Below are 72089 nucleotides of genomic sequence, written 5' to 3' on the forward strand. Positions count from 1 at the left end.
GAGACCTTTAAAGGCCTCCTAGTCCAACCACCCTGCAGTGAGGAGGGACATCTGCAACTAGAGCAGGTTGCTCAGAGCCCCGTCCAGCCTGACCTGGGATGTTCCCAGGGATGGGGCATCTACCACCTCTCTGGGCAACCTGCACCAGCGTTTCACCACCCTCAACGTGAAAAATTTCTTCCTTTGATCTAGTCTGAATCTGCCCTCTTTTAGCTTAAAACCATTACCCCTTGCCCCTTGTCCTATGGCTACAGACCCTGCTAAAAAGTCTGTCCCCATCTTTGTTATAAGCCCTCTTTCAGTACTGGAAGGCTAAAACACTACATTTGCAACTACAGAGACAGAGATTTATTTAAAATGTCATTGGATTAATATCTTGTCAGACCAGAGCAATATTTCACCAGAGATGAAAGATGTATGTATCTGAAGGATGAGTTCAGAAGAGGTGTTTAGATAAGAGATTCACTGGTAATATGTATATTGCAAGCAGATTATTGAGAATGCAAGGCAAAAGAAACAGAAGAAATAGAAAAGTTTAAGTATGCTACAGACAGTAAGAAGGCATTAAAACGTTATTGGGAATTTTAGTTTAGGAATAGCTACTCTGTTATTTACAATTTTACCATTTGTATTCATCAGATAGGGAAAAAACCAGAAATGCTCAGAATTCCTGCTTTACTGTACCAGAGCAAAGTAGGATCCGTCTACACCAGATGAAATAATTTACGATCTCTAACCAAAGAGGATGTGAAGCATCACCTGCCAAACAGAAACACTTTGAAGTCCAGGATCATGTACACTCCCAGTCTTAAGACCAGTAGCTCAGGACCCTCTAATTCACTAATTTTAGATCTTAACAAACTTTAGAAAACTGGAGAGGTGCCAGAGGACTGGTGGAGGGTCAGCATGATCCAGTACTTAAAAGGGAATGATACTAGACTGGGTAAACAGACTCTAGTCGGGGATAAATTAATGAAGTGCTTACACTAGGACTCTGTCAATAAAGAAAAAGGGGTTAGAAAGTATTTTCCTCTGTGCTCAGATGATCAGATGCATCTTGGCTGATTTGAAGCATCAGCAATGAGACACAAGAAAGATGAAGACGTAGGCGCTTCAGAGGTTTTGTTTCTGGAACATCTTATTTTACTGCCTGAGGAGAACCACAGTTTCTAACCGCTATCATCAATCTCAGCCCAGAGTTACCTAAATGAAAGCAGTGACTGGTGCTGCGCGAGACCCCGGGACGCGAGGGGCATGCCTCTCACACGGGATGGAGCCCTCCGCCCTCAAACTCCATTGAAATCTGTAAACTTTTAGTAAGAGAACAGGTCCCCTGTGGAAATAGGATTTAAAAAACTTGATTTTCAGTTCAGAGGCTGTAGCTGCCGCAGGTTTTGAATTGCAGAGCCCGCGGAGGGGAAAAAGCCAGTGGTTGCTGGCAGTGCCAGCTGGAAACATTTTGGCACAGGAGGCAGCAGTCTGGATTTCAGGCAGGTGTTTTAGTCACCCCATGGCTAACCACTGGTTAATGGAGCGTGTGCCTCCGGGACACCGAGCTTTGGGAAGGAAACCTCCTCCTCCTGGATGCGTTTGGCTGCCAGGTAGCCTTGAGGGGTGACTTGGGAAGGTGCAGGAGCCACGCAGACCCTCGCTGCTGGTGGTATGACCTCTCCTGGCATGGCAAAGCATGCTTGCTGTGGGCGAGGAAGGTCTTTCATCCCACCTCTCTGCAGGGAGCATCAGAAAACCCTGTGTCTCAAGGATGTGGCGGTGCCAAGGGGGCCATATGCACATAACGGGGAAGAACAAGGAGAGGAAGATTTTTCTTTTCTGTTCATCCTGTGGAAAGCTTAAATGGCAAGACAGGAAACCTGCAAAATCTGGAGGTGGTACTGTTGCTCCATGTCCTTTTGTGATTAAAAGTAGCATTTTTTTCCTCTTGAAAATACAGTACCAATCCAGATTTCCCTCTCATCTTACTGCCATCCTCCCCAGGCCGACAAGTGATGTTGGATTTCCAAGCGCAGCAGATGGGAGGGCTGGTTTCGCCGTTCAGCTGGTGCCCAGGCTCCGAACATGGAAATGACCGGTGTCAGTTTGAGCATCTTTCCCTTGCTCTTCGAAGGGATGTTTTGAAGCAGACTCACAGGTGCTGCCCCACTTAAAGTCTGTCACCAACCCGAAAGAAGAGCTGGATGTTGGCAAATTGCTTACATCAGAGGTTCAGAGGGGAAATTGTCATGATATATGCATAGATATATATATTTTAATGAAACATTTCTCTTTTTGAAGATTTTTTTCTCAAAAATAGAAAATCTTAAAGATTTTTTTTTCTCTAAATCTTCTTTTGTCAAACACTGTGAGTTTTTCAGTTGAGATTTTGGGGCATGAAGGAGCAGATGGGAAAGCTTCTGTGATACATTAAATAAGATAACGTCAAAAGAGGAAGAATCCACAATCCTCGTGAAAGTCAAACTGCTGGAAACACCCGAAGGAGGGTGAAGATTATAATGAATAATTTGGACAACACACACCCGACTCTGAATGTTTCAGCTTCTTCATTTATTCAGTCTCTCTCTCATTTGATCTCCAAGAGCTAACCATAAATGTGGAAAAACTAAAATGAAATATTTTTGCAGTACCTGCTGCTGGTATTTCCCAGCTCAGAGGGGTGTCACTGGCTGACGCTCACACCGAATCCGTGAGCTCATGCCTCCCTCTGCTGACTGCCTCCCCCAAACCTCTCCTTGACTGCAAATGACGAAAGGCCATGACTGTTTCTCCCCCTCCTGTTGGGCTAATGTTCTTCCCCATGTCCCAGGCAATGACAGTAATGTCCAGGGAGCTGGTGGATACGGGCTGCTCACGTCAGCCCCAGCCCCGCGGTGACGGCGCTGGTGACTCCAGCAGTGCCGTGTTCCCCCGTGTGGCATCGGCTCTTTGGGTGCCACTGCCGCTGGAGCTCTCCATTAACGCTAAAATAATGCGTGAATCCTTGTTTGAGGGAAAACCTCCGAAAGCTCTAAGGAAGGCACTCAGAGAAAGTTGCTGTAAGCCGAGAGAAGCGAGCAAGGAGCTTCGGCTAGATCACTAGCTTACAGATAGAGCGTGCTGGAAATATTTTTCCAAATATTGGTTTTGGCTTTTTTCACAGCTTGGTATCAGTTTAAAAACCTCCCGGTCCTCATTGGCAGCTACTAAGTAAAACCGATCGTGGGAACTGCAAAACAGAAAGGTTTTGGTTTCTCTTCTCTTTTCACATGCAGCCTTCAGAAAGCCCGTGTCCTCGCAGCGGAGCACGTCCCTCTGGCACATGCAAAGGCAAGAAATGTACAGTCTCAGCACTGCAGGATTAACTGGAAAAAAATCATGCCCTTTGCTCTGGGGTGGAGGAGCAGTGCTGAAGTCCCCCAGCTGGTTTTCCCCTTGATGATCTGCCAGCGCCGGGTGACCCTTTCTGTAGAGGGAGACAAACACAACCCTTCTGGGTCAACAGATCAGGATCTCAGTGTCGTAAACATCTTGTTCATTTTTTCTTCTGCCAGAGCATTTCTTCCATTTGGGGGCTCTTTGATGATTTGTTAGGATAGACATGAGCTTAAAGTCCACCGTAATGAAGCAAGTTTGTTAATCAGGTTCCCTTTGGATTTAAGAATGCAGGTGAAAACAGCTCCTGGGTTCTCCAGTAATTTGGGGTTGTGGAAGCTTTGTTAGAAAGCTCCAAAGAAAATCATACCCTTTCAAAACAAAGCATGCCAAATAAAATAGCCAAAGGGCCATCGCGCTGGGAGCTGAAGGCTTGATTTAATGGTGCAAAAACCAATTACCAGGCTGTAATCACTAACGGCTGCGTTGGGAAACTGAAATCGCTACGGGGAAGGAGAGCAGTGGCTGCTGTTGCTGGAGCTGTGACTAAGATAAATTGCAGCAGAAAGCCAGTGCTAACAAAGAGTTACGGAATAAATTGATGCATTAGAAAACTCAGTGCATTAGATCACTTGAAAGGATGCGCAGAGCATCAGAGAGCTGGGTCGGTGAAGAGCTGAAGGCAGCGTTGCCTGCACAGATGAGTTACTGACCTCCACCTTGGGACTCCACCAGCCAGCTGATGAGTTATGGAGGCAGCAGCATCAATGACAATGATATATAATTAGCCTTAGGATATATTAAAATTTTCATATATGTGCTGAATTAAATCTTCACCCAGAGCAGAGGAAAAAACACATGATGGCCTTCAGAATAAATAAAATATTAGACAGGAGAGAGCATACATTTCTTTTACGAGTCTACAGTGCTGATGTTTTGAAGAGACTTCAAAGCTGTCTGCAATTTATGGGCCAAATCTATTTCTTGGAAGCAATATGCCAGGTCTATTTTTGAGAAAGGAGAGCTCAAGCTCAGCATGTAAACCTTGGAGCTGCTCTAACACTTAGATGCAGCCAGCTACGATAAATCTAAAGTGCACTAAATAAGAACAAAAAGGCAAATTGTGTCCAACTCGAGCAGAACAAACCTTCATAATGTTAAATCATCTGAGATTTCCTTTTATGTTATTTCTCCCATTAAAAAACAGGTTGTTTTTTATTTCAGACCTGAAAAGCGTATATACTTTTCACTGAAGATTGATACACTTACTGTAAATTGTAGAAAGAAGTGAGTCAGTGTTATGGGGCATCAAAATTGCAGCAGTCATGGATGCACTTGTTTTGAACTTGGTATTAGCAGCTTGTCTTTATTCTCAAACAATATCGCTTGATTCAGTTTTTGCAAAAAAAACCCCAGTGTCTATGAGAAAGAGAACAAAACGCCAAGCAAATGGGGCAAATCATTTTATCATTTGTTCAATTCCACTGGGTAGTAATCACAGAATCACAGAATCACAGAATCATTAAGGTTGGAAAAGACATCTAAGATCACCAAGTCCAACCATCAACCCAACACCACCATGCCCACTAAACCATGAGGGAGCAGAGGATTCCCTCAGCTTTGAAACGTGGCAGGAAACCAACAGCTCTGCTGTGCAATCTGTCCTGTGAGTGAGCATCAGCAGAAACCCGGTGGGGACACCCTGCACACCCATGCTGCACCACTGCCCGACCAGGTAAGGCACAGGATATCCGTGAAGATTGATAGCATTTCACTGAGGATGAGACATGTATTTTGAGTACTAAGATAAGTGTTAAGGTAGAGAGGTCTTTAACCACATGTTCCAGGACTAGAGGCATGGTCTCATTTTTAAAGGGAGATTTCAGAAGTCTGACGAGCTCTGAAATATGAGCTCAGTGGTTCCTGCATCCTGAGTCATGTGTGTCAGTCTCTTGAGGTCAGCAGAGTTTGCTCCTGGAGCTCTGGCAGCAGGAGAGGGATCACACCAAATGCATCCTATTCCATGGATGGAGTAGGATCTGCTGCCATTTTTTTTTTTTCCTGTGTTTGTGCTTGTATAAAGAGGACTTCAGGTTGAAAAGGATGTCTGGTTTCCAATGCCAACCCTCTCTCCTCATCTAACACTATTTTTCACAAGTCAATCAAACTCCATCTTTAAAGCAGCTCAGCTTTCTGCTCCCCCCAACTCTGCCTGAAAGGTTGTCCTAGAGCTGCTCTCCTTCTATTGACTGAAATCCCCCGGTCTGAATACGATACCACAGGTGCATCCTTCATAGCCATTTGCTCTTGTGCCAACATAACCCATTAGCTTAAACATTTTATCTCACTCTCTAGCATTTACTCCTCTCCATGCTGTGTATAAAAACCACAATATCCCTTCTTGGCCTCCCTTTCGCAGGGCTAACCAAGCCAAGCTTTTCAGTCTTCCCTTGGAGGACAGCCCCTTGTGCCCATCATCCCACTGTTGAGTTCCTCCCAATACATGTTTCAGCACAAAACAGTCTCTCCTGAGCTTGAGTGGCCAAAACGATGAGCAGACTCCAGATGGGATCTCACTGGTACCTGCTACCATGGCAGAAACTACTCCTTTTTCCTGTAGAAATCCCTCGCTTGGGATCACATCAGCCTCCAGCACTGCTATACCACATTGGTTCATGAATAGCATATGACCAACACCAAAAGCTTTCTCCTTCTTTCCCATTTCTGATGGTGGAAATCCTAGCTTAGGGCAAAATTCCTGTTTGTCCCTAAGCAACCCATGAGTCCTGATATATCTGCATCCCTCTCACTGCTGTTATTCCTGTGTAGCCTCCAATAAATGATCTCTCAGAGAAACTTTTTGACCTCAGCTTGTTTCTTCCCTTCCCTGAGGACTACTGCTACAAAGAGTTGTTCATTCCCAGCCTCCAAAGGAATTCAGCTGCATTGTGCACTGACAGAGAGAACAAAACTCGTGGATGGGACCATGTGCACAAGCAGCTGTCTTGCCAACATACTTGCTGCTCGGGACCATCATGTCTTGGATGAAGCAGACCGGCTCCCATGGGACATTTCTCACCTAATGATCCAAGCATGTCTTGTACAGAGAAAAAGGACCCAGCTCCACGAGACACACCATGTGCTGAACAAGTCCTGTCGTCCACTGGAGGAGACACAGTTTATCAAAGCATTTGTACCATGAAAACAGATGTTTGGCCATGTCAACTGCTAAATCTGCTATGCGATCTATTGGGTCTGATAAGTGAATGGCTCGATCGGATTCTTACTCGTTAAATTAAAGTTGCTGCCCACTCACTGAACGTGTCACCTAGAGAAGCATTTTGATGCACAAGCAAGTGGTCCAGACGGGAGATGCAGATTGGTTAATTGGCAAAGACATGTAGCATTTAAAAAATGAGATACTACAGCAAAGCACAGGATGAGTAACTCCCCTGTTCTGATCTCCGCATGGACACCTGAACATCTTGTCCCCTTCAAGGTGTGTTTGGCTTGTCCCAGGGCCACGGGACAGCCCACAGGAACCACAGCTGTGCCACAACCACGACCAAGACCCAGCTGTGATTTCAGTGCTGCCATGGCACCAGCTCGCTGGGGCTTGTGACCCATCTCTGAAGACCACAGGCTGCTGAATCCTGGAGTTCATACTAATGGCTATTCTCTAGTGGCATTCAATAACAGAAAATAGTGTTCTAGCTATCTAAGGATGAAGTCTGGTCTTCTCACTTCTGACCAGTCTAAGAGGTACCTTTCATACCAAAATCTTAGAGCTTCAAGTGTTGGAGGCGCTGCTGATGGGTAAGGAAGGAAGGAAGAGAAAAAGAGGTTTTGTCAGTTTATGTCCTTGAAGAGGTTGAAACAAGCACAGCCTACCCTCCTTGGCCAGAAACACGAAAGGAGCCTTGAAAGGAGCTACAAAAAGCGAAACCCCTGGCAAAACAACAGATAAATGGTTTTATTTGTCTTAAGAAACCCAGCTACCATTGGTTGGCATCTTCATCTCATCTATTGACTGTTTATTGACGCTATTTATGTTCAAGTAATGGTTTCCATCAGGTTTTGCTTGTTTTGCATCTGCTCAATTATTGGTAATTAGTCAGTAACTGTTGAAGAAGGTTGTGTCCATTTGTCCCTTTGAGCCATAACTCCAAGCATAAATGCAGTACGCAACGCAGGGGACTCCCACGGTCACTCCCCTCCAGCATCCCAGTGCTTCCCTGGCCCCGATCAGACCCTATGCAACCCTCAGTATTAAATTTAGGCAGAGCCGGAGCCTGCTCAGGAATATATCTAAGTGCTGAAAAACGATCCTCAAACCAACTGTAAGGTTTCTGTAGGTCAAGAGCGCTTGCCTGTCAGGAAGCCGCATCCTTCACCCCATGGGATTTTTTTGATCAGTGGCTCAAGATGACATGAAGAGTCTCTCCACTGAGTCCTGGAGTCACTTCTTCACCAAACAGTGAGTGTGGGAACAAATGCTGGAGGGTTACAGGAGGTGTTTATGACTTTCTACCCAGTACTTCAGCTCAGGATGAAGTCAAGCTTGTCGAAAATTTCATAATTTTCTGGCCTTGCTTGAATTTAATACCTTTCATCTTTGAAGTTGAGGTGCTTCAGTCTTCAAGCGTGTTGACCACAGGAGGCTGAGTGGAGATCAAGTGTACCCAGAGCCCTGTGTACACAGGACGTGCCCCGAGGCCAAGCAGCCCCAGCACTGCTTTTCACCCGAGACGGCTGAAATGTTTCGCAAGAAAAGCGAGTGGTTTCACCCAACTCTTGTTCCAGAGTTGGGGAGCTCCTATGAGCCGCGACCAGTGGCTTAAAGGGGGATCTTGGATGACTGGGGGTGAGCAGGAGTCAACCCCCAACCGAACGACTGCACAGACAATTAATATTTACAGCTGTTTTTCTTCTTTTGGGTCTTTTTACCTACAGATTCGGTCTCTAACTCTTCTATCCAGCAAGAAGGAAACACCCATGTTATTTCTACAAAATTCCACTGATAATTTAACTGGAATTTGTCTTTCAGGGCAAGAAACCTGCTGGAAGTCCTGGAGAGGTGTGTGGTGGGGCCGAACAGGGGCAGGGGGAAACAACAGGGCCAGTTTGAATGAAAAAGTAAAACCTGTCCTAGCTGATGTGACATTTAGTGCATCTTAATTGGCTTATCTTCATCCTAAAATGCCGTTGAAGAAATGTAGCCATGACGGTTTAGAGAGATCCATGAGGAACGACATTTTGTGAACTAGAAAAAAACGAAAATAAAAAATAAACTACAAATTTAAATTAATAAAAACCAAAATTAATACAAAGTTAAATTAAAAAATCCCCAGGCTTTCATGCATGCAAACCTGCCTTAAGCTCTGAAAAAGCAGCAGCAAGCTTTAGGCGGCGCAGAGGCAGTGCACTGGATTTCACTTGGTGAATCTGAGCGAAAACTTTGGCTAACCTATAGAGCAAAAATATGTCACTGTCACCAGCCCCAGCCCCGGGGATGATCACTCCCTTTTGTCTAGTTTATGCAGATAACATGTGTAGGTGACTGAGAAGATGGTTTAAGTTCATTTTTGAGCTCTGCCAACGTCAGATGTTTAACAACAAAACAAAACAAGATAAACGTAAAAATAAGACAAAAGAAAACAAAATAATGCAATAAAAAATGAGATAAAGGAATAAAAAATAAAATAAAATAAAATAAAATAAAATAAAATAATACAATGAAATAAATAAAATAAAGGAATAAAAACCCAAGATAAAATAAAAAGGCACCTAAAAGAAATAAAATAAAAAAAAAAGATTAAAATGAAATAGAAGAAAAGCTTCATTCCTCCAATCACAGTAGCAGCGTCAGTGATGAGTTTTGCTTTAAGAACGCAACTCTGTTGGATAACAAGTCGCTGTAGCAGGTGTCAGGCCGGTGACCTTAACCCCTCTCCACGCCGGGTTCGGTTCTGGCGGCTCCGCGGCAGCGGAGGTCCCGCGGAGCCGCGCCGCGCCCGCGTGAGGCTCGGCGTAACCACGGAGACGCGTAGACGCGCCCGCCCCCGCGGGTGTCACGCTCCGAGTGGGCCCCGCCGCAGCGCCCCCCCCCCGCCTCCCATTCGGCGGGGGCGGGGCTGGGCCCGGGGGGCGTGGCGGGGCGCGGAGCGGCGCGGAGGGACGCGGAGGGACGCGGAGCGGGGACGCAGCATGAGGGCGCGGCCGCCGCCGGCCGCCCCAGCGCCCCCCCGCCATGGAGGGCTTCGCCGCCCGCAGCTACGGCACCGGCGGGCCGGACAACCGGCCGCTCTTCGGGGAGACCTCGGCCAGGGTAAGGGCGGCGCGGGGGGGAGACCCTGCCCGGGCTCACGGGGGGGCCCCGGCACCGCGCCCCTGCGGAGCACCCCCCAGCCCAGCACCCCCGGCAACCGCCCTCTCAGCCGCAAGCGCCCCGCAACGAAAATGCCCCCCGCTAACGAATGAGCGCCCCCCCCCCCCGCGTTACGGCAGCCCCCCCGCGCTTAGCGACGGTGGAGCGGAGCGGAGCGGAGCGCAGGCAGCCGGACGGGCCGGCCCCGGGCGCGGGGAACCTGCAACCGCGTGAAAACAGCACCTCCTCAAATCCTCAAATCAGAATGTCCTCAGCGTCTGGGTGTCCCCCCAGACCGGCACCAGCGACCGCAGAGCTGCACCCCAAGGGAAAACTGTGCAAGGAGCCCCCAAAATTCCGAAAGAAAGAAACCCTTCAAATTGGCAGAATTATTAAAAATAACAGCCAAAACACCAAACCAAAACCAAACCCCTCCTGACCAGTACCCCACACCAAAAATAATCCATCAAAGCTAGCCCAAACAAACAAAAAAAACCCCCAAATGTAAAAAATTTGGCCGGTCTGGGGGTGTATGGCCCTGGCAGCCCCCCAAAGCGGGGCCCAGGCAGCAGCACCCCGAGCTGCATCTCACCCATGATTTTTTTGGGTGGTGGGGGTGTCTTTGCTGTGCGGGGGCTGGGGGGCTGCTTTTACTGCCCTTCTGGTAATTAATTGGGTTTTTTCCCGTGGCGGGTGCGCGGCGGCGGCTGACGTGCGGCGGGCAGCGACTCTTCAGGTGTCAGAGCCCATAAACAGCTCAGCCGGGCAGCCTTTGGCCGGTGGGTGCCCGCTTTGGGGGGCTGTGCTGGGGAGGGGGCTCCCCGGGGTGCTGCCAGCATTGAGGTCCCTCGGGGATCACTCTAACGGGGGGTGCGCACCCTTCTGCGGCGGGGTGACACTGGTTCGTGGCTTGGGGTTTGTCCCCTGTTAGGAGAGGTCACCCATCACCGCGCGGGCTTGGAGGGGTGCGGGCTGGCGTTGTGCCGAGTTATTCGTAGTGTGTAAAATGCATCATTCCCTCCCCCCGGCAAATACTTGGGAATGCTGCTAAAACAATAACGTTTAATAAAAACATAGATAAAGTGATACTAGCCAAATCTGGGGGGAGGAAAAGACGGGTGTGGGATGGGAGGAGGACAGGCCAGACCTGGAGGGGATGAGTTTGAGGGGGGACGGGTCTCCCCTGCCAGCGGATGCCAGCCCTGATGGGGAGCGCTGGAGGCGAGGGGACCTTTACCTCATTGGTCATGATGGCTGATCCTTGGCCGGGAATTTTGAGAAGCCTCCAGGAATGGGGACTTCTGGGGACTGGGGTCTGCCATCGGAGCCAGGCAGTGGTCCTGGTAGGTAAACCCCAAACTTTCTAGCCCAGGGCAAGCTTGCAATCCCTGACCCCCTGCCTCTTTCCCGTTGAGGCTCCACTCGCAAAGGAGAGCGGTAAATAATAAACATGGGATGCTAATTCCAGGTCCTGGGCTCGAACGGCGACCCAGCGTCCTGCACATCACCCCCTGCCTATCTCCTGTGCCAGTTTTTGGAACCTGTCGTATGGGACTGGCAGCGGCCGATGGTCTCTCCCTGCCATACCCGTGTCCGATGGACAAGGGATCACTGTCCTGAGGAAGGCCTGGGGTGGTTTCCTCCAGGATTCATTGGGATTGCTTAGAGACAGATGCCGGTGAGGTCCAGAGCTGGAAATGTTTGGTCTCAGAAATGGTGAAGCTAAACTTTGCCTTAGAATGGGAGCAGGTCTGCTGGGAAAAGCGCATCTGCCCGTGCCCTGACTCCGCTTTTGGGTCTCTGCAAGCGATGGCTGGTTCCAGCAAACTGGGACCCTCTGCCCCAGGAAGCCCTGCACCCAACTCAGAGGTCTTGCACCATTGCCAATGGTTGGAGATGGGTGTAGAGATGGGGATACCCTCTTCTTGCGCTCTCCTGATCTACAAGTTGGTGGCTTTGGGGCTAAAGCCAGGCTGTGGGGACAAGGGAGCCGGGCAGCAGCATTGGTCTTCTTCCCCTGCCGTGGTCGAGCTGCTCCTGCTGAGCTTGCCCTCCCGTGCCGGCTGCCAAGCAGAGGTTGGGGGCAAGCTGGTACCAAAAAGGTCTCTGGTGGGAGGAGAGAGCGCAGCAAGATGATGCTGATGAATGCCAAGCGCTGTGGATTCAGCTGTGGTTACTAGGGATGCAGCGCTGGCAGCGAGCAGGTATGCGATGATGCAAAGCAAAGGCATGAGCGGTAAGGAGGCAGAGGAGATGGAGCATCACACATGCCGGACTTCTTGGGAAAGAAGTTGAAAGTAGAAGTTGCTTGGGTTCCTCCATGATGGGAGCATTTAAATATAAGCGGATGGGTGTTCACTGCTGCGGGTTGGAAGCAGAAGGCAATAAAAAGAGAGATGGAGCCCCCAAGGTGGGAACAAGGAGCCGTTGAGGGCACAACAGCATTTCCCCATGTCTTGAAGCAGGAGGGTGGCCATCGTGGTCCTGAGCACAGTTCTCATGGACAGCGTATACTGTCTGCTATTCCATAGAGTTTAATGTGGCACTAGATTAAGGTATCCCCTATGGCTGCAGTGGGCTGGTGCCTCGCTGCGATTGCTGCTGACCATCTGGACTTGCTGATGTAAGGCATAAAAATGGCTTTTCCATCATGCCTGCAGAGATGCCACCAGGTACCCACCATCCAGGGCACCAGCCCATTCCCTCATCCTGGCCAAGCCTCTGCCACGAGCTTGTTCCCTGTGGGCTCAGCCTGCAAGCCGCTACCTTGGAGGATGCAAGGTGTCAAGCTGGAACGGGCTGAAGAGCAAAGCTGTCGCTCTGTGGGCGCAGTGTTGCGGATACACCCCGAGTCCTGCCTCAGTTTCCCTTGCTCGGAGTAACCCTGGCCTAGATCCAGAAGGATCCTTGATTGTGCCCTCCCACTTTGCAAGGACATGGTGCTTCCTGACCTTGTCTCCCTTGCCCGGAGGCAGCTGGAGGGGAGACCTCCGCACCGCAGCAGCTCCCTGGGGCCAGCCCGGTGCCTCCAGTCCCTGCAACACCATCCCTGGCACAGGGCGAGAGGGCAGGAATCCTCCTGTTTCAAAATGCAGTTTGTGCAACGCTGAAACACGGAATTCATCACCCGTCTGGCGAGCAGCTCTCCACGTCTTGGCTGCTGGCTGGCTGAAAGGGATCCCCATCAGCGCATCGCGTGCTGCCAGGCTGTATCAGAAGTTAGTGTCCGTGGGTGCACACCCTGAGCAGGTGCAGGTGACCTCCAGCAGCCTGCATGCTCCCTGTTTTGGTGTGCACATGGATTTTTTTTGGTCTTTTTACTCTAGCAGCTATCATAATACATAGTGATCCTGGAGAAAAATCCTCCCTGAATCAGCTGTTGCAAGAGCTGGCCGTGCCAGCTGGGTGACATGGCTTGTAGGACACGTGGCTTGTCGCAGCCCATTTCTGTGTGCCCGGTGTTCACGAGCGTCTGCCTGGGCTGGGCTGCGCACTCGGACACGGTGCGGAGGTGAAAGGCTCCGTCATCGCCAATCCCTTTAGCCGTCTCGGCCTCTGCTTGTGTATTTTTAACCTTTTTGCTGTGCTAAGCTGCCTGGGCTGAAGTGTCAGCGGGCACCAGGGAATACAGCCTCTCACCGCTTTGCCAAGCCTGGGATTTCAGGATCAGTGGCTCTAATCCCCAGATCCTGAAATACCTTCTTCTGCCGGCGACGCATTTGGAAAATTTTAGCGACCGCGGGTTTAAACATGGGGAAGGGGGATGCCCTGACCCGCAGGGACTGGCTGCCACATGGCGAAGCCACTCTGCTGCCGGCATCCGTACTCGATGCGGCTGTCGCTGCGATGTCCATCACTCCGCAGCGTGAGGTGAGGGGTCCCCGTGCCGGGGGGACGCGCTCTCCCGCACCTCGTAAAACGGGCAGAGAAAAATGCTCCGCTGTCACCACCGAGTCCGACCCCCTCGTTTTCTCTGGGGAGACCAGTCTCTGTCCTGGCAAAATGGGTGAATTCTCCCTGTCTTAAAATTGCCACCCTCCAAGTCTCTATTTAATTAGAAGAAACCTAATCATGGCTGAGTTTCTGGGTGGTGTATCCTGTCCGTGTGTCCGCTCCACTGCAGAGAGCTGGCTGTGACTGTGCGCTCACCGGGTTGGCCGTACGGGATGGCAGCCCACTGCTGCTCTGCAGCCGGCTCCTCTGCTTTCCCTTCTCTTCCTCTGCTGCTTGAAACCCACCTCCCCGTGGCACAAAGGGAGAAGGGATCCAGCTCCTCGCCTCCTGCCACCCTTTTTGTCCCTGGGGAGCCCAGCCCGCATGCAAACTCCTGTCCCTCGCTGTGAAAATCATCTTGGTGGGCTCAGCTGGGTCTGCAGGGCAGGGGCAGAGCAAAACCGCCGTCCTCTCCTGGTTATCGGAGTCGCTTTTGGGGGTAAGGACCCCTCCGCATACTGTCTAGACTAAAGTTAGTTTTGAGGTCTTTAATTAATTTATTTTAGCTTGGGTGAAGGAGCCCAGCCGAGCTGTTGTGATATGCACCCGTGGAGGTAGCGTGCTTGCATTTTGCCCTGTTGCTTCCGTCATTTGCCTGGAGTTAATTCTTCTTAGCTCATTTTTTGGGGTCGGTGGCGGGTACCTCACAGGTGGCTCCCAGAGGCTGCTGTTGTATCACCAACACCACGCTGGAGCGGAGAAGGGGGTTGTGCCTGGCTGGCGAGGACCTTGCGCAGGGGGTGTTGGTGACAATTTCCTACGGAGGTGGGTCACTTCCCACTGCTGCAGCCACCGCCGTGCCCCCACGGCCTGGGGCCTCCGTGCTGTAGGAGCATAAATGGTCTGGTTTTACGTAGAGGAGCTGGGGACTAATAGAAGAGGTTTTAAAGAGTCTCCTTGCTGTGGTGCTTTCCTGTCGGGACGAACACGACCAGGGCGCAGCGTCCGCCTGTTACTGAACTGCAGGCTCGGGCACCCGACCTCCACCGAGCCTCAGGTCAGGGCTGGTGCTCTCCTGCAAGAGCACGCTTTGCTCTCTGCCTTCTCCTCCTGCCCCGCTGCTGCCGTGCGTCACTTCTTCATGACCTGGGGCTTCTCCCTCTACAAATCATCCCCCAAGATGTAACACTAGGAGGGAAGAAGGGTGCAAGACGAGGTGGAGGGAAACCTGGGTTGCCCTGCCTGCTGGCTGGGATGTCTTGGGCAAGATGCTTTCACCGTTTAAACTCCTTCCTCACTTTCCTTAACCATAGCTATTTAATGACTCTCAGTATACTTAATTGAAGTTCTGGGTTTTTTCCATCTGCACACCTTTTCTGCTGTAGCTGTTCTTTTGGGGACCCAGCCGCCTGGGGTGTTACACCGGACTGCGTGCAACCCAGTCTGACTTTGGCGGTAGTACTTTTTTATATTCAGAGCAGCACCGTGCAGAAAGGGAGGAGGCGGGTATTCCGGCAGGGATGGGAATGTTCTCCTTTTGCATCAAGTCGTCTCTTACTCCGGTGTCAGTATGGGGTCCTGCCCCGGGCGCTCCTCTGAGCCTGCGGTCACGCAGCCCGGTGACACTGCCGGTCCCTGCCCTGATGCCATCCGGGGTGGGATTGCGATGCTGGCACCGAGGGATGCCTCTACCCAGGTGCAAAAAGGTCGTCTCCTCCCAGACAAGTGTTTTATACTGATGGGGAGCAGCAGGAAGACGTGTGTGGGGGATATCTGTCTGTCCAAGCAGGGCCACCCTGAGGTATGTTCAGGTCTGCTGGTGTTAGTGGGGAACGTTGGGGGTGCGGGGAACACTTCACCTCCTTGCCAGCAGCCCACAAATTCCCACCGAAGACACTATCAAGCTATTCATTCTCAGGCACTGAGGCTAAAACAAGCTTTTTCTGACAACCTCCATCTGTGCACTCCCACATTTTAAAATTTTTTGAAAAGGATTTGCACAACTGTGATCAATTTGGATGTAGCAAAGAAGCCAACTGCAAATAAGCAACCCTGCTGCACAGGGACTTGGCCGGTACAACCTCCCTGAGGCCCATGGAGGAAGGGAAGCCCTCCTGCGTGGCAGAGCCGACCAGGGAGCCTGGATGGTGCTGCTGGCCGTGCTGGGGATAACACGGCTCCTGGCTGATGCGGTGCTCTTGGCTTTGTTGGTTATCACTCTGTTTTATGTGGGGTTTTTGATTTTCTTGCCAAGGCGTGTGTGTAACTGTCCTCTCTTTTCTTCAGGACAGAGTCATCAATCTAGTTGTTGGCGGCTTAACGTCCTTGCTGCTTGTAGTAAGTATCCCCCATGCCATCCTGTGTTTCGTGCCTCCCTTAGGTGACAGGGTGAAAACCAGAGTTCCTCCCCAAAATGGGCAGCGAAACTTCACTGACCAAACAAGCTGTAGTTTGGGGCCCAGGTAGTCGCTTTAGGGCATATGTCTTTTGAAACTCTTTGTCATCTCACTCAGCCTCACGTTCAGCCGGGATGGCCAATCTGCCCGTGGACTTGGGACTTTTTATTGCACAGCCAGATCTTAAAATGTGGCTTGAAGGAAGGCATTCTCCTGTTGTCAAAGTGTCATCTCCTTATGACCCAGGAGAACTTGTTCGCTTCTCTTTATTTCCGTCTATTTATGATTTCTCTATTTATGGTTTATAGGAGTTTTTCCAAAGTTTGTCACTTTGTCTCGAGCTCTGCTTTCCCCAAACTTTAAAGACAAACCCAATGCCATTGCGTTGGTTTCGCATCGGTTCTGCGGTCCATGGCGGCAGCGTTGTTCGAGAGCCGAGGTGCAGGGAGGCGTTAGGAACAGCCAAGGTGCCAGCTGGTGGAAAGCTTGGCTGAAGGCACCTCCGTGCCTGCTGGCTCTCTGGGTGTTTGGAGGACTGTTTCCAGCAATGAGCCCGAGTAGCAAAGCTATCGTCATTTTTTTCCCACCCCTAAGTCTGTAGTTGTGTCGAAGCAATCTTCCTCCAGAATTTTACGTTTCCCTCCAGCTCTTCACACAGTGGGAGTTCAAGAGCAGGGAGGGGCGTGCAGAGCTGGATGGGAGAGCCTCTTCTCGTAGCAGCTCTGACAGTGGGCAACAGTAAAGTCTTCATCTTTGTTTTCCTCCATACAGGTCACTCTGATCAGTGCTTTTGTCTTCCCGCAACTACCTCCAAAACCTGTGAATATATTTTTTGCTTTCTGCATCTCCTTGTGTTGCATTTCTGCTGGCATACTTGTAAGTACCACTGCGTTGGCCGTGCAAGCTTTTGAGTCTCTGATTGTGGATGAAATCTGAATAAAATCTGCTTTATGTGGTGCTGCCGCCTTTTTTACACTCTCCTAGATAAGCTTTTTTGCCACTATAAAGCAAGTTGATGATGAGAGAGTTGGTCCCAAGCATTGGCAAAGGGAACTGGCAGGTCAGAGTTCCTAGAATGGTTTGGGTTGGAAGGGACCTTCAACGATCATCTAGTCCAACCCCCTGCCATGGGCAGGACAGCAGTGGTTCCTTCCTCTGCTGTAGTTTTTCATACTTGGAACATTCTTCTTCCTCCAGCTGTGACCTGGAACGGTCGCAGCCCTGAGCCTCTGCCCCTCACTGCTGGGTAAGCTGGGAAGTTGCACTGTGGTGCCTGTTCCATACCAGTTTCTGGTTCTACAGCTGGTAGCCATGGCCGTGCCCTGGATAGTGTAGTGCAAAACCTGACATTCGTCTTCATCAGCCAGGATGTAGCCAGTTTTGACTGTTAAAAAAACCCCAACGCGCCCACCCTCTTCAACAAAGCTGACGAGACAACCCATGTCTTCATAGCTCACGTGGCACCCTAGTTTCACAAACAACCTTGTTTTGGGGAGAAACACCTTGCCAAATTCTTTTTTGTGAGTTCCACAAGCATACTAAGAAATCAGGTGGTATTTCTAAATTGTTAAGAAAATTAGCTGGACTCTACACCTCATCTTGTCCAGTCAGATGAAGCTGTGTTGTTTTATACAAAAAAAAGTCTAGAAGTTGCCAGTTACCATAGAAGTTTCCTCAGAAGTACCTGGCATTTTAAAGTAATACAAACTCCTTCTCTCTTCTAGATCTACTGGTATCGACAAGGAGACCTGGAGCCTAAATTCAGGAACCTAATTTACTATATATTATTTTCTATTGTCATGTTATGTATATGTGCCAACCTGTACTTCCATGAAGTGGGTAAATGATGGACATTGGGAATACCCAACGACAATGCTACTGTGTCAAGACTGCTTTCAGCTCAGCTCTCAGCTCTACTTGAGACACTGATGTGAGGACAATCAGCCTGAGAAGAAAGAAGTGGGTTGTGCAAGGATAAATCAGTACATGATTTTCATGTAAATGTATATGTAATGTCCCCCTTGTTAGGGAGAATTATTGCCATAAGATGTGACATTCTGCTTTTTTTTGAAGAGCTACTGTTGCACTTAATGAACATTCCAGTTGTACTGATGTTTCAGAATGGCACAAGCTTTTTCATTTTGGAAAAAACTGCATTTTTTATTACTGTACAAATAAACTGCAGCATTGCAAGAATCTGTAGCAGTATAAATAAATGGCAACTTACAGTTACATAAGACAAATACTCTTTATTTTGTTTAAACTGAATATACAATTATTTCTGTTCCCTAGGCAATCATTTGAAACTACAACTTATTTTTCACATTAACAAAACCACAGACTGAAAAAGACCAACTCTTGATTATGAAGAGCTAATTACAGAAATAAATAAAATAATTTATACATGAGTCTTTAGTTTCTATAGCTTTATCTCTCGATCCCTAGCTAACAGGCTGCTGCTCAGCCTAGTGTCTGTTTCAAACCCTTGAATGTAGGAATTAATTGGCTTCCTTTGCCTGGGGGTCCTATGCTCAAATTCTCACAGAGCTATTTCTCCAAGACTTTGCCACCTCCACACCACCCCCCATCTACTAACGTGCTGCATAAATCACCTCTGGAGAGGTGGCTGGTAGTGTCATGTAAACAGCGAGAGACAAATGTTCCAGCCTACTCACAACAATCTTCAAAGAAGTTAAAGGTTGGGGGTGGGGGGGGAGGCTGGTGGGTCCCAGTAGCTTCCCTTTCTCACAGCCCTTCCCTTTTTATTCAGCTCACTGTAGTGATGAAAAAAAATAAAATAAAAAAATAAAATAAAAAAAAATTTCCACAAGTGATCTTTCTGAGCTCTATCCGTTGCCAGCAACGGACTCCTCAGGAACAAGCAGACCAGGCAAGTCCCATAAGCATCTGTGTCTCGAGTCCTGTGCTGTAGACGTACTAACAAGCCAGATGAGATGGGAATACAGACCATTTCTTCATGATACTGCCCATGCTCCCTGAAGTCTTTGATGGAATACATTTCTTCCTGAAATGTAACAGTCTCTTACTCCATGTATTACAAGAGTCAGTAAGTGCAGAAATCCTCACTCATTCTTCATGAAACATGTGCAAACTAATTCTTGCTGCGGCACTAGGAGGCTACGGTCCACAATCCTTGCCTTCTGTCCAGTTTTCCAGATGTGCAGTTCAGCACACCAGTAACAAGTCAGATCAGAATTGAGCACGTGGATCCTAGCAGTGAGCACTGCAACAGAGATTCTTTAAATCACTGAAACACCCTGGCTGAGATGTAGTACATCAGGCTTCGGCTGGCTGCTCTGTAACCCTTTACAAATGAGGTAAATAGCCTGAGCAGAGAAAGTGCACTGTAGTCATTTCAAACTGGAAGTTTCTGTTTAAAGACACGGACTGACTGCTTTCTTTGGAAATGTGGCACAAGGGTGTAACTAATTTCACAATTCAAACACGGTCAATAGATAATGGACATGATTACCGCTTCTCAGTGACAACTCACTAAATCTTCAACATCCTTCGAATCTTCTGAGTCAGGACTGCCCAACGATGAGCCAATAATGTGTGACCCATCTCCATGATGCTGTAGGATAGGATCTGTCAAGAGACACACTACATTAGAACTATTATTTACTGTGCCATTGTAACAAGGTACAAAATACACACTTATGAGACAGAAAACACAGAATGGAGTTTTAACCATTTTGAGCAATATTACTCAAATGAAACTAGTCAGTTCTCAATTTCTAGTTTCAAGGTAAGCTATGACTAATATGGATGCAACCAGCCTGACTCACATTTGGATTCAGCAGGTATTACTGTATCAGGCCCAGTGCTGACCCTCAGATGGCTTTGCAAGGAGAACCCTTCCTCTGGAAAGCAGTATTTGTTACATGCAGCAGTAGGAGAATGTATCTGTGCTGCTTCCAAGTCTGAGATGACCCTTGGCATTGGGAAGCTAGCAAGCCCTTCCAGATGAGTGCTGTGCAAACCCCAAATAGCCCAGCCCCTCGCCATGAGAGGTATCAAGTGCATTTCTGATGCCTCTGATCTCTCAAATAAGAAACAAATTTCATTCAAGCACCAGGCATGAAGAAACGCACTCTAAAGAAAGAGTTACTTATTAGCCTGTGTGTACTAATTCAAGGCTCAAGGGTCATGGAAACATCCCAGCATGTAATGAATCAGCTGCTGTTCTAATGCTTTTCCCACAAGGTTAAGTGGGACTTTCTTCCACTTCCACAAGTGGGGTAACTAGCTTGCTTAAAGTTTCATAGCAATGACATGGAAAATTATTTAAGAGAAAGCAAGGATCTATAAAGCATTGTTTACAGGAACTCAAAAGTGCTGTACTGCTTTAATGAGTCCTAGCTCCAGCATCAACCATACAAAGGGACTGTTGTACCTGTTAGAGTTGTCAGGGGCAAGACTGATTCACTGTCTATATCATCCGCCGTCTGGATAAAACCATGGGAAGAAGGAACAATTAGCACAGTCTCATCATCTATTGTAGGCTGATCAACTTGTTCTTCTATCGTTGGAGAACCCAGGTCCTGCACAACACAGAAGAACAGGACATGAGAGTGTATTCTTGGTAGCATAAACAGAAAAACCTGCTTTGGTCAGCCATACTCCATAAAAAGCAACAGACTCCCTGGATGAATTTAATCTCATTAAATTGGAATGTCAGCATCTGAGCTAGTTCACTTCAGCATTTACAGGGCATGTTTTATCCTAGTGCAGGCATCTAAAAACAAGATGAGAAGAATTCAACCCTGCGAGCAGTATGAGGGCAGGGGGAAGGGAAACGAGAGACTATAAGGTGGTGATAAAATGTTCTCTTTTACATCAAACATTTTGTTTGTAAGAATAATTAAGCTTTTCCACTACTTGCTGTCTAGGTGCAATACCTTTACAGTACCTACCATCTCCACAAACGCAATAGCTTTACCTCAACTTAGTTTCAGAACTCCTGCTTCTGTGTCGAGTTTTAACTACTGGACACAGAGCTTGAAAAGACCCATTTTAATTGCTGTGCCTTGCTTGCCCTGTCACTTGCTGACTGCAGGGTGGCTCCAAACTTTTTTAGCTGAGCCTCGTTCTATCAAAAAATTGGCAACACACTGATTCCTTCCAGGTACAGATTTTTAATACCCCAACCCTCTTCCAGTTCCAGAATAGCTGCTGCTGCCGCCTCTTTGCTGGCACCTGCAGTGCTAGCACTGAAATGGCAGTAGTACATCTGGCTTACTCAGTGTCACAGCACACTCCGGCGGACTCCTGGTTCTGCAAATGCAGTGAAAAGACATCCTAGATAGTACTGCCAGAATAAGCAGAGAGATCTGGATTCCAGTTTTTGTGTGTGTCATGCGTAAGGTTTGTTCAAGCCTCAGGAATCACTGATGCAGCATGCTAGCAAATGTTGCTTGCAGAATGGAAGGTACTTGGAGTTAGTTATCCCTGTTTTCAGAGGGAGTGGGAAATGTTTGGGAGAGGTTACAGCCCTTTCTGTTCAAGAAAATCCTGGAGTTCCTCCACCTACTTATAGGAAAACTTATTTTCTTACAGAGTTTCACAATGTTTTTGCAAAGGCAGCTGCCTGAAAACCCTTTCCCTGGTGCTGCTGAAGGAGGTCACTACCTTTGCTGCAGCTCAGTGACTTAAACTCGGTCCAGACATGTACCCATTCATGCACGGCACAGTATGCCTGACCCGCAAAAGTAGCTTTCTGCAGACCACAGCTGAACCTGCTGATGATAAGCACTACGCCACAAGGCTTGAAACAGGGAAAAGCAGGCGTGAAAAACTAAAGAAGCCATTGTGGCAAATGGGTACCTTTCCCAGCCAGAAATAATAAAACTCTGCAGCATGACTGCCTGCTTCCCACTACCCACACCCACAGTGACCATACAATACTGGCAAGTGCATAAAAATAACACTGACTTAAAGAAAGAAAATTTAGGCATGTTTTTCTGGAGTAACTTTTCACTTAGTGAACTGCCTGTAAGTGCTTCTATTTCCTGGAATTTAAATACCCATGTCAAACTTGAATCCGAATAGAAGTATAAGGCAAATTAGAATTACAAATGCAAGTTTGTTTTTCTGTATAGAAAAAAAGTTTATATCCTGCTACCCATAAGCGATTTCTACATGCAGTTAGGAATGATGTTTATAGCAAAAGTTTACTAATTGTAGTTTGAAAAGCTGGAATTTTAAACTGAGAGTAGAAAGCTGTTGGGGTGCCTCAGCTGTTGAGAATCTGATCACAACTATGTCAAACATGAGAGAAGAAAGAAGAAAATGGAAGAATAATCTCCAGCTTCAGATGTATTCAGGATCCAAACACTGCAGTAGTCTCAACACTGTTGAGACGTACATAAGAGCATAGAGGGTATGCAGTGTCCATTTACTTTTTCAAAGACAAAGCCTAACAAAGTCCAAGCCTATCAACAATGGATTTTCAAGACTGATAAAGCAGAATTACAACTGTGTAGCACAGTGTTTTGGAGAACAGGAGGGAGTATTTGAATCTAACTCATTACTTTCCACAATCTAATGTAGTAACGCTTATAAGGAAGGAGGTATTTGCTACCCACTAAAGAGAGTTATCTTCTTTTTAGCATCTCTGTTTTCCTTGACTTATTCACTATAATAAGAGTAGAGTACAGAGGGTAATGGTCAATGTCTGAATGTCCAGATGGAGACTGGTGATGAATGGTGTCCCTCAGGGGTCTGTACTGGTACCAGTACCCTAGTATAGTCATCAGTGACATAGACAGTAGGATGGAGTGCACCCTCAGCAAGTTTGCAGATGACACCAAGCTGAGTGGTGTGGTTGACACGCCTGAGGGACAGGATGCCATCCAGAGGGACCTGGACAAGCACAAGGAATGGGCCCATGTGAACCTCATGAGGTTCAACAAGGCCAAGTTCAGGGTCCTGCATCTGGGTCGGGGCAACCCCGGGTATCAGTACAGGCTGGGGATGAAGGGATGGAGAACAGCCCTGCCCAGAAGAACTTGGGGGGACTGGCGGGTGAAAAGCTGGACATGAGCCGCAATGTGTGCTCCCAGCCCAGAAGGCCAGCCGTGTCCTGGGCTGTACCCAAAGCCGCGTGGCCAGCAGGGCAAGGGAGGGGATTCTGCCACTCTGCTCCGCTCTGGGGAGACCCCCCTGCAGTGCTGCATCCAGCTCTGGAGCCCTCAGCACAGGAAAGACATGGACCTGTTGGAGCGGGGCCAGAGGAGGCCACAAAACTGATCCAAGGGCTGGAACAGCTCTGCTGGGAGGACAGGATGGGAGAGCTGGGGGGGTTCAGCCTGGAGAAAAGAAGGCTCTGGGGAGACCTTATTGCAGCCCGCCAGGACTGAAAGGGGCTTTTGAGAAAGATGGGGCAGACTTTTTGTCAGGGCCTGTTGCCACAGGACAAGGGGTAATGGTTTTAAGCTAAAAGAGGGCACATTTCAACTAGATCCAAGGAAGAAATTTTTCATGTTGAGGGTGGTGAAACCCTAGTCCAGGTTGCCCAGAGAGGTGATAGATGCCCCATCCCTGGGAACATTCCAGGTCAGGCTGGACGGGGCTCTGAGCAACCTGCTCTAGTTGAAGATGTCCCTGCTCGTGGCAAGGCGGTTGGACTATGTCCTGGTTTCAGCGAAAATTCAGAGAATTTTCCCAATTCTCTCCCCTGTCCCACTAGGGGATTGGGGAGTGAGCAAGCGGCTGCGCGGTGCCAGGGCTAAACCACGACAGACTAGATGACCTTTGAATGCCCCTTCCAACCCAAACTATTCTATGATTATGATAGTTACAACAACTGAAAGATGAAGGAATTTAGTATAAGCAAACAAAATGCCTTAAATAATCTGGATAAACTCATTTCTGTGTCTTCAGTGTTGAAGCTGAATAAAAGCAAGGCCAGAGAGAGCGCTAGCTTAAATGCTTCAAATTCCTATTTTACAGATATGTAACTAGAGTTGTATGTTTAATAGAAGTTCTCAAAAATAGAAACTGTGGAGCACCTCAAAATATGTTGTTAGATCCATACAGCAAAAACTAAATACTCTACCTCACCTCCCTTGATAAGCAGTTTACCTGTAAAGTACATGTGTTGGACAATTAACAGCCTAGTTTAAAGCAAGAGCATCAAATAGTAATCAGATGACGGCAACGTTTGGTGCCACTAATACTCCCGCTTTTTACAGTCATCATGCAAAAGCGTCCTGAGTAGTGAAGCAACTCCACAGCTAGTGAGGTATTCAGTGCTCCAGATGAAGTCAAATATAAGCCAATCTAAGTTCCAAATTAAATGCTATCGCTTTCACACTCATATTAGTGAAGCTCAAGGACACAGGATCTGAAAAAAAGGCTCTTAGAACTACAATATACATGAAATCACTGACATATGTCATACAAATAGCTCAACATAGAGGACAAATTTTCAATGAAATAATTCTCCATGCAGAAATGGTGAAAATTTCACATAACATGCACTCCCTTACCTCAGTAACATAAGTGCTAGGTAAATCAGAGTGAGCATCCTCTTCCCGTTTCAGGCTAGCATCTGAAATCTCTTCGGTTCTCACCATAACTCCATCCATCAGTTCACTACTATTCCTGCTGCTGAATTTGGAGGCATCATCTTCATTGTAGGCCGACTGCTCTTCATCACTCAGCTTGGACTGATGGATATCATCTGGGAAAGCATTTGTTTCTAGTGTATCAGCAGGATCCGTCAGGTCAGCTGACTGAATGTCTGAATCCACAGCAAGTTCTGCCTGAGTAACAGAGGAGGAGATATCTTCAGCGGCAACGGTGCGGATTATGACACTTGGCGTGTGGCACTGCACTGTGACATTGTCACTTGTATTTAACAAGTGCTCTGGCTGTAAGGAGTATTTGCAAAAAGAGACACAAATAAAAACAAAGTCAGGGACTTTCTTCCAAGTATCTTCAAAACTTTCAGAAATAAAAGCAAAAGCTTCGTAAATATGTAATACGAAACAGAGGCAGCTGTTCAGGTGAGGATCGCTGTAGATTCAAAAGATCAGAGCTTTTTTCCCGAATTTTGCATCGCTTTTGTTATTCAATCTCCAGTTTGCTTCCACTTCCCTCCCTCTAAACTAAAAAAGTAATAAAGTCTAAAAAGTAATACTGCCGCTATTATACAAGTTTTGCAAACACCAATATTTGTTTGTGAGAGTAACTGGAAATATCAGGAAACCACAGTACTGTGTTTTGCTGGGACAAGCCACTAGATGGAGACATGACGTTCAGCCACAGTAAGAACTAAGTTGGTTACTAAGCTAAGTTTTGAAGACACTTGGAGTTGCTTTTCAAAAAAACAGTACAAAAAAAGAAATTCTCACTCTTCAGTATTTTAAGCAAAGTAACACTGTTATGACTTAAGAACTGCTTTACAAATTTAACATATACATATAGGGGCCTGCTTTATTATGTTCCCCATTGCCCAAACTCCAGTCTTTTCACTGCTCAAAATACATACCGATAAGGCATGAACTATGATCTGTTCTGGGGAGGCTGGAGCAGCAGCAGCAGCTGTCAAGGTCATGGTAGGACTAGTCGTCAGTGTCAAAGGCAGGCCTTGGCTTGAGCTTGTCTGTAATAAGTATGTACCTGGTGTTCCAGTCGGCTGGAGATGGAAAGACTATGAAAGATAACACAAGTTTAATATGCAAATGCACAACCTTCCTGGACCATACTTAGCACTCAAAGCGTGGTTATTTATATGAACTAGCCTAACTGTAACACCCCTGGAAAACAAACAAAAAAATCCAATCCCTACCACACTGATTGCTGTACTGCACCCATTGAGCAGAAGCTCATCTACAGCCTTGGGCTACTGAGAGTAGTATTAAGGCCAAAAGTCACACAGGACTATATTATGCTGTACAACAGCAGGTAAGAAAGGAACAAATTCAACTTACTCTTAGCATTGGGATGAAAGAGAAACAGTGCTATCAACTACAGTACAATAAAACTGAGAGAATCTTGACTTGCTGGGAGCTTCCTCTGGCTCCGTTATGTCAGATTTCAAAAGGAAAACTTCATAGCATTAAGGCATTAAGACAGGTTTAAAGCATTTAACTGTATTGACATTCTACTTCTCAGCCCTAATGAATTACACCCTTGGAAATACACTTTCCTTTGAACTTTAAAGTTTTAGATCTCTTAACTTCTCCTTCCACTTGAGAAATGTTTTTTTTCAGAAATGCACAGTTCCATAGTGTAGGAAGTAGCTGTGTTTAAAAGAAAAAACAGAGTAACAAAAGGCAGTTCTCTGTTACTTACTGGAAGAATCTCAAAGGTCTGTAGTGTTCCACTGTTTAGTGTTATCGTCTCAGAGTCAACAGTAGCAGCAGGGGAATCCGTTGAGGCTGCAAAAGGAAGGAAAAAAAGAAAAAGAAAGTATGTACACCAAAATGTTTCAGCCCTGCAGAGTGTATAACATACTGTAATTGCTACATAGCAGGGTACTGTTAATTCCAGTAATAAGAAAAAGAAAACCGGCTGCAATCCTAACGACAAGGTTCTCTAATGGGTACCCAAGATACAATCTGAAAGAGCATGAGAAAGAAACTGGTTTTAGTGCACAGGGATAAAAGCAGACAACTGAAATTATCTGATGTGATCTAATTACTTTTTGTAATTAGATTTGTAAGAGGTTCTGGTGTAACGATATCCTTTGGATCATGTATTATTTGCTTTAAACTGGTATCAGGTTTAATACTGCTTAATACGTTTCCCATGGACCTCTTTTTTTTTTTTTTTTTTTTTTTTAAAACTTTTCTGCCCTCCATGGTATATCTACGACTGATGACATCAGATGCTCCCCAAGATATTTGCCTACCATGTGTGTTATGATTGCAGTGTATAAAAGCTGTAAGTATCCTTACCACAAGTGTGTAATTATTTATGCAATTATCTGCATTAATTCTAAAAGCAATGAAGAGAAGCACTGAAAACAGTCTACATATCAGACATTTGAAGATTACTAGGTCCAAACAGCTCACACCCAAAGCTTTGTAAAATATCAAAAAACCTATTCAGAACCATAATTATGATTTTCACTTATTCTTAAAAAAACCTCCCAAGTTCCAGGAAGCTGGAGGAAAATTAATACTTTGCTTGGGTTTATCCTGTAATTCCATAAATACTGAAAGGGCAGAAGACCTACCTGACAACAGCAGTGCTCCCAGCACTGGAAACTTGGCTAACTCAGACTCTCTGGCTTCAAAGTAGAATTATTTTGGTCTCTTAAGAAGATACAAGCTCTCATTTTGGAGCTTTTATTGTTGTAGTGGCATGTTCAAGGCTTCCTGCTGCAGATTTCCTGGCACACAGCAGCAGACAGCTGTAAAGTGTGGCCTGTCTGTTACCCAGCCAGTTATGTCCGTAAAGCTTATAGGAGTTACCCCTTGGAAACCTTGAGCATTCTATCAAATGCAGCTGAAACTGGCTAACAGCTCTCATGGGACTGGGAAATAAAATACAAAACTCACTTTGATCACACAAACATAAATTCTTCAGGAAAGCAGACTAAAATGGGGAAAAATGCTTTATTTCAGCATGAGGCAAGTGGCATCACAAAATAACTATTAAGGATGAGATTCAGGAAGCATTAACTGTTACAGAATACCAGCACATCTTGCCTGTTGATCAAAACCCAATAGCTTTGACCAAGCTTGGTTGAAAGTCTGATGTATTATTAAAGGCAAGAAGTGCTTAGCTTGGTGTTGCGTGACATCCTAATTAAAAAATAAACCACATAAAATGAAGACGGCACTTAATAAGTAGATTAAGATAGGCTAATCTAATGAAATTATAAACAGAAAATTGTTTACCAAATGCCTATATAGTCATAGTCTGAAGAATCAGTTCTTGGCCTGATTAACTAATTTTGTAATCAGCCAGACCGAAGCACTAAATTGTCCTAATAAAATTCACAAATGACAAACAGTGCAAAATAGCACACAATGGAGATGGCAGGCTGCATATGAGGTGATTCAATTGGAGTCACTGGAGTTACTTAATAAGATTAGTAAGAAAACCAAGCAATAAGCACTACAGTCAAAGTAGACCTGGTAATAAATGTTGTTAATGAGCAAAGTTCATCCTTACAAGGATGGGAAGCAGCAACTTAAAAAAAATAAAGTGGTTAGAGCAGATCATCAGCTGAACATCAATGTGACTTGGCAACTAATGCTTTCCAGAGTGTTTGTGCCTAGAAATAACTGCATAATACAGAGCAGGACTGGAAAAAACATTATATACCTTCCTGCTTCAGTGTCCTTCATCAGAATTTAGGCACAGCAGCATATACATTTTATAAAAGGAGATCTTGTACATGGATCTTCATTACTCTGAACAAGAGCTACCAGAATAAACGTAAGGAATAAACATATATGTTGCATATTCATTAAGAGGCTTATGTACTGAAGCCCTTTCAAAGAGTACCTTATATGGCAAGCTCTTGCATCCATGCACAGACAGACATACGTAACTCCTATGTGCAGGCACTCCAACTGCAGCTTCTTGGTACTGCTGTCACAGTAATACCTACATTCGCCTAACAAAATTAGAAATGGGAAAATGGAATCCTGGAATCCTTAATCTTAAGTTATGGCAAGACCAAAGAAGAATTAATGAAATTCTTTAAGACATGCCCACTCCTCCTTCACCATCTTAACCTAAGAAAGCTTTAGGTTTCATTAGAGGACAGCGAGTCATTCGTTTCAGCTACTTACAGACATGTGTAATCTGGACTGGAATCTGCAAAGCTGCCATAGGGCTTGGTGCGTTGCCTGCGTTCTCCTCCAAGCGAGCCACTCGAATCTGCACGTGCTGAACCCCCGAACTGGAATTAGTGTTTGGTAATCCACTTCCAGATTTGTTCTCCGAAAGCTGGTGCCCTGGGTTGTTTTTTTGGTTCTCATGGAGTTGTTTAAGACCCTTTATCAGCACTGAGAGAAAAAATACTCATGCTAAAGCATGTTGAAGAAGCACATTTGAAATACTGCATGTCAGATTTATCCAAGATGAAAAAAGTAACCAATATCCTTCTGAATTTGGAACCTAAACAGTTTATAGTGATCTATCAACTAGAAATTTAGTACATACATAAAACACATTTATAGTCAGCTACCTGGAGTGAACTTGATTTTTCTCAAGGACATTATAGGATGCTTAGAAATAAAAAAGAAAATCTCATAAAATTTTAGACGCCTCTAAAAACATGTCTGGTATAACCCTGAGTTACAATCAAGTGCCAGTATCACTAGTTGTATAGTGCTTCTATTAGAAATAAACCTTCCAATCTTACAAAACATGAAAGCAGATTTGTTCAAGAGGTTGACAGAAATGTCAGTGGAAATAGGGAGCAAGACAGAATTAATCTCACAGTGGCTATACTACAATTCTTTATTTGTGCATGAAGTGGCCCACTGCTCCAATAAAACCGCACACCTTTCTTCCCTATCATCACTTTGGTCCCACTGAGGGAGGGGTTGACATACATAAGGTTACAAAGTTGAGGCCTCTGCTTTTCTAGCATTCAATACTGCTTAAACATTTCCCACTCCTGACAGCGTGATGTTTTGTCTGGGGAGAAAGAGTGGATCCTGATGATGCAGTGGCATATTTACATTATGAATTATTTGATGAAACAACTGTCTATTAACATATGATTTATACCATATTAAGCATAACAGGGCTACCCTCTCAATTGCAGCCTCCAGGCATGACTAATATAAACTACACTGATGACCACAGCAAAAGTGTCCATTAAATTACACCTTTCATTATGATATGACTAATCTCTCCGATTTCCTCCCCCCCCCCCCCCCCCCAAGACAGGGAAAAGGAGGACTGAATGAAAGGTCATGGACACTGCAATACCCGCTGGCTCAGGCACTAGAATGAGAGCTGTGAGAGATATATCTGGGAGCTTCATACTCCCGATTCCTCCCCTCCTCCTCACTGGGCAGCTAGTAGTAGATCTCTGTTTTATCTACAGCTAAGGTTCAGCACCTCACACCGATTACATTTTAACAGTAACAGACCTAACCTGGGGTGATACTGTTAGGCTACAGATAAATATCCTCTTCCACCTGAAGAGGTCACTGCCCTCCATACCAAAGATCGTCATCATCTGAGATCTGCCAGCTGAGCTGCTTATATGCATGCTCTCACTTGAGCCAAAGTGAGAGGAGTTGGCAAAATCTATTGGTTAGTTATATACATCAGCTTGGCTTGTTTCAACTGAAACACTTAAGGATTCCTTGTAGGAGCAATTCAGCCAGCAGATCCGAGGGGCCAGTAACTTCCAGCAAAGCAGCAATGTGCTCTTTGGCCAGCAATGCTGTAAGCAGACAACAAAATGCAGCCTTATGCCTTTGACACTTGTGAAAGGAGCTTTCAGAAGAGAAGTGTGCAAGTAGTACATTACCAGGGAATGAAACATCTTTGTGGTTTGCAATCTGTCTTTTAATGGTCCACCATTTACTCCGAAGCCACTGTGGTGAGCGGACACTACTCCATCCTTCAGCTAGTAAATCCCAATTGATGTCATTTTCATCAGAAACTTCAAGTTCCGCTATCCTGGCAGGATATAGAAAATATTTACCTGTTAGAAACTACCCTCCAGACTGGAAGAGGTGTTGCACATCTCCGGTCTTGTCACACATAACAGCGGCAAATGGCATGCTAGTGAATAGTCCACCAGAGCTCATGAATTGACACAGGCTTCCAAGGCTCCACGCTGCCAGAGGTCAAGCAGAATCATAAACAACAGAAGATGGACTAGACCTGCTAGATGATCCAGTCCATCTCCTTGCCATGCAGGATTATTCTCCTTATTTACATATACATTAGGGCTTTGATCAGATTATTGTGAAGCATTCCAAATGATGGTATTTGCATCTTTTCTCTTTGGAAAACCATCCCCCAAACACATCTCCAAGGCAGGAAGTATTTCCTGAGATTCACTCTGAACTCTCATTTAATTAATTTCATGTTATGATATTTACTTCTGTTTTCTCCTAAATCACACTCATCCGTCCTTAACATAGATTTTTGCCTCCTCTCAGATGCTTCTTAGCCAAAGTAGATGAAATTAACTACAGTATTAAACAGCTCCTCATAAATCAATCCCATTAGGCTCTCCAGGTAAGGGACAGTCTTCACATAATTTTGGCAGATGCTGTGCACATACTGGGTTCTATCAGAATATGTCTGAATACTGTGAATATCTCTGAATTGCCTCCAGCTCATCTGTATCTGGAGCATATGAAAGAGAGGTGAACAGTGAGAGGGAAAGGATTTTTGTGAAAGTCAAGAAAAGTTCTCTTCACAAAGCCAGAAATAGCACTGAATACTCTTGCTAGCAAAAAAAACCCCAACAAAAAACCCCCAACAAAACAAAACAAAACAAAGAAAAAGAAAAAAGCTACCCAAAACAAGAAAACAACCCTGAAGGATGAGTTAAGGATATCTGGACAGACCAAAACAGATACCGTTTGTACAGAAATATTAAGAATTATAACCAGAACATTCTGAAATGTAGAATAAGCTCCTCATTTGAGTTCAAGTCAAACAGCTTCAGTAAATAAATAAACAGTGCTCTGTGTTTAGATTCCCTGTATATCTTGGCTTTTTATTCCCACCCAAACCTATCAACCCATAAAATCCACTGGCTAAAAAGCCTGAGTTAAAGGCATTCAAAATGGGAGGAGGACTGGAGAGAGCAAAAGATTTCCAAAGTTACTATCAGGTTGCCAGTTCAAATGTACTCAAAGATGCTGATATCCAATCAGTGTTTGGTGGCCTACATGAAATTAATTTGCAGTCTCGGTTTAGTTCTTTGTAGACAAGATGTCCACATCACAGAAACCACCACCACACTTGACCCTTGTTGGTCATCTCAGCAGAGAGGCCAAGGACTGAATGGGCAGGGAGACTGAACTACCCTCCAGTTAAGGGTTAAAGCACATTGGTGGGGCAACGTGTGGGAAGCTTGCACGGTCGCTGCCTGTGCTGTACCTTTTCTGTGGAATAAAGAAGACTTCAGTCTCCAGGGTTTTCAATCTGACACCTTTCACGAACACTAACATTCACTAAAAAAACAAAAAACAAAAAATATGTTCAATAATAAATCTCTGGGAACTATAAACACAGCAGTGATTTTTGGAGGGTTCTAGCGTTTTTAGTGTCTAAGAAACCAGCAAAAGGGACCCCAATGGAATCCAGTTAGCGTCACGTATTACAAACCTTTAAAAATAACTAAAAAAAACAAACCTCAAGATCAGATTTATTTCATCTTCCTTGGTCCACTCAGTGCCCCCACTTTGTTTCCAGTTGAGATAGTTGAGCCATTTAGAGCGGCACTGCTTTTCAGAGCGTGTCCCGACCCGTTCTGCTACAGCAGCCCACGATACACCTTGTGTGACAATGTCACCTGGTTCTGTGCTAGTTAGCTCATGCACTACTTCTGCTAGTCTTTTTTCTTCTTTCTCTGTCCACTTTCCTGAAAGAGAGAAAACCCCTCCAACTTAAGTAACAGCAGATGCCCTCTGTTCTGATCCGTAACATGTCAACAGACTTTTAACTGTGCCTAACACCTTACTCCAGATGCAAATATTGACTTGCAAAGAAGATATAAATGTTCTTATTAACAATTTATATAATATCTATTCTTGATTAACAAATGCATAATTCCATTGTTTTTCTGCCAAGTTTCTTTCTCATCTCTTCCTCTCGCAGATGAATGAGCCACACAGAATTTATCAAAATACTCACCAAGCCAAACTGGTCCAAGCTACCTGAATTGTATTAGTTGAAGTAAATTAACCATGCAATCATTTAGTATACAGCAATTACATGAGGTCTAACTAAATTTTCCTTCCATTTGAATACATACACTACAAAATCAACAATACTTTACTCCTAAAATGCATGTCTCTTAACTTACACCAAATATACAGTGTATGTTATAAACATTAAACACAAGTGAAAGTACTTTTTAATCCACCTCAATAAAATATGCTCCAGTGGCATAAATATACAATGGATAATGGACTGCAAAAATCAACTGAATGTTCTGATCTTTAAGAATTGAAACTGGAGAAATCTGTACCAAATACATTCTAAAATGTCAGTAGATTTCATATTTTAAGTTCCTCGTTGTAAGTTCCAAGTTACAAGTCTCTGAAAAGACCACTGACAAAGGTAAAGGTGAGAAAGTTTTAACTAGAATATCCATTACTGACACCAGCATTTACCTCACCTGTGTTGCAGGTATCTTTCATCAATCTACATCGATCTTTTACAGATGAAGCACTTCTCCCCAGTGCAGCTCCTATTGTGGCCCAATCGTTACCGTGCTTTATTCTCAGCCTAAATAGAAACATGTTCATTAGCACTATAGCCAGTTAAAGAGATTACCAAAATACCAAATACACTCCAATAAAACCAGGATAAATGTGCACTTTACAGGCCTAAAGACAGAATGGGGAGTCACTTTGATACTACAGTATTAATGTATTTTCTACCATCACTGCTAATTTTTCTATGAGTTTCTAAGAAGCCTTTTGGGCCAGCTAAGCTACAGGACACCCACTTATAAAATGTTTAGTATCTAACTGTCCTGCAGTAATGCTGTGAGTCTTAATCACTGTGTTAAATACAATATGAAAGTTTAGATAAAACAGCCAATATCCATTCTACACAAGTTCCTCAGGGATTTTCAGGTGGTACAGAGATCACTGAGAAATCTAAATAATGCCCAATGAAAACCCGGGCATCCTACAATTTAAATGAGGCAAAACCCTTACATAATCATGTTCATAATTTTAAGTATTATTTTCCTCCCACAAATGACACCAGGTTGCTTAACATGTTGAGCCAGGACTACTTTTGATACATCTGGAACCACAGGCACCTTGCAAATGACACAAACCATATAAATTGATCCAAACACCTCCATCAACGCAATGAAATAGCCTCCCTTCATTCCTTCAGTCCAGATTTCTTAACACTGCTCAACCCTGGAAAGCTGCAAGAGGAGATAAAGTCTGCAGCCCCTCCTCCTTGATTTATCAGGTTCATAGTCAAAATCACAGAGCCTTACCAACAATTATGTACCTCTCTAACACATCATAGGGGAGATCCTGCCCTTGACCTGCCACTTTCTTTAGAAATAACCTTTGCTCAGGTTTCCTAGACAAAGGGTATTTCTGTTTTTCAGAAACATAACTGCAAATGTTGACTGGCTTGTAAATATCTGAAACATTACTAGTTTCAACAGAAGGCGTGCTTTAGAACTTCGTTGTATATTGCTTGCATCCTCAATACACATTAGGAAATATAAAAAAATTATCCAAATGTAGTCTCATTTCTCTTCAGATTAGTGATGACTATTTTCTGATAGAGTTGGAGCAAATTTACTTCTAACTTGTCAGTGATTTCATATAACAAAACCTGTAAAAACTACTCTAAGCTACTAAACAGAAAGAAGGTGGTGTGACCTTGTTAATAAAAAGACTTACTCTTTAAGTTTTTCAATTTCCTCAGGAGTATACCTAAGCAACAGGTAAATAAAAAGACATTATTTTAAACAGAAAACATACAGCATAAATATTTGGGCTTTATTAACCACACAGTACACATTTATTTACAAGGGATTAAGGAATGTCAGCTATAAGAAACAATCTGACTGAAAGCCTCAAAAGAACATGACGAACAAATGCCATTTCCCACATTTCTAAGGTTATCTGGTCTAACATTCCTCTCATTTGCCAGCAAAATTCCTCATTCTCAGTGATCTTACTAAGAACAGAATTAGAATTTTGTGCATTACTCTCTCAAATAAACAGCTATTTTTTCCTTCCTGTCTCAGTTCACAAGCACCATAAGGATGACTTTCCATTAAAAAAAACAGCATTGAGATGGTATTTTTAATTTTCAACTACCTTTAAAAACTAAAATCTAACATCCTTTTCAGCACTTCTGGATGGCGCCATACTTACTGCTTTATAGATAGGCAAACTAAGGGCACAGGGATAAAGATCAATTAGCTCAAGGTCACAGTTAAATAAAAAAAATACATCTCAGCAGATCCGTGTTTGTGTCCAAGTCTTCTAATCATATCAGAATCCTCTCTGCATCTTTGTTTTGTTTTTGTTTAAAGTTGTGGATACCATCAATTTAACACTATTGTCAAGGTTGACCTGCCAGAATTCAGCAGAGGTGACTTATGATTAGGAAGAGCTAGGTCTGTTTGGCTAGAATCTTCTGACTCACATATAACATGTCAAATATTAAATACATGACCCTACTCATACCAATAAAACCATGCAGCATTAGAGGTTTTCATACTTTCCAACATGGTTTCTGTCATCATACATGCGAAGAACTCTTCTATAGACAGCAAAGAGAGGCCGATTCAGACCCCAAGCTATTGTCCTGTAGAAATCTTTTCTTTCATCTTTTGACATTTCAAATATAATTTCAGTGGCATCTTTTATTCCACGGGCCTAGAAGAAAGCATTAAAAAACAAAAACAAAAACCCACAAACAAAACATCTTAGATAAAGTCTCCTAGAAATCAAGAAGTAGAACACTTGAGAACTGAAGCGTAGCATACCATTATGCAACTTTCTATGTGTCTCAAATACTACATTCCAAAAGTTAAACCTAATATTTATGAATTAGCTACCTCAATTACAAACCCTTGATCACTAGTTGTTGTTTGGGTGTTTGTTTGGTTTTTTTTAACACTGGAGTTCAGGCAGACACCTGTTGTGGTTTAGCTGAAACCAGGACAACACAGAAGCTTTAACTTTCATCTACATTTAAAAAAAATATGTCTAATGCATATTTTAAGATCAAAAATTGAAGCATCATTTAGAACATCATAGAAAATACACGCTGGTGGAATTATCTTGGGGTTATACAGTGGAAGGTTGTAAAAAAGTGCTGTATCAATTCATTACATGATTTTAGATATTCTGAAAGCAATTTTTTTCAATTAAACTACTCTTCTTGTTCTGATGGAAACTAAAAGCAAATTTGATATAAAACCACCAAAGTATAAAAGGAAAGCTTTAGTTTAAGTTCAGCTTAAACTAAAAATCACTATATTTCAATTATTCAAAGCAGTACAAGAAAGCAGATGAATAGGAAAATAATGAATCAAAGGAGCTATCAGTAACTCAAAAAAGTTACTTAGCTAGCTTAAAAAAGCTTCTCTAGATTTAGAAAATATTACCTATGAATGATTTTGTGAAAGAAATTCTAATACATGTGTGGGCAGCCACACTTTCTACAAGTAATACTGAGGTTTTTTTATACCAATGAAGACTAAATTCAGGGCTTTTTTGGATTTACAAATGAAGTACGGTGAACCTGTAATATTCAGGCTATATATTCTCAACTGTAAGCACTCAGCTCAAATACTCTCAGCTGTAAGCCTACCACCAATATGAATTATGGGCAATTATCACTGTCAGCGTGTTAACGGCATGCCTATTTTTACACTGAACTCTGACAACAATATATTAAGGGGAAGAAAGCTGATACAGGCATCCTGTTAGTGTAGTAAACAAATACAAATATGGCATCAAAGAATTCTGGAAGTTGTATTACACTTTGTAAGGAAAATTAGCTCTATTCCTAGTGCAATTTTTTTCCTTTGTCTTCACCAAAGATTTCAGGAGTGATGTATATTCAGAGAAAGAGATTAAGCCACTTGAACACCCTGACGTGAAAACTTAAAATGGGTTATATTCAGTACACAAATTAAAAGCATTGTTACATTCTGTATCCTTAAATCCTGTGTATGGATACAATTATCTTACGTATTTCAAATGGGTAATGACCATTTCTACTATGAACCAGTCAGAATCACTAATTGCACATTCTGGGAAGTACTAAAGAAAGTTGGTTTCTAGCAGGGGCTGGATCACGACGCCAACTAGCAGATAACATACTCTAACACATACCTTTAAATAACGCTCGATGTTACTCATCAAAATGTCAATTTCTTCCTTCGACCACATCCCTTGCTTCCACTTATGGCCTGAAAATGGAAATGACAAACAAATTACTGAAGTGAAAATCAGCAAAACACCAACAAGAATGTCAGAAAAACATGAGCTTCATTATTGCAATTAACAAAGAAAAGACAGTAGTAATTTTAGCTACTTTAATGAGTTAATTTTAAACAGATGTTACTTCAGAACTGATAAAAAATCCTTAGTAACTGTCAACTGATGTTTAAATGTAAGTCAGGCCCCTCTTCAAAAATATCTATTTTTTCAAAACAGAACATGGATTCCTCTATGTGCTGTGAAGTCACATTTTCAGCCTTTCTCTTCAGCCACAACTAGAAAATTTCTATCTTTAAATTGACAACTGAAATTTCCATGCACTCAAATGATTCCAGAAGCTGGGACTTAAAATGTGACTCAAAGTATTACTTCAGGAATTGGCAAAACTGTAGGGTTCTCTTACATGCCTTATCACTCCCCAACAGGTGAGTAGTGCTACCTACTGTGAGTGCTCTTCATAGAGATAAGTGCTCTACCTAGTCTATTTTGACAAGCTGGTGCCTATTTCTCTTTTTTTTTTGCATTAGTAATAATGCCCAGTCGTCACAGTCAAGATAAAGACCAATGGCGAGTGTTTTATTTCCCAAATAAAAGTGGCCAACCAACAGAAAAAACATTATGTTTCATCTGTCAATGTCCTCAGTAACTACAATGCCAGTTAAGCTCTAAAAGCAAAACCAATCAACTTTTTTTCAGAGAGAAAATTTCAAACCTCAGGTCTATCAATAAAACATTAAAACATTCCTCCCCTAAATTTATATACAGATTCCTCTTTTTTCCTCTCATGCTCATACCATACTTAATATTAACCATCACTTCTAATTAAGATTATGCTGGTGACCCAGTTTACATACTGGTGTCTGCTGGCTACCTGCCCATCTCTGCTCAGAAAAATCAGGGTACTTCCTTCTCAGCCTGCTAATTACCAGAGCTGAGAGGCAGAACACACCAAAGAGACTGTTTACTCAAATCCAATTACAATGAAAAGTACAGGCATTATTACTAATTCTGTTAGAACTGATGAGAAAAAACTCTTCCTTTGTGCCGGATGGCTTCAATCTCTTCTTCCAAAGCTACAGAGACAGAACAATAATCTACTCCTGTAGCTGTGATTCACACCTGTATCCAAGCATCTGAACTGACTTAAAGGGATACTGCTACCCTTTACATGGAATAACCTTTAATACCCAACTATTTTAGGAAAGGAAGTATATTTCACACTTCATGTGTTTGCATATTCAGTGCCAAGATTGTAATAACCTGCCCATGGGTCCTCAAAGAAAGCAGTATCAGGTGGAGACTGATATAAAACGATGAGCTCAGGCAGCACATGTCAAACTCCTAGGTACTGTAAAAGGAGACACATACTGGGATTCCCCCTGAAGAGGAAGAGATCATTTGCTCTGTGAGAGAAAACCATTACTTTTTTCCCTAAAGTTTTCTAATAAAAAAGGGGGTTGCTTTGGACTGACTGAAAGATATTTTAATTCTTGTTTTTTCCCTACAAAAAGGTAAAGCCAGAATAAGAAAAACAGTGGAGAGATTGAAGAAATTTGAGACACGTGTCTTCATTTCACACTAAGTTGTTTCTCTAGGTTTAGGAAGGCACTGCCCCTGAAAAAAACCCGACAAAAACCCCTCTAAAGCTCAGCAACTACTTACATGACTGCACAGGTACATTCTGAAACGGAGGAATGCCAATGGGGTGGCAGTTTTAGGACTAGCAGTAATTATTTCAGTAGGTTCTGGTCTACATAATCCCTGTTCTTCCTGAAGCAACTCCATTCCAGAAACTTTAATACAAATCACAACAAGGTAGCCAGATTAATAAGCCCTACCCAGAGGAAGGTGTATTAGCCTGAGCATAGATTCATTTTTCCCTGGTATACCCACCTCTGACTGCAGCTTCCCATCTCCTGAACAGGCAGAAGCGCAAACGGAGCAAATGCAGCTGTGTGCTGACACACATTATCTACAGCAGTTCTCTACCACAGCCACTAGAATCACTGTCACCACTGCAAGCATGGCCCCTCTTCCTCTCCCAAGTCTATCAGGAGTGCCTTCTTTCATAAAATCATAGAATCTTTGGGTTGGAAGGGACCTTTAAAGGCCATCTAGTCTAACCCCACTGTAATGAGCAGGGACATCTTCAACTAGATCAGGTGGCTCAGAGCCCGTCCAACTTGACTTTGAATGTTCCAACTTTCTCCTTGCATACAAAGTAGAAGAGAGATGGTGAAGACTTAATGCATTAGATCTCTCCTCATTTTTAGAATCAGTCTTCTAAAATATCTTCACTAAAAGAGCCAGACCAGAGATTACTTTATGCAACCTGCAAAATGTTCTGAGACATTTGGGAATAGCTTACCTTTCTACAGCATGTGAGAACTGCATTTGAAATATCCTACCTTTATTTGTCAGAGAATCCTTATCCTCTTTGGTTGTGAACCAGGCTTGACTAACAGCTGACACTTCTTCATTGCCCATTGGGGAGATTTCATCGAGCTGTTCATTCTGAAGAATCTTGAAAAGACCAATAGGAAATAATCCAGTAAGATCTTCAGTTCTTTCTATCGTCTTGCATTTAACATGGAGGTATAAACTGAAGTAAAATGAAACCAACACACCTAGTTACCTTGCTGACTGCTCAGAAAGTGCCACTTTTTCAATATGGCATTAGAAATACATTCACCTTTCTTGAAACACCTGAGTAAGATTTAGCATCTTAACATATAGATGTTGTAAGAATTAATTAGATAGCATTCTTCATCCTCTTTAATGTACAGTGAATAGGAAGAGCCTCACTGGCTTTGGTGGAAAGAGGACTGTGTCCAGCATCTTCAATCTAGAACTTGTAAACATGGTATACCCACAATGAGAACTGTATGTAACTGTTAGGACTGGTGACGAGACAAAAGCATATTCAGGCCTGTTATAAAGCTTAATTTATAATCAAAGAATGACAGAAATGACAAATAAACTTGTCTTCTATGCAGATCACCACCGAGCAAGTAATTATCAGTGGAGGGTTACATCTATTACTGTTTACTGTATTACTCTTTGGGCAGGAATATATATATTATATAAAAATATATATTACATAAAATTATTATTTATATAATTTCACATGTAAAATTACTCAATTGCACTTTTACAGAACATTTTACAAATAAGATCCGTGCTCAAATATATTAGTTTCATACTGAAAATAATCTTATTCATTTAATAAGCCCCTCCTGCTATTTGTTACCCTTTTCATTTACATTTAAATAAAAATACACATAAAATATGTATATTTTGAAGTTTTACTGTACCTGAATCTGAGTAACAGTTCCTTCGTTAATCTCATCTTCCGCTACCTCAGTGGTAGCAGTCATGGTCACCTCAAAGCTCTGATCATTTTCTGAAACTTCAGAATGGATAATTAGTTCTATACCTTACTCCTGTAACATTTTTTTATGCATGCTACAGGTTTTGTAAGTTGCTGCCTTTGCACTGAAGGTTTTGAAGAGGCCTTATTTGGTATTTATTTGTTGATACACTAAAATCATCAAGATGATTATCAACTGTTCCTCTTCATAAAATTTAAATACGGGTTTTGAAACCTTCAGTTTTACACTTGACTATAACAAAGACCTAATGTGACACATATAAATAAGAGGTATTTGATTTGGTGCAAACATTTGGTACTGTATTAATGCTTCCTTTCCAGTCCCATCTTCAGTATTTTCCAATTACTAAAGGACAATGTTCAAATCTTTCGGCTGCATTCTTTTTCCCCAGTTTTCCTTCAATATGATAATGCCTTTACTTCTAAGGAGTTTCTAGGAAGTTCCACCAAATAAACAGCCACTCTAGGTATTGTAAATGGTATTTTAACTTGCTAGATCTGGTTTTGCCTCCCTTTGGGAGACTATACTGAACTGTCTAATATTCAATCAACTTTTTAAAGACTAATTCAGTACTCAGCCTACCTTCTGTACAACAATCTCTACCTTAAAAAGACCACACATCTCAATACTACAAAACATGGAAATACTAACTATACTGTTTGACCATTAAAAAAACCTAATCACTCTTTGCAGGAGGGGAGCATCTAGTTTGTTGTGCATTCACTTATCCTGCAACTTATTCAATGCACCTGTGCCTGCAGTCCTCTAGCTGTAAGGCAGGTTTATTTTGCCAGTACTATATAGATAACAATTCCTGCAAAACCATCCAAGGCTCAGAGATAAAGATGATACCTACTTCGGTATCTTTCTATTATCTTCTATTAATATACTTATATTAATAAAATTTGAAAATAAAACATGCAAAATATTCTACTGTGATCCAGAGAGTCCACTTCTAACCTTTACCAACAGAAACATTTGCTACAAGAGTATATAAACTTAAAAGAACTTACTTGGAACTGCAACAACAGAAATGCATGGAGTGGAATCATCGAGGCTTTGATCATCCTCTGATAAGCAAAGCCTCTTGTGTGGAGGTTCAGTGCTGTCTTCAGAGTCTACTTCATCAGTTTCTAACAACAAAAACATACAGAGGTTACTTTCTGTTAACAAAGAGGAGCTTTGGACCAAGTTCTGTTAACAAAGTGGACCAAAACAAAAGGTAGAAGCAAATGTGATAAGCTGGTTCAGTGCTTTACTACTGCCCAGGTCTGAGTTAAGCAGCAACAGTTTACATGCTTTTTTGAACAAACATTTTCTGTGAGATTTTCTTTGTAAATTCCATCCACAGTCCGTTACACACAAACCGCTTAAATCTACAGAAATTTGGGTACATGTTTAGTTCTAAGAACCCATTTCCACTGAAATAAATCAGACAGCTGTATCCTTGTTGGGCACGTATATACATAATTTTGTGATTTACACTTAATTTGATACTTCATGTATCTTTAAATTGAAACAGAATAAATCACAGCAGAGTAAGCAGAATCCAAGTAGCTCATAGAATTTGGGGGCAGGGAATATGATGGTTAGATCAATGAAAACATAAGAAAAAAATACTATGCAATACAATTCTATACCATTTTGAGGGCAATGAAGTATAAGGTTCCCTTCAGTGTCCTGAGTCAAAGTCACAGAGTTCACGGTTTCTACTGTCACTGTGTCAGACTCTTCTTCAACTGTGCTCATACTCAAACCTGAAAGAGCAATACACAGATTACTTTTCTGCAGTCAGACTGACACTTTGTCCATAATGCTGCTTCCTTTATCTCAAACAACCAGCATAAACTCCACAGAGAATGACAAATGTCTGTATGTTCTTTCACATAAACGATTCCACGTCTTAAGACATTCACCTGTCTTTACTTTTCCTGCATAGTTACACATCACACAGGGTAACATCAGAGTTTAAAAGCTACTTTTCCAGCTAAAAATAGTACCCAAACTCACTACTCAGAAGTATTTGCAATCTACTACTATTTTTTTTAAAAAAAGCACAGTCCTAGGCTATTACTTTTTCACATCTGATGTTTTTTTGTCCCACTAATATTTGCTCCACTGCTCATTTAATAATTTTACTATTATATAACCTAAAACCAGTCAGGACTGAGAAATATTTCTGTAGTGTCATACTACTCATAGGTGCACTATTTATAGATTATTACATTGCGAAGTTTTATTCTTCTTCCACGCATATAATTAACTTGTGAAGCTAGTATTTTTTCTTTACCACTGAAACAACATAAGCAACAGAAAAAATGGGTGCAGGCAATCATCAGTATAAAAAATTACTCAGATATTAACTAATAATAAGGTATCCAGGATAAGCAGTATACACTGAAGTCAGTGAACCAGGGCAATACAAAGTGCTTCTGATAATGTCATTTCCACTAAAATTACTACAAAGAAACACAAAACTTGTAAGAATGTCAATGTAAACTAGCACTAATTTTGAAATTAAACAAAACCCCACAAAAAAGTTCTAATCCACTAAATACAAAGAAATGTAACCTTTTCTGCAGAAGCTAAATAAAATCACATCTATAATATCCAGAAGCTTTCCAATGATCTTATCAGTTTTGTGCACCTGGTTTGGTCACTGTCTTTTGGCAGAGCTCTGTAAAAAGAAAATATCACCTATTTCTCCTTGAAGTGCTCAGTCCTTTTTATGCGTTTTCTCAGATGTCAACAACAGAAAAAGTTACTTGCAACTGTTATTCTAAAGCCAAAATACCGTTATCAACAATTTTAATTTACGCTGTTAAAAAAATTGACTACAGCTTTAAATAATTAAAAAAAAAAAAAATCACAATTACATTACAAAGCTTCCATGTATCAGACAGGGATGCCCATATATAAGGTGAATTTACTACCTGGATTTTAAATCCCCTGTATAATGTTAACAATACTGCTTCCGCAAGGAATGATTTAATTTTTAATCAGAAAACATGTTCTTTGGTATTGAAGATTCCCAAGAGCAGTGTCTTCTTGGAAGGATAAAAGCACCGTCAGTCTTTCAATAAAAGTACTTATCATCTCTCAAGCTTGATGAAGATTTGGCACATCTTTAAGCACATGTAGTGACTGATTCCTAGAAAGAAGTGATATTACCCTTCTGAACATGTCAAAAATTTCAGATACAGTTGACATTTTAAATCAGGAGTTCTCAAATTTACTTTCATATCTACCAGCAGCAACAGCTCCTTGCCACATGCAAGTGTAGGAGGCAGTAACTTCCTTGGGATTCATCTGCTGCTGAGTTTTACAACCTCTACCCTATCCTTTACTAGAAGTGATGGTACAGCTGATCTGTACAGCTATAGTATTGATTTTTAAAAACCAAAAGAAGCATTCTTAACTCTAAAAAGTGAAGAAAGAAATCCAAAGTGTTATAGCTAAATTAGCAGACTGTAACTTGTTAACTGTTTTGAGTTATTCATTTAACTTTTTGGGAGTGGACAAAGTGGATAATTCTGGACGACCAAAATAGATAGATAGATTCTCTTTTTCATGTTCAATATGTACTTTCTGAATAACTTTTACTACAGGGAATGCTGTAGCAAAAATTTCCAAGGTTACTTGAAATGCAACGGAGGATTCTTCCTTAATTATATGTGGACAGTGAAAACATAAATTTTTCTATAATCAGCTGAAAGCACCTATTTTTCTTCCTACCACTATAAAGGCTTGAAAGACAGATTTATTTTTATAAAACACATACTTTGTGTATAAAATCATGTACTTCACCTAAAACTGATCTAGAAGCAGCAGAAACTATAGCACCATTCACGACAGAAGACAATCCCTTCTTTTTATTCAAAAAATACTGAAAAGTGAATACAGAGATAGCAAAGCTGGGCCGTTCTTTCATCAGTTACTCAGGATTTGCTGAGAATCAAAGAACACATTTATAGCATTAGGCTCCCAAGGCAAAAACAGAGAATAATTAGAGTTGTCCATTTGCATTCTCTCCCTTGCTGGTTTCCCATGTTAGACGAGAAAAGGATACAGCATGGAAGGGGTCCATACATCCAAGCCTGACATTTCCATCAAAGGTGGGGAGGAAGGTACACCAGGTTCAATAGCTGCTACCCTAACACATCCATACAAAGAGCTGTAACAGACCTAAATCTAACAGCAGCACTGATTCTTCTAATCAAGTTAGACATCCACATTTGCCTGCTTGAGCTCCCAGGTACTTGAAAACTGTGCACAGCACATTGTTCAAGGAACTGTGATTTCCTAGGAAGCACTCCTCAATTCCTAGACTGAGCAGGGTTTTACAACTTTTTGCCAATCTCCCAAGAATGGTTTATCCCAACAGTAAGTGCAGGCTTTCCAGAAAAAATTATAATGGTCTGAGTCAGATACTTGAGATTTAGCATATCTCAAGTTTTTTGAGTAAAGGTACTAATCTTTATTATAAGCCTTGATAAAAACTTAAGAAAAACCAAATCCTTGATTTGACTGGAAAAGTTCCTATCAACTTTAATGGATGTGGCCTTGGACCTCAACTGAAAGCTGACTGTAAGAACACAAGGAGTCAAGTCAAAGTCAAATGCAGATTTTGGACATTATTTTTTATTCATTAGACTACACAAACACAAGAAAACTGAATACAAAACAAACCAACCTGTTCTTTTGAGATACACTTACACGAGGACAGGAGCGCTAACCCATGAAGACATGAATTGGTGACTGAAAAGAAAAAAAATCTTGAGTAACTGCAGTGGTTCTTCTGTGTGAATAGGAAACAATCTCCAGATTGTATAAAATCACTGCTTTACACTTAAATAATGACAGAACTACCACGTACGCTGAAGACACATCACATATGAAGGGATCCCATAGAGTTTACAGTGAGCTCAGTGGAGAAAGCACAGTGATGCTGCAGGAGACAACGCCCTCTGACGCAGGCTTCCTTGATACCGGCTGCACGGACACTCTACTTGCCCGATGTCCTTGATTTATCACGGGATGACAGCCAAAGCCATGCTAAACAATGCCACACCACCGCAGAGGTCTTTCAGCATGCACCATGCGAATTCTGTTTAATAAAGACACCTGCAAATCCACTACACATTCACTCTTGAAAAAGTTAAATACAAAGTTAATGACAGCCAATGTTTCTTAATTTGTGAGAATTACGACATGAGTACTCTCTTCACCTCCAAAGTATCACCTTCTTTGCATAACTTCACTAAGTAAGCTTTTGAAAATGCATTCCTTTCTATTTAAAACAAAAAGCGTGCTTTAATTTTAAATGCATGACCTAAGACTTTTCTTTAATCCTTGATTCAAACACATCCTTTACAGAGATACCCATCTACTACCCCCACTAATATTTTGTTCTGAAGGAGGGTGTTAGCTTGTGGGGGAGGTGAACTCTGTTGCATGCACATACACTAACAGCGTGGATACATATTACAAAATGCAGCGAAGACAGCATAATCTTAAATTTCTAAGATAGCACCTTAGAAATGAGTGTAAATTTAATACGCATTTTTTGCCTTGTTAGAGTTTTGGGTGTATTTACCAAACCCAACATTTTTAAGAGTCACGTTACAATTTTAAATAAGTTTCAACATGCAACCAAACAGATAGAAAAATATTTTGCCTACAAGAATCACTTAATATGTAATTCCAATATAAATTTTCCACTAAAGCCACAAAATACAGCAGTTCTTATTTATTTGGGAACATGCAGCAGATTTAGGCAGAGAAAAACCCTGCAGAGCTGATTTTATACCAAGCTATTGAGGCATTTAACCGGAACAATGACATGGGATGCACTGGGATTTCAAGGCATTCGTTCCAGAGTAACACAAAGGAAACACAGTCATTACAGGACCTCACACACCTCATCTTTAAGGAAGCCTGAATGTTTAGTATATTCCATACCACAGCTCTTACACAATCAATACTTACAATATATAATCAAGAGTTGTTACTATTCAACTAGTGCCAATTCTCTTATGCTATTATCCACCAAAAAACCTTTCCTCCAGACCAAACGGGTTCCACTCAACTCTAACCCCCACCCCCCCCAAAACTGTCTTTAACAGCTACAACAATGGGTGTAAGATGGGACCAAACCAGACTGATACCAAACAGAAGGACCCAAAGACCTGAGTTTGAGACACACAAAGATTTATTAAAACTTTATCAGCATGAGATTACAGTCCTTTAGGAACAGTTACATTCTACTCATCAGTGGCATTTAAAGAAGCGGTCCATCACAGAAACGGAATATATGGGAGACACAATGGGACAAACTGTTCTCATTTGCATCAATTCAAATTTGGCAGAACTCCATGAGTTCTAGCCTACCCATTGATATTTTAATAAAAAGCACTGAGCATGCCTTAGATGTCACATAGGAGGGGAAAAAAAAACCCTAAGTTGTAGCTCTTTCAAAAGAAAAACCACAGAAAGTTGTAAGTTTTCTTTTTCAGTAATAGAAAATGGCTCTCAGGCACAAAGTTATGGATAAAAATCTTGATAAGTATGATATGTAGTAAAATAAATATTCTTTTTCTTTCATGTAAATCCAGTTTCACTCTAAGCATTCCAGTAACTTCTTCACCTTCATAAACAACAGGCAGAAATTCAGCATGCAATAAAATATGAAAAGTTTATCGTTATCCTAACTGTACAAGGCATAAGATTGATAAGCAAAGCCTGTTGCTTTCTGATGGACAGATGAGCACAGAATTAATGCTCATAAATAAGGGACTATTAGAAAATGCAAAATACAGTACAGACACATGTAGGTCTTTGCCTTTTTGACACCTTTTATAATTTTGACTGGTTAAGCCAAAAAATCAGTATTTTCAGGCATCCTACTTAGGGAGTTTTAATTAATATTCAACCTTTTTAGTAAGTCATAAAACATCATCTAGCAAGTTTCACTAAGCCTCTGGAAAACAAGTATGACGTTGTTGCCATTATTATATTCATGTGGATTGATGGAAATCAGAATTTGAACAAGATATGTCCATCTCATTGCAAAGGCTACACCTCTTGGCTTTGCAAAGGGAATTTAACTATGCTGTCAAGAAGCCAACTTGCATCTACGGCCAGAGCAGCGCTGGCAAACTAAAAGCATTTTCTAGATTACTTCAACACATAACTTACAATGGCCAGGTGAAGCTGAACAATGATAACTCTCTGTGAATAAATGCATACAGGTACTATCTGTCAGCAAATGAGGCAGCTAGTAGAAGTGTAATACGTTTCACCATGCCCAAGTGCACAACCAAGAATAAAGAGATCTCAACAAGAAAAAAAAAAGGGGGGGGGGGAGGAAGAGGGGAGGGAAGGGCTTGTCTGACCGGAATCCTTTATTTTGGCAAAACAGAGAGCATAACTCTAGTGCAAAAAAGCCTGGTACCGCTTTTAGATAAAACCCCTCGTCTTGGTAGACTTATGCATTTCAGACTCCACTTAAAAATAAAGCCCCAAGCAACCACAAAGCACAACTCTCGCTGAAAAAAAAGAGATTATGAAACAAAACAGACAAAAGCCACAAGCTTAGGATACCCCAACCGCAGACCCAGTGAGTGGAAATCGGGATATCGAAATGCGTTCATGCAGGTGGCCTTTTATTACAGACATCAATGTAAGGGGAAAGGAGTTTAAAACAGAAACAGCAAACAAACAAAAAAAAACCCGCACGCCGCCCTTCCCTTCCCCTGTCCCCCCAAAGGAGCTGCAGTTTGGTAGTTTCCAAATTTTCCCCTATTTTGCCACCGCCCCCCCCCGCTTTCCCAAATTTCTTTCTGCGCGGCGCTCCCGACGCCCGGCAGCACCCCGGGAAACCGGGGAGCAGCCGACCACGGCCCGCATAGAAAGCCGGCGGGAAACAGCGGCCCAGCCAGCCCTGCCCCAGCCCCCGGCACAGCCCCCGGGGCGGAGGCAGCGCCCCGCGGGCGGCGGCTCCGCGCCTCAGGGCCCGCCTCAGCCGCCCGCTGCCCCCCGGCCGCCAGCGCCGCCATTTGGTCCCGGGACGGCGCCGCCATTTTCCCGTCCTCTCGGCGGGCGGCGGCACTAGCCGAGACCGCTGTGCCAGATCCGCTGCCAGCCCAACCCGGCCCGACTCAGCCCAGTCTGTCCGCAGCTGAGGCGTGTAGCCGGACATGGCCGCCTCCCACTCCCCGATCCCCTCAGCCTGCCCCGCGCCGCCGCCGCCGCTGCTCGGCCGCTCCCGGCCCTGTCAGCCCGCAGGCCCCCGTGCACTTACTTCCTGTTTTGGGTCCGGGCACTTGAGAAACCAGGATGGAGACTCCCAAGTACCAGGATGGAGGCGCCGAGCGGCAGCGAGCGACGAGTGGGGGAGGCGGAGGCAGCGGCGGGGCAAGGCGCAGGCAGCCCGCGAGCCCGCCGGAAGGGCCCGCCGCCCGCCCTCCCGTCGCTTCCGCCCCGCCGCGGCGCCACAAAGCGCACGGCGCTGGCTCCGCCGCGGCTGTGGTGCCACAAAGCGCACGGCGCCTTTCCGCTTCTGACTGCGAGGAGGCGGGACGGGGCCCCCGCGCCCGACTCTGGGGAAAAGCTGCTCATTTCATCCGCGCTTCTTTCGTGGCTGGTTCTTCATTTCCCTCCTGCCTAACGACCTGGGAAAAAATAAAGGCGTATTATTAAAAATAAGCCTTAAAATCGAAAATAAACAAGTGCCTAGCAGTGTGTGGCATGTGGTGCTCGCTGCCTCGCAGACTGGGTGCCTGCAGGCGCCCTGACCCTTGGCCAAAAGCAGTTACTTGCTGAGCCCTCTCACAAACCAACCAGGTAGATCAGGGCAGGAGGGCGAGTGGCATCCCTTGCGTGCGATTTTATGTGTAAAAACCTACCACAAAGCCCTGTGTTGGCCGCTTCCCTCAAGTGATGGACCTCCAGACCCATCATCCCCCAAATCTTAGGAACTACACCAAATTGGGTGGGAGTGTTGATCTGCTGGAGGGCAGAAGGCCTCTGCAGAGGGATCTGGACAGGCTGGATCGATGGGCTGAGGTCAACTGTATGAGGTTTAATAAGGCCAAGTGCCGGGTCCTGCACTTGGGTCACAACAACCCCATGCAACGCTACAGGCTTGGGGAGGAGTGGCTGGAGAGCTGCCCGGCGGAAAGGGACCTGGGGGTGCTGGTTGACAGCCGGCTGAATATGAGCCAGCAGTGTGCCCAGGTGGCCAAGAAGGCCAACAGCGTCCTGGCCTGTATCAGCAATAGTGTGGCCAGCAGGAGTAGGGAAGTGATTGTGCCCCTGTACTCGGCACTGGTGAGGCCGCACCTTGAATCCTGTGTTCAGTTTTGGGCCTCTCACTACAAGAAGGACGCTGAGGTGCTGGAGCGTGTCCAGAGGAGGGCAACGAAGCTGGTGAGGGGTCTGGAGCACAAGTCTTATGAGGAGCAGCTGAGGGAACTGGGGTTGTTCAGTCTGGAGAAGAGGAGGCTGAGGGGAGACCTTATCGCTCTCTACAACTACCTGAAAAGGGGTTGTGGCGACGAGGGTGTTGGTCTCTTCTCCCAAATAACTAGTGACAGAACAAGAGGAAATGGCCTCAAGTTGCGCCAGGAGAGGTTTAGATTGGATATTAGGAAAAATTTCTTCACAGAGAGCGTGGTCAAGCATTGACACAGGCTGCCCAGGGAGGTGGTGGAGTCACCATCTCTGGAAGTGTTCAAAAAATGTGTGGATGTGGCGCTTCGGGCCATGGTTTAGTGGGCATGGGGGTGTTGGGTTGGTGGTTGGACTTGATGATCTTAGAGGTCTTTTCCAACCTTAATGATTCTGTGATTCTGTGTGTGATTCTGATTTATAGCATCTGTTTTGTTCAAAGCACACTTAAATTAAGTCTGGTGTCAGTGTACTTGGTCTTTCTGGGCATCAAAAGTCAGGGATCTCAAATTCCATGTCCAGTAGTTGACTTCCAGGGAAAAGTTTGTTTTAAGTGCCCAGTGCCCTTAGGCATTCCTTGCCCAAAGTAGAGGTAGAATTTACTTCTCCAGGGTTGCTTACAGCTTTTGGATTCACAAGTCCATGATCTCTTGCAGCTCCCTGATTTTTTTCCTTCCATTTTTTCAGCAAATTCAGCGGGAACCTTAAATTAATCTTTTTTGACGTGCACCCCTGCTTTGTTTTTGGTTTTTGGGGTTTTTTTTCCCCCCAGGGCAGCTGTGGTCTTGCTTTAAAAATAACGGGGTATCATTTAGTTGATCTGTACCAAAATGCATAATGAGGAGCCTGAGTTCAGACTGTACAGGAAGCAATAATTTTGAGTTTTCATATCTCTCTTTACCATATGAAGATTTCTAGAACGACCTCATGTAGCAAGCAGCAAACACAAAGAAGACTCCTTCCATACCATGCTTATTTTGTCCATATGTTAACCCCTGAGTTATGAGCATTTTTCATGCCGCGTATAAAATCTTCCTCCTTTTTCTCTTTTTATCTTATTTATCTGGACGTACCTTGTAGAAAACAATATTTTCACTGCAAAATCTGTACCTGCTTTTACATAGTGTTGTTATTCTGTGATGTGTTGTAGTAAGATATGGTGATGATAAGCCATCGCTGCCAGATCATGTGGCAGCACTTTGTGGACTGGGGCACCAGGAACTGTATGCTACCATCCTGCATTTTAGTCATGGATCTGCAAGACGTTTTGCACAGTTTTGGAATCATGACCTCTGTATGTGCCCCATGCCCTACTTGTGCAATGAAATAATGTCACTTTCCTCTGAGATGCATGATATAACCACACTCAGGAACATTTACTTTATATCAAATTCAAGATATAGGTAGAAAAAGCAATGAGTGGAGTTCTCTGATGTTTCATGAACAGGATGAAATCTTACTCTGTAACAGACTCTTGTTCTGTGGACCAAATGAGATTCATGCATCCTGAGTTGTCTCGTGTTAAGGGAACAATTACATGCGTATATACTTACTTAAGTTGATGAAAGAATAAAACACAGACCTAACAATCCCCTTTTTAAATAGCAGTTAGTTTTTCACTTATCCACACACAGTTTTCTTCCAGAAGACCTATGTTCCTGGTAGCCACCAGGTGTCTGCACTGCAATGTGCCTGGACCCACCAGTTGCATCTCAGGGATGGAACTTTTCTCTTTTCTCTGCGATGAAGTTAAAGCTAAATTAGCATTGCTCTGTAGGTATGGTACGCTCACTTCTCATCAGGCATTAGGAAAAGTGAGACTGTGGCACTGCTTGATATGAAGAAGACATGAGATGGAGGATCATCAACATGTTGATGACTCACTGTGATGCTCAGTAAATCCTGAAGGCAAAGCATAAACTCTTAATAATCCTAAATCTCATTACATGGACAGTGACAGGAAGTGTAAAAGACTGAAAGCTTGATATAGATACATTTTTTTAATAGAAGTTTTATTCTGCAAGATTCAAGAGAGGAAAAGCAAAAAGTAGAAGTTAGGGAAGGCCTTGAATTACATATATTAAATACTGGGAGGTGGGCAGGGTGGATGATGTACAAGATAACAAGCAGCATGGCTGGCCTTAGTAGCTTGCTTTTGAACTGACCCGTAGGAGTGTGTATGGTGTAAATATGAAGTAGGTGACAGAGAGGAGCTGTAATCAATGTTGGAAGCCCTGAAGCAGATTTTGATGTAGCTATAAGAGAAAATCATAGATCTTTTTTTATTATCAAATCCATGAGGTGGAGTATGAATACATCGCTTACTGCCTTCTGCCTCTCAGGTTAGGGAGACTGGCATGCCAGGTGATGTGCAGCTAACGGCCTGGGGGTAGGAAAGGCTGGTGGAGTAGTTGCAGGGATGTGTGAGTAGCCCGGATGAACTGACCCAGGGATCTCCCTGGTGCCCAGTCAGAGCAATTAGCAGAGGTGCAGGAGGTATTTTGTACAACTCTTTATTTCTGTCTTTCATGTTGACTGGCTGACATCAGCGTGCCTAAAAATTGCTCTAAACATTGAAGTCCTGCAGATCCCAGTGAGCAGTCCAAACTGCTGATGCTTCAGATCAACCTAACCACTTAGGGCACCCCTGTCTGGGAAGTCCTTTAGGTTTCTAACTTTAGTTTCCCATAGGGATACATGAAGTGTTTTTGTTCTGAGACGAACACCCACCGCCCATCCTCAGCTCTACTGAGATGCACTTTCAGACAAACATTTGGGGAGAAGCTGCTCCTTTCCTTTGGTGTAGAGAGCACCAGCTTCCCAGCAGATGAGCCCTCTCCTGCAGTAGACGGGTACAGGACCATTCCCTGGAGCTTCAGAGTACCTAATTGTTGTGGGAAAAAGAGTCTCGAATTTGGAGGAGTTTTTACTTTGTTTAATTTATTACCAGTTAGCACCAAGTTATGATCACTGATTCGGCTATCCAAAAAAACCATAAACAATCAAACACTTAAGTAAACACATTTCCTCCCCCTTCTGCAGACTCACTCCCTTATGTGCTCAGTGGGTTTATGTTTAGGCCATCCCAGTGCATTTGGTAAGGTGACAATGCAGCAGGCACTTGTCGGGTGTGTAACAGTTTCTTCCTGCTGCTTTTTGCTTCCTAATGATTTTCCACTGCTCTAGCCTGGGTCACTGGTGGGCTGCAGTCCCTCAGGGGTGTCCCTGCCCTGGTGTTGGTTGCCCATGACCATAAGCCCTTGGGAGCGCAACCCTTTGGCATGGAGCATCTCTATCCAAGAGCAAATCTTCAGCCACACATTTCCTCAGCTGTCTCTCCCTTCGCCTGTTTCTTCACCTGTATCTTCTTCTTTTGTGGCTGTGCCTCTGCCTTAACTCTGCTGGAGCAGGGGCTCCACACACTCCCCTGACTGGCTGGTGTTCTGGCACAAAATGCCTCATTTACAGCGGTTTCAGAGCTGGTCAGAGCACCTGCGAGTGGCCCAGTGCAGGCCAGAGCCTCCTCCCAGGCAGGGCACCTGCAGCCCTTGGCTGCTCAAACCCTGCCCCGTTGTGCTGCCTGCTTCTGAGGTGAGATGGCTTTCCACTCCCTGTGCTGCTGAAAGGATGGGGAACTCAAGGGTTTTGTCTTCTGGAAGTTCATGTTATACGTGAAATGATTAAATACAGAAGGAACTACTAATTTCAGTGGACTAGATCTCACCAGGGAAGTCTTCACTTGCATGTCTCTTCACTGGGAGCAGAAGGAGCTTTGGTGCTCACAGGGGAATGGTCCTTCTGCTCTGCCTTGGTATGTAAGTTGTGTCTTGCTTAATGCAGTCTGGTGCACTGGTCCCAATTCAGACCCTGGACTGGCCTACTGTTCTGTCTGTGGTTTCACATAAAGATGCTGTTACTAGTTGTGCCTTTTTCCCCAGCTCATTGCAATCCACAGCTCTGGAGGTTCTCCTCCTTTGGCTGTGTGCATTTATCTGTTGTGTCCATTGTGCCTGAGATGCTCCCTGTGTTGCTGTGGCCTGTGTCGCTGTGGCCTGGCTCCCTGTCGCTGAGCCACTGATTTGACCCGCCAATGTCCACTGCCGTAATTCCATCCATTCCCAGTCGCACCGACAGGCGTTGGGGTGCTGAGCAGCAGTTCGGGATTCACATTCCAAAAATGCATCTTCCTGTCAGTCGTAAAAATTTTGCTCCTAGCAAAAGGCAAGTCCACAGAGAAGAGCCGGACTCTCTCTTGCAGATTATCCCCTGACTAAGCCTTTGTACGTGGGTTTTTCCATCCTTTCCCCAGGAACTGTATCTTGCTGTTGCAGACACGGAGATGTTGCTCTCTAGGGCAGGGAATTTCTGAGTGGAGGCAGTAGTTGGCAAAAGCTGGAGCAAACAAACCTAGAGGGAAAGACACCTCTTCCTCACTGCACTATCCTGCAAACAGTCTGATTCCTGTTTGTTTATAAGGTTATTAATATTTCCATAGATTTCTAGCTATATAGATATGTATGTAGTTACATATGGGTATATAAAATATATTAATAACTTATCTATAGCAAAATGTATTTTTATGTATAAAAAATCTAGTATTTGTATAACGCTTCTTGATTTATATGGTCACAGTTTGGTAGGTGCTGGCTATGGAGGATTGCTCAGGCTCTGAAGAGCTGCCATGAAAGAGAGAGATGCCAGAGAAAGACTAGCAGAGCGTGGTGTAAGCTTGTATGGCTTCTCCACTGCAGAGTGAATCTCCTGTGAGAAAAATTATTACCTTGGGGCCTGGCCTAGGAATAATCCAATAGAGAGCAGTCACTCATTTTGAGACCTTGTCTTTGGTGAGAATCTCATATATTTCCTCACTTGCACCTCACCTGCGTGAGGCTCTAAGGGACTGAACCCACCTTGAAAGCCTCTGGTGGGTTTTAAACGCCTGCTGTGTCACTTACCCTCTGTCAGAGTTCTGGAAAATATTAGAGAATGTCAGTGTATTCAGGATCCTCAACACACAGCTGGGAAAGAGGGCATTTTCCTTTCTTTTTTTCCTGAAACCTTTACTGAGACACCTAAATGACGATCACAGTCAGCCTAGGCTGCATGGGCAAGCACGCTTACCACCTGGGTTGCCATCTAGAGGTGCCCAGCTCTCCCCACAGACTGGGACCATAGCAGTATCTGTACCACTGAGCCTAACCCAAAACTAGCAATGTTTGTGTTGATATAGCTAATTATGAAGAATAAAAAGGAACAGACTCCCAGAGACAGTGATAAGAGGGCAAGCTGCCATCAAGGTCTACATGGGTCTGAGCTGCCAGTGGCATCGGGATGGTGTGTTCTTCCTACTATTGAGTATAGCAGGAAGGGAGCTGTGCATCCATAAAGGATTTGGTGGCTGGAGGGGATATCCAGGAGAACAGGAAGGAAGAACCAGTTTCTGTAAGGTGGGTGTACGGACAGTAGAAGAGGAGAAGGAACGAGGCTTCGCAGAATCACTGGCGGTAGAGAAGGGAGAGAAAAGGACGGAGCAGATGGGAGGAGCAGATGGATCCCGGTTGGGAAGCGACTTGCTGTGTGCCACTGAAATCAAAGGCGCTGATGGCAGGGGGAGGCACGAGGAGAGGGTCGCAAAATTTAGTTCTTGCTGTAGGAGGGACAGACAAAAGTGGACAGGCGCTTTCTTTGTGGCATCGTACGCAGATGGTGTGCAGGGGCTATAGCTGGGCAGGGAGCAGCGGCTGTGTAGGGGCGGGAGGGGACAACACGAGGGCCAAGAGCTGGTTCCTTGGCCTATGTCACCGATAAAATTACAGTAACTGGAACTGTATGGTCATGGTCTTGATCTCTGAGAAGATGTGGGAGGAGAATGGTGTATTCCATACTGGAAAAACATGTCCTGTTTTGGAGCTGCAGGTTGATTTAGATTTCATGTAGGTTCAGCTTTTTGGCAGTGGTTGCCAAACGCTGGTTACCATGAAAGCATTGTCAAAGCTCTTGTGCATTTGAAGGGGGACAAAGTGTTTTCTTCTGGCAAAATGTACCATTTATCATGTAATTCTACTCTCTGCTGGCAGATGGTGCTGCGATATATCTAGGAACAGGGAACCAGCGTTTTCAACTCAGAGGGCATGAGAGCAAGCAGCATCTACTTTGTACTTTCCTTCTGGTTTCTTCCTACATTTGTTTTACTCTGAAAAGAAATTTTTCTCCTCTTTGTTGTTCTGTTTCCAATTCCAACTATCTAAGCAGGTCGGCCAGTTTTATTTTTGGCTCTTTAGATTAGCACAGAGCTGGCAGACAGAACGCAACTCCAAACCCAGATCTTTCCCATGGAAGAAAAGCTATTCATGGCATTATTCCCCTCAGTGTAGGATTGTCTTGTGTTTACAGAACCTGCCTTTTGGGCCCATGCTGGTCTACAGCCTCCTTTTAATAGTAGTCTGGAGTTTCTGTCAGTAGATACACCAGACACACAAACTAAACAACTTTCAGGTCACTTGTGCCCCAATTTTTAGTGTTTCTTTTTATCTTGCTTGCTTGATACTGTGGCCCATTGCTGATTTTTTTTTCGTGCAACATACAGTGTGATCAAAGGTTTCTTTCAATGGTTTCTTTCTGGGAAACCATGAAAAACAACCCCAAGCCTTTTTCTTTTGAAAAAAAGGAATAGTTGGAGGAATTAGTGAAGGGTGGGATCAGCCTATTTAATCTCTAAATCTAAAGGTCTGAAAAACTGCTGAAAAATCAGTGATAGACCTCATCTGCTTTCTAGAACTGCTGTCTAGGTGGTGCTTAAAGTCTTCACATGTGTCCTTGCTTTGCTTGAAGGGTTCCTAGAGCCCTGCACCCGTATTCTTGGAGAGCGGCTGAAAATGCTAGTGCTGAAGACCAGAAGCACCAGAAAAAAACCAAAAAAGACCTTGTTCTGGCAGCCAGCACACTTGGAGCCGAACAAGGATTTCTGTCACTGGTCTCACATTTCTCCAGTGAGTGTAATGTAAAAGCCCTACACGCTCCAGGGAGCTGGACGTGTGACCCCCGTTTTGTACTGCCCAGCTGAGCATTAGGCTTCCTACCCTGGGCTCACTGTTGGGCTCTGTGTAAGAAGAGAGAGAGCCCCTGCCCCCACGACCTTTACCATCCCTGCCAGAATGCAACATCTCTGAAATGATCTGGGTTAAGAAAAATGTCCAAAAGCGGTATTTTTGTTGTTTTTCTGCTTTGCCCTGGATCTTTTTAGTGACCCAGTTTTCAGCACAAACCCACAAAGCTGTTGCAAAGACACAGGAGAGGGCTGCAGGACATGTGAGCAGAAGTGCTCGCAGGAAGAGTACCTTAGAAACCTCTTTAGCTGGCTTCACTGTCGAGAAGAACATGCCCATGGACCCATGGCCCATGTTGAGGAGGAGCCTGGATGCAAGCCTGCCAACTCTCAGGACAGGGATTGTGCCAGCAGCTCTCGTGCAAAAAGACGTGAGCACCACTGCTCCTCTCACGTTCTTCCCTTTTAATAAGAAACCAGTCCATTAGGGACCTGTTCTGAAATGATGGCCAGGTGGATGGGTCCTCTTAGGATGTAGGTGCCTAACACTTCCTGTGGATGCCTCACACTCAAGAAGAGACAGTGGCTAACTTTGGCAGACAGCATCATCCTCCATAAGTCTCCAGAGGCACTTTTCTCTCTCCTCCAACATTTCAAGAAACATCTGCATTTACATCAAAAGGACCAAGGAGAAGCCTCTGATATTTAAGCACATCTGGGCCTCAGGTAATAGTTTTCAAACTCAACACTTTGTAAATAACATCAGTAATGTTAGTCCAATCCTGCATGACCGAGTTCTTCAGATACATTTAACTTGCTGATGGCAGTTCCACTAATTGAGGAGGCTCAGTGCAAGTCCCAGTGCCAGTGTCCAATCTCAGCTGTGATTTGAAGTGCCCATGTCCATTGACTTGAGCTCTCAGATCTGTTGAGAGCAAAGCTTAGACATGCCAGGTGCTCTATAGAGTGAACGTCTGTGCCCATATACTGATGCACTGATGTCGGGGAGGTTGGATGCAGGTGCAAGAAGTTAATCTCTTGGAAAATTCATTGCAGGGTAGGGCTTGAAACCCGAGCCACAATCAATCTATTTTTTCCTGTCAGAGATGTGCAAAAACTGGTCAGAATAATCTTCAGAAGCAATCAAAGCAGTAAATCAAATTTGTCAATTTACAGGGCAGTGGCCAGGGTACACTATCCATTTCCAAAAGTGACAGAACAATATGTTTCTGGACCTTAAAGAGGTCTGTATTTCCATGCAATTTAGCAGAAATATATTTCACATTCTAATCTGATTTCCTAGGCTAGAGAAAAAGTGACTAAATGAGCTGATAATACTACCTGGCAGCTGTCAAATGACTTTTTGCCATCTAGAGAGAAAATGGAAGAACATAGGTTCTGAAGTCCTGCTCCTTAAGTCAGAGGATGAAAGAAATAGAAGGGGTTTAAGTTGGAAATGAGATCATGCATTATGCCCTTTGGACAGCATGTAATCTGGCTAATGGCATCAAGGAGCTATATAAATAACTTCATTAAAATGAACTTGTTTCAAATGAGCTAAATAAATCAGACGCATTTGTCAAAGAGCTGGGATGAAATAATCATGTTAATTTAAAGCTGCTCGCTGGGGGCACGACTCCTGAATTTGTTCCACCAGTGGAACTGCCATCAGTAGCTTCAGTCACCAGTGTGAGCCCTGAGCCCAACATGAAAATGCAGACTGGGCTTCCACATCCGCCTTTTCAGGAGCCTCTCTCTTGTGTCTGTAGCAGAGTCTCCAGAATCCCACAGCTGAAAGTGTGATCCAGCACACTTAAAGGATGGTTCAAGACCCAGCAGATCTAAATCCTTTGCTGGTAGTTGTGAGCTGTTCAGCCCTTTACTCTGCACTCTGCTGTCTGCTCTCTGCCTCCAAGTTAAAGGTGAAATGAGTCTTCTGGAAAACTAATTGCTTTTGGTACCTATCCCTGCCTTGGTGGGAGGAACTACATGATGCAACAGGTCTTTTCCCCCCACTTCAGTGCTTTGTGTCTTTATTTTCCATTTTTTCGTTAAGCCCTTTGCTTTAGCAGTTTCTGCGGAAGTCAGAAAGATAAATTCAGTTCTTCAGGCTACAGATGGCTTGCTCCTCCATGGTCCCAACAACTCGTACCTTTCTAGGAATGAATAATGACCTGCTGTAAGCCCAGTCCACTGTAGCGGAGTCAGTCAAGCTGTGCAGATTTAGACCAGCTAAGGATGTGACTCTGTAGAGGGTGAATGAGTAGGAAGATTGTCCCATCCAGATGCAGGTTATCTGTCTGTCTGTCTTTTCTGGATTACTGCAAATTGCAGTTCCAAATTGCTTGTATTGTGCTCCGGTGGAGCAGGAACTGCCCATATACCATCATCATGCATTGTACATCCCACCCTTACCACATAACCAGGTTTCCTCTTTGTTGCATTTTGGATACTTTTCTTCTACATAGCGGGAGGAAAGGATGAGGACGTGGATCTCGCAGAAAATGAGTTTACAATCAGCATTTACAGGCAGCCACATTTCAAACACAGGAGTGAGAAACTGATTCTTCACATTTGTATCTGCCAAGATCAGAGTTGGGGGTATGGCACGTTAAGCTTTTACGCAACGAATCTGCCCTGAACTGTCTGTAGCTGACAGCTACGGATTTAGCAAATGAGAAACTGGACCGTGAATTCAACTTTCTGCAATAAAAAGCCTTTCAGCTCTTTAATACATCGTGGTCCTGCTCTTTTGTTGTGCTCCAGCAATGATCCCCCAGCTCAGGTAAAGGCTTATGCAAATGACTTGCGGCTGCAAGAGAAATTCCTTGTTCCCGGGGCGCCGGTTTATGCAGCGTGGTTGCTGATAGCAACCTCTGGGCTACTCTTGCCCTGTGAGATGAAAACCACTTTAGGGATCTGTTCACCAGCAGGATGGTGGATACGCCAACCTCAGTCCCTCCTACTATCTTGATCAGCTAGGTGACATACTGCCCGAGGACTGTCCTAATTATGGGTTATCCTCTAGTTCCCAGCCCGGTCTCTATCTGTAGATGGGTACGTAGTTGTGCTTCCCTGTGGAGCACCCAGACCCATAGGGTTTGTTTTGTTGTTTTTTAAGCTAAATGATGTATGTTTTTAGCAATGTGTGAACTTGTGGTTATGGTGAAAGGTGTGCAATCACCACCTGCTTCTCAGTGGAGTAAGTGCTGGGTGGAAGCTAAAATGCCTTCCCAGGGTCTGGGGTACAGGGGAGCGTGGCAAAGAGATCCCCAGCTGAGATCTGCAGGACTCAGCTCACAACCAGCTGAAAAAGGGATCGAACTAATAAATCCCAGACTTTAATCAAGATTTTTCCATTGGATGAGATTCCCTTTCCCTCCCCAAATCCGAGTCAGAGGGCAGCTTTCTCCTCTGGTAGGCATTAACTGCCATGTCATCTCACCTGGGGCTGACACAGCTGCAGCATTCATGCAAGTCACATTGATATCAAATAGCAACCGTATGTGTGGGGCCAGAGGTTATACTGCTGCGGTATATCGGATGTGATGCAGAATGATGTGCTAATCCAATAGTAAATGTCAGCATGCTGTCTGCCCTGGAAATTGAATCACATCCAAGCGGAAAACTTGGCTTCAAGTATGAAAATGAATTATGAGTTTCTTCATTAAGATAATTTTGATAGTGGCAGTTTCCCTCTATAGAACTGAAGTGGAAAGGAGTGATCCTCTTAGGGATTTGAATGCGTCTGGAAGATCTTTTCATTATGTGCTTTTTTTTTTCATGCCAGGTAGGTCATGTCATCCTGATTTACACTGCTGTAAATTGGGATTTATCCCACCTGGCTGACTCTTGACAGAATCTGTCCAGTATTTTTTAACAGATTTTCATTTTAAACAGAATCACAGAATCACTAAGGTTGGAAAGGACCTTCAAGATCATCAAGTCCAACCACCAACCCAACACCCCCATGCCCACTAAACCATGGCCCGAAGCGCCACATCCACATGTTTTTTGAACACTTCCAGAGATGGTGACTCCACCACCTCCCTGGGCAGCCTGTGCCAATGCTTGACCACGCTCTCTGTGAAGAAATTTTTCCTAATATCCAATCTAAACCTCTCCTGGCGCAACTTGAGGCCATTTCCTCTCATCCTATCAATGGTTACTTGGGAGAAGAGACCAACACCCTCGTCGCCACAACCCCCTTTCAGGTAGTTGTAGAGAGCGATAAGGTCTCCCCTCAGCCTCCTCTTCTCCAGACTAAACAACCCCAGGTCCCTCAGACGCTCCTCATAAGACTTGTGCTCCAGACCCCTCACCAGCTTCCTTGCCCTTCTCTGGACACGCTCCAGCACCTCAATGTCCTTCTTGTAGTGAGAGGCCCAAAACTGAACACAGGATTCGAGGTGCGGCCTCACCAGTGCCGAGTACAGGGGCACGATCACTTCCCTACTCCTGCTGGCCACACTGATGGAGTCAGCCCGTAAGACCACTCTTACTAGTGAAGTGAGCAAGATTTACATTTCAGATATCAGACTCATTCCTTCAACTCATTTGTAAAAGCTTTCTAACCATCTTGAGTCAACCAGAATGAAAATAAAGCACAACGTATCACACTCGCGAACATATGGCTGGTTTCCTGTATTGTAGCAGTGACTGCTGTACTGCAGCGTGCACCCTGGTTCCCGTTATCATTTCTCTTTTCATCTGTTCGCTTGTTTTTGAGATGAATTTGTTCTCAAATTAAATCAGCACAAATATTTAACTATGGTGTGTGGTTGCTGGCAGGGCACCTTTCAGTGCAACTTGTTATCTAGAAGGAGCAGGACACAGGAGAAGGAGATGCGAGTGATAGCAGAGGTCACTCGGTGACAGTAAGAAATTTGGAAGGGACATTTCAGCTAGAAGCAGAATCTGTATTTCCATCTCCCTCTCTCACTGAATCCAAAATGTTTCTGAAACTCAGAAACATAGCCTTTTCAAACATTGGTAACAAGGCAAGGCTACTGGCAGAATGAGGCATTACTTCATTAAAAAAACAGTTTTGGCCGTCAATCTAACAAACAGTGAAAGGATTCCTGACCTGCCTCTAACAGGTGATTCTGAGTTATTTGTGCAGGAAATTCTTTTTTTCTCTGCAGCTGATGAGGCATGTCACTGGTGATCAGAAAAATCTATGTTCAGGGGGAAACAGGCATCTCTGCTTACAAGACTGACAAGAATCACTTTTTTTTCCCCTCAAATGAACAATATGCTGGAACACACATGCTGGGAGCCAATGCTATACAATTTTTGTAATTGATTTTTGTGTACTTAGGGCCTTTTTCAGAATGGCTGAAATCCAGGGAGTCATAGAATTTAAAGAGCCTGAATTTGAGGTCCTTGCATAAGTATCGCAGATCCCTTTTAGACTTTTTTTTGTAAATCCCCTGCTGAGAAATATTGTCAGCTATGGCAAATATAAGTGTTTGCCATATATAATATCAGAAATATTGACAGCTATGGCAAATAGAAGTATTTGCCATATATAATATCAGAAATATTGACAGCTATGGCAAACAGGCTTATGATTAGGAAGCCTAGCAACTCCTAATTCTTTTGGGAAAAATTCAGTTCTGGTTACCTGTATGGAAAAAATACTGATAAATACCCAAACCAAATGCAAGGTTGAAAGAATGCCAGTTGTAACATAAACCCTTTCAGGTATTTCGTAGCACCTCAACCTTCTTGAAAAGGTGGCTTTTAATAATTCACGTATCCCTGTAGTATCTATTAGACATCACACATAGTTGTGAAGAGTAAATTGGAAAATATGGAAACAAAGCCCAGAGAAGTGTATTTCAATGGACAGTAAATATTGAAGTTTTTCATTCAATAAAAGAACAAATAAATACTGTTGATATATATGCAGTGATGTGGCTGAAATCAGTGATTTGATTGTTGTTTGGGGTTGTTGTTTTTTTTTTTTATTTGCTTTTTTGCTTTTCTGTGCTGTGCCTTTAATGTCAGAGCTGTTTGCTGCCTGCTGCGGCAGCAGCTGTGAGTCAGGCTAGTTAGTCCTTCAGGTCTGATGCAGTATGCTGCACACTGAGTCCTGGCTTTTTCCTCTGTCTTTCCCTTTCTAATGATGATTTGACCACAGAAGCGCTTCTAATTGACATTAGAGAGGGTCCAGCCTTTTACATCCCGTTCTTCCAGGCTGATGGAATTGCCTTAGCTCTAAGACACTGTTCATTGACAGCAAGTAAGTCAGACTCCAGCATTAAAAAGTAGGTTTCAGATGCAGATTTCCAACGTGCTTCAAACTCGGCTCTGAATATTTCCTAAACTTGAAGCTGCTCATTTCTGAAGTCAAGGCTGAGAGGTAGCAAAGGCCACTTGTAGAGATGATATCTACATGCAGCCTTTCCCCAGGTTTGGTGGCATTCAGATGGAGGGACTTGGATGTGGACCCATGTCAAAATTCAGTGGGATGTTTGCCCTGAGTACCGTGTGAAATTGTGTGAAGTCTTTCTCACTCTGTGACCTTCATGGAGTCTACCAGTCAAGTTTTTTCTATGCAGCTATTTTTTAACTTCACAGTGTGTAATAGCTCCATTATGTGCGTGATGAGCTGGGGGAGATGTGAATATAGCACTGAAGAAGTGACAAAAGCATGATGTATTTTCCCAGAAATTATTTCTATGCAACTTCATTACATTGGTTAGTCTCAAAAAATTGTAAAGAGAATTAACTTCTTAGCAAATTACCAAAAATATCTATTTTGTGCTTTAGCAATAGGAAAAAGGCGAGTCAAGTTCATCACAAGGAGAAAAAAAACCTGAAAAAATATTTCACGCACTGGCAGCCCAGCAGCATATTTGAGGCAGACAGTTTTTTTTAAAAATATCTCTGTTTTCTGTGTGCTTATTGCAGGTAATCATTACCTTTTGATTTGAACAGCTCTGTGCAAATTCATTTCGTCCTTATCTGTATATAGGAAATCCACAACTACTGTAAATATATGGAAGGAGCGTGGTGTAGTGGTAGGGTCACACACCCAGCTGGGAGCCAGGAGTTCTATCTCCTCACTTAGCTTCTGTGTTGCTGCTTAACCTTGCATGAAGTACTTATGCCTTTTCCTTGTCAACTATTAGAACGACTGAATTTTCAGTTCACTCTTTTTCCAAAACTGAGACTTTTCTCTAAAAAAGTTGTTGATAAAACCATTATTGGTAACAATATTTGGATTTGATCACATTAAAGAAAATATTTTAAGCTCTATTTTCAGTAAGAAAACCCTAAATAAAAATGTAATTTTAAAATAGATATAGTATTATTTTCCTTTCTTTAAGAAGGAAAAGTCTGAGCTGTCCTTTTAAAATACATTAGCCTCTGGGGCATCATCTGTAACACAGCTGTTCTCATGGTGTGACATATCCCAGTTTAGGCTCCTATACAGGTTTTCACAGTTTCGTAACATAGTTATAGCTCACTTTAGCTCCACTCAAAGATGCAAGACGAATTTTAAATGCCAGTTCAAGCACTGTCATATTCTAGTTTCAGCACCTCTTTCCCTCTCTCTCATCATTGTGAGCTTGGCAGGTTTTCCATTTTTGCGATAAGGAGAACGTTATTTGCTGTCTCAAAAGGCCACGAAGCTTGATTAACATTGATGCAATATCCCCAAACGACATAGTTAGCAAACATTTGTATTAATTTATTTCTTGAATTTGAAATTGCCTCTTTAGTTTTGCCTTCTAACATGACCACTTAGATAGCTATTGCCAGTTTGAGATAATATTTGGGGCCAAATGACATGTGGGTCACTGTGTGGAGGTTGTGTGTCTGCTCGACCATCCGCCCATCACAATCTGGGAACCACAATCCTCATTAGAGTGCAGGAGGCTGGAGTAGAGCTCCTTTACCTCTGGCTGTCTTCGCCTCCAAGTTTCAAAAGTAAAATTTCCCTGTAGCAGAGACAGGACAAAAACGATAGATGAAGGAGTAGGTGCGTGACAGCACCAGGCTTGAATCCTGACCATGGGTGGTGACCCGGACCTCAGCCTTACTCCCGAATACCCCGGACACCACGGCTGTTGGCTCCCTGGTGTGAATCTTAGTTTCTCCCATGAGATATTTTACACTTTGTCTAATCAATTAAATAATCCTTGGGTCAATCAGAGATTTCTCTTCCATGGAAGTAGCTGGTTTCAAGATGGTTTGGACTCAGAGGTACGTTCCCCCAGCCCAAGTGAATACATTTAATACAAGGTTCTTGGCTATTCTGATGTTGTTGTTTTTTCCTCTACCTTTTCACAAACGAGCTTGCTCCATGGTGCAGAAAGCAAGTTGACAATAGACCCCAAATGTCACAGGATGGAAAAAATATTTCCTGACCATCTGTGTTCGGGTTACTGCACTGACAAAGAAATAAATAATGGGATAAATTGTTTATAGAGCTATTAGGACAATGATGGGATTTTTCTTGTGATAAGCATGAAATCTGATTATTATTACTTACAGCTATCTGAGGGCTAATGCTTCTCATAGGAGCTGAAAGTCTGGATCAGTATCGACATCCGTGTGGCTCAGCATCCTGCCCCTGGCGTGTCTGCACAGCTGCATCCGAAATCTGAGACATGCAGATGGGGAAGAAACCACCTCCGGCTATGACCTCACCAACACTGACCTCGCCTGCGTTTTGACCTGCTATGAATGAATATCCTCGGTATCTGTGTAGCTGCTGAATCTCTTCCCTAAACATCAATGCTTGCATACCAATTTGAGTTCTTCTCTTTATTTCCAGAGGCTCTGCACGTCAATGATTAAGGATGAAATATTATCTATTATTGTTACAACTGCTTCCATAGATCCAGAGTGTCAAAGCCAAGACCAGAACCCCCTGGTGTGACCCACCACACAAAGAAAGAATAAAAAGATGTTTTTGCTCCAAACAATCTGTTTATCAGAGAAGAGATGGCAGGCAGATTCCAGTCGACAGAGTGAGGAATGCTACGGAATGGGGGGTTTGGTCGGCAGGATCGGCAGCAATTGCAGCCTCCCAGGTGCCTTTTTGTGGCCAGTTTGTTTGGAGGCACCACTCCTGTACGTGCTAGGACCCGAGGGACTGCTGAGGGGGGCAATAGTTGTCTGCATTACTCATAGAATCAAATAGGGGTTTTTTGTGGACCTAATTTTTGTTTTATTTGTCATTTTGAACCAAACCATGTTGTTAAAAAGCAAGATTTGACCTTTGCTCTCACTTTATTAGCATCGACAGTTCCAGCCTGTTGTTTATGACCATTAGCTGAAAATCATATTTGTTGAGCCAGCTGCTGTTTGCTTTGACTCTTGTTTGATCTTTTTCTGTTCTAGTTGCAATGGAGGTTTTATCAGCTTCCCCTTTCCACAGTGCTCAGAGAGATGGGCAGGGAGGAAGAATTTCTAGACTTGTAAAGTGGATGTAGGCAAACAGCCACCATAACATACAGTATCCAGTATGCTGCAAACAACCTTTGCTGGCAGGTTTCTTGTTCTCCCCATCAAGCCTTTTGCTCCTGCAGGAGTGAATGCTGTGCTGAGTGTCATCTTCTGCTCAATGAGAGCTTATGAATTAGATTTTAAGACCTCATGTGCCTGTTGTTAGCGGTATCATTTTCCATTCACATCTACCTTCAGCAGTGCCACAAAGTCAGGTTTTAGCTACAAGGGTCTGTCGTTGCCTCTAACTCACCTCTTGCATGGCACAAACCTCTGAATTCCACACCATAATTTCTGCATGGGGTGGGAAATTCTATTTCAGCTGTAGCAGACCTTTCAGTATAATATCTGGCCATGATTTAAAGATTTCTGTCAATATACAACCCACACAACCCTACACCTGTTTTTCCATGACTCACCTTTCCTGTCACCTTTCCATGCCTTATCTTATTTTTATATGTGAAATTATTTAGCATCAGCTTCCATCTGGAGCTGATTCTCATTATGACTTTTTTCAGGGGAATGAACTACCTAGAATCCAAAATACGTTTCTTATACAGGCTATGAACAAAGCACCTGTGAAGAAAGCACCTTTTAACCTTATTTGAATAAATGGAGGAAAATGGGTATCTTTTCCCTCTTGCTGCGAGCCATGCTTTCCAGACTTGTTTAGATTAATTATGTGTCTAATTTTTTTCAACTGCAGATAGAATTGGGGGTCTTAGGTGCCTGCATTTTGGTTCCACCATTTCACAACCTCAGAAAATATCTATCCAAGCTGAGCTGACAGTCTCACCCTGTAAATATTCTGTGGAAAGGTACAAACCATTACACATACATCTTTTATAGCCATGAAGAATTGGGGACACCCAACACTACGGCTCCCATTCATTGAACGAAATGGTTATCATCTTGATTAAGGAAGTAATCTCCATGCTGAATCAGAATTAACTTGAAGAGCTGTGATTTCAGGAGCTGCAGAAAGCCAGTCCTTTTTTATTAGACTTCTGTTATTTATACGTGGAGAAATCAATCTCATCAGGAATATCCTTGCTAGAATGTAATTGCACATTTCTATTTTCGTCAGTGGATCTGAAGAGACCTGCAGGATCCCTTTTTGCTCCAAGCAGCCTGTGGTTTGACTTAGGACATGCTAAGTCAATACATTTGTCAAGTGAACAACTAGTTAACAGCTGAACAGTTCAATGTGCTGTCAATGTAGGCTTTCAGAAAAGTATTAAATACTCAAGAAAAAGAAATGGGAAACAAGCAGTCGCAAAGCCTCTTTAGTGCTTTGTCTATACCCTGCTAATTTCTGCCCTGGCAGTCTTCCAGGCACAGCTGCCTCCGTTTCCTTTACCGGTCACAGCAATCCTGACCTGACCCAGTCCTACCTGCTGGCTGCAGGACAGTGATTTGGTTTCCATTTCCAGGGCACGTACCCAGGAAGGGGTTTCTACTGAAAATACTGAGTCTTTTCTTGTGAATCTGGTGCAAAGATTGTCGTGCAAGCCGCTTTTGTGGTAATGCGTCATCTTCCTTCAACTTTCAAACTTTTAGGCATTAAAAAACGCTTTCCTAGTCAACAATACCTCTGCATGCTGATGAGAGTTAATGACTTGATGCTTCCTCTCTCCTCTCCTCTCCTCTCCTCTCCTCTCCTCTCCTCTCCTCTCCTCTCCTCTCCTCTCCTCTCCTCTCCTCTCCTCTCCTCTCCTCTCCTCTCCTCTCCTCTCCTCTCCTCTCATCTCCCAGCACTTGTTTTGGTAGCTCCTATTCTGCCTGACGCTGCAGACCATCCAGGTACAGAGAGCAGCGCTCTGTTGGCACCACTACAGAAAGAGCTAATTTCTCTTTTAGGGAGGTAATTACATATTAACTCCATCTCCAGCCTCTGGGACTGATACTTACACAAACCAGCTCTGCAGAGACAATAAGAGGCATCGTAACGACGTGGAGGTTGGGGAAACGGCTCTGCCGAATCAATGCGACGTGGCCGGGGCTTAATTTGTCTGAGCCGCGCCGTGGCTGCCGGCTGGCTCGGGCAGGGCTGCGACAGCAGCAGAGCTGGGCTCGGGGGGAGGGAGATGGGGTCAGTCCACAGCAGCGGCACAAATTTTTGTGAAAATGGCTGCATTGTCACTCTATTGCTAGGAAACAAAATAGCCTAATTCTCTGGCAAACCCTGAAGTGAACGTTCACTTACGGTTGGGGCGTTTATGTCCTATTTGGCGTATTAGCAATTTAGAAGGAAATAAAGGGAGGAAGGAGGGGGAAGGAAAGAAGAGGAAAGAAAAAGGCAGGTTTGTATTTGAACCTGATCTTTGAGTGCGAGCCATCTGGATCCTGCAAGAGCCCTGACATACCCGAAGGGACAATACTGGATAAATGGGAGAAAACTCACTTACTACTTGTGTTTAAGTTTCATGGGCATTTTAATGCCATTGGGATGTTTTACGGGGTCAAACTATTAATAAAATCTGCGTATCTAGCCTTCAGAAAATCGCAGAGAACCTGAGCTGACATGAAAAGCTCTGTGATACTTCAGCTCTGTAAAAGGAGACCTGAGATTTAAAAATCATCCCAAATAAAAGCACATGTGCTTGTTTTACTATTACATTGTTTTAACTTTTAATGAGGAATTTTCCAACTTAGTAAATGTAATTACAGTTAGAGAAGACTACATAAGAACAAGACAGGAACCGGTGAGGTTCTTCAGGGCGGTTGCGCCAGAGGGTCATTTTCAGTGCATCTCCACGAACTTCGATAGAATTGCAGCAGAGCTGGCCGCGAGGAAGCCGTAGGTTATCTATAGAGCCAGCACCCCACTGCAGACCTCATCTACAAAGGACTGAATCACCCAACTCACATCGTCAGTACTCCAATGAGTAGAGATGGGCAGAATGGCTTTTTGAACAGATACTCGCTCTACACAGATTAGCTTTCATACCAAAGAGAAACTTCATGCCTGGCGTGCAGCTATTTCAAGCCTGGTGTTCAGCTTTGTGCTTTATTCCCAGAGGAGAAAATGGCTTTTTTTATTTTGCCAAGTTGGGGAAATCTTGCACAGCCGGGAGCACCAGAATGACACAGGGAAAGGCTGGAGATGACAGTCCAGCTCTGCCTACTCCCAAACTTTGCTTGCATCGATTTTTGTGGACATCCAAAAGGAAAGATAAAAAGAAATGAGGAACTGAAGAGGGAGTTCCTCTCTAACCTTGTCTCTCTCCAAGCAAAGCTTTCACCTGCCTCTTTCTTAGCAACACGCGCTGCGTACTTTGAGTTTCACTACTTGATGGTGCTCTTCTGAATTCCTGTAGGCAGTTGTTTCAACAAGTGCCTTAAAGATATGTGATAAGTAAAATTAAAAAGGAACTGGTTACTCCTGTGCAAACTTTGCCAGAAATTTAGCATCCTACAAATTATAATCGCGAACCATCACTATGAATATTCATCTATTAAAAAAAAAGTGATGTGAACGATTTATTAGATTCTAGGCAGATTTGGAAGCAATTCTGCAGCTGGTGCAAATGGAAAGAGTGAGTTAGTTTTCATGAGGCTACAGTCATTTACATACTGCAGTAACCTCAGCATTTTCTATTTGTTCCCTGAGGCTTTTATAGGAAGGTGTTCAGTTGCATCGGGAAACCCAAAGGTATATTTCACAGGAATTAAAGATGACATTCTTAAAAATTTCTTCGTAATTACATCTGATCCGCTTATTTGTCTTGGCAAGGGTACAGGCTTTTTCAGTCCACGCGCCTGGGTTCACCGATAGGCACGCCTTGTGTAATTTCTCCTTTACAAACTAGCTGCAAAGTGGGCAATGCTGAGAGAGTGCCAAATGTACAAATTTAATGGGAAAGACAGAAAATAAACCTAGTCTGGGCTGATCTGTGATATTTTGATATCCGAGTATTAAAATGCCGTAGCAGCTGGATGGTTCAGAGTGGCTTTTTGGGGTTTTTGCTAGCTTATGGGCATTACATTAATGACTGTGACTGAAAATGCCTGTATTTGGGGTGGAAATAGTACTGGAGATGAGATTGGAAGGTAGGAGCTGGACGCCTCATTTCCATTGTAATCTAAAGGAATGGCCATGTCTTCCTCATCATGCACATCATGCATAGGCGAAAGGGGAGGGTTGCTAATATCTTTGAAGATGTAAAATGTACAAGTATCTACGTGCTTTTAAAATAACATAACCGGATTAATCTAAAAGTCATCTGATTTCAGTTATCGCTTGATATAGGTTAACAGATCCTAGGGAAAACCATATGGCATTCGCTTTTCACTGCAACTCAGCTAGAAAATTAATTTAATTTAGCTTTTCCTTAACTGGGTAAAGGGAATAAATTATATTAACTGCTCTTTTCCTTTAAAAGGTTTATTTGTCCCAGAGTTGGGTAGGGCACAAATGTTTGATTTTAACTCCTTATTTTCCAGAAAACCAGAAAAATATATGAGATCTGAATATTAAAGTGTTGGGAGCCTGGGATTTTAGTAATTTAGAATATGTTTTCTGAAGCCTTTTGAATTTCAGACAATAAAGACTGAAATAACGAGAATTTACATAATTTACTGAAGAAAAAAAGCCCTGTTTGCAACAACAATAGAAAGGAATTATTTTTTTTTACAGAAAGGGACAGTCTACATTACACTACAGTTTTTGTTATGTTTTGATGTCTACTGGACACATGCAAATTTTGCAGGTTTTAGTGAGTATTTTTAACAGGGCACACATGTATCTTGCCAGTAGATTTGAGATAAACAAGATTACAGGGAATGTGTGCCATGACTTGCTCTGGAATACTTTTTGGTATATTGCAATTTTTTTTAGCTTTTTGGTCCATTTGTCTTTTCTTTTTGGGGTACAAGTTATGGATTTTATCACTCATAACCTGATAAAAATCTCTCATTTCCTTAGGAATCCTAGGGCACGGCAGACATTTCTGCCATAATGCAGACCCCAAGTCAAGTCCACCTGTACTACCAGGAAAAAGCTGGAGAAATCAACAGTCCCAAATGCAGTGTCCTCTCAGGGAATCCCCCACGCTCTCAGAGATTCTGATGCTCTCTCCTGGATCCTTCACCATCCCTGCCTGGGTAAGACCAGCCATTGGCCCCTCTTATCTACCCAACCCAACCCATGTTTCACAAGCTTTGGAAAGCTTGCTGTGGCCTCAGTGACGACTAGAGATAACCGTGAAGAGCTGACCACGGAATATTTAAATACAAGAAAATCTGTGGTTTCCCTATGAAAGGGCTATTCCTCCCCACCAGAGAGGTCGCAGAAATCTGCTTGTTTTAGAAAACTCCCTCCTCTCATGTGAGACCCCACCTGGAGTACTGTGTTCAGCTCTGGGGTACCCAGTATAAGAAAAGACATGGACTTGTTTGAGAGGGTCCAGAGGAGGGACACAATCAGGGAGATGGAACACCTGCCCTGTGAGGACCGGCTGAGCGAGTTGGGGTTGTTCAGCCTACAGAAGAAAAAGCTCCAGGGAGACCTTATAGCAGCCTGCAGTACTTAAAGGG

General features: G+C 43.6%; 2 protein-coding genes across 2 annotated transcripts; one reads left to right on the forward strand and one right to left on the reverse strand.

Moving 5' to 3' along the window:
• Positions 1-8170: 8170 nt before the first annotated feature.
• Positions 8171-17909, forward strand: TMEM243 (transmembrane protein 243; the record flags this gene model as incomplete). Its single annotated transcript, XM_082014254.1, has 4 exons — positions 8171-9694; positions 15953-16003; positions 16834-16938; positions 17787-17909. The coding sequence occupies exons 1-4, from the start codon at positions 9617-9619 to the stop codon at positions 17907-17909; spliced, it is 357 nt and encodes a 118-aa protein (XP_081870380.1). The 5' UTR covers positions 8171-9616.
• Positions 17910-19561: 1652 nt separating this feature from the next.
• DMTF1 (cyclin D binding myb like transcription factor 1) lies at positions 19562-48948 on the reverse strand (the record flags this gene model as incomplete). Its single annotated transcript, XM_082014253.1, has 17 exons — positions 48894-48948; positions 42232-42348; positions 41605-41724; positions 40514-40608; positions 39608-39722; positions 37092-37168; positions 35467-35624; positions 34638-34670; positions 33377-33486; positions 32389-32617; positions 30542-30693; positions 28842-29057; positions 26386-26471; positions 25580-25741; positions 24576-24959; positions 20480-20627; positions 19562-19671 (listed from the first exon to the last, which is right to left on the reverse strand). The coding sequence occupies exons 2-17, from the start codon at positions 42338-42340 to the stop codon at positions 19562-19564; spliced, it is 2304 nt and encodes a 767-aa protein (XP_081870379.1). The 5' UTR covers positions 42341-42348; positions 48894-48948.
• Between the last annotated feature and the right edge of the window lie 23141 nt (positions 48949-72089).

Source organism: Phaethon aethereus, assembly GCF_964289735.1.
Source record: "Phaethon aethereus genome assembly, chromosome: 1".
Classification (NCBI taxonomy): domain Eukaryota; kingdom Metazoa; phylum Chordata; class Aves; order Phaethontiformes; family Phaethontidae; genus Phaethon; species Phaethon aethereus.